This window comes from Amborella trichopoda, chromosome 12, assembly GCF_054954075.1.
Source record: "Amborella trichopoda isolate Santa Cruz 75 chromosome 12, AtrichopodaSantaCruz75HAP2 v2.0, whole genome shotgun sequence".
Taxonomy (NCBI): domain Eukaryota; kingdom Viridiplantae; phylum Streptophyta; class Magnoliopsida; order Amborellales; family Amborellaceae; genus Amborella; species Amborella trichopoda.
The window spans coordinates 49607258-49679346 of NC_142347.1; the positions used below are offsets into that span (position 1 = coordinate 49607258).

The 72089-nt window shown below is 36.4% G+C and overlaps 4 protein-coding genes across 35 annotated transcripts; 2 read left to right on the plus strand and 2 right to left on the minus strand.

Moving 5' to 3' along the window:
- The first annotated feature begins 4731 nt into the window (after positions 1 to 4731).
- On the plus strand, positions 4732 to 7301 carry AHP1 (histidine-containing phosphotransmitter 1). 2 transcript variants are annotated; one of them, XM_006830217.4, is made up of 6 exons: positions 4732 to 5018; positions 5108 to 5238; positions 5476 to 5544; positions 5983 to 6054; positions 6174 to 6246; positions 6330 to 7301. In XM_006830217.4, the coding sequence occupies exons 1-6, from the start codon at positions 4959 to 4961 to the stop codon at positions 6378 to 6380; spliced, it is 456 nt and encodes a 151-aa protein (XP_006830280.2). In that variant the 5' UTR covers positions 4732 to 4958; the 3' UTR covers positions 6381 to 7301. The 2 variants fall into 2 exon arrangements, with proteins under 2 accessions (XP_006830280.2, XP_088709320.1); XM_088853194.1 differs by lacking the exons at positions 6174 to 6246; positions 6330 to 7301 and having other exon boundaries at positions 5983 to 6058.
- Positions 7302 to 9446: 2145 nt separating this feature from the next.
- On the minus strand, positions 9447 to 40164 carry LOC18427682 (protection of telomeres protein 1a). 29 transcript variants are annotated; one of them, XM_088853201.1, is made up of 11 exons: positions 39953 to 40050; positions 39608 to 39738; positions 32453 to 32660; positions 31692 to 32349; positions 25621 to 25697; positions 25447 to 25532; positions 23463 to 23747; positions 23252 to 23328; positions 15938 to 15996; positions 14881 to 15039; positions 9447 to 9909 (listed from the first exon to the last, which is right to left on the minus strand). In XM_088853201.1, the coding sequence occupies exons 4-11, from the start codon at positions 31816 to 31818 to the stop codon at positions 9706 to 9708; spliced, it is 1074 nt and encodes a 357-aa protein (XP_088709327.1). In that variant the 5' UTR covers positions 31819 to 32349; positions 32453 to 32660; positions 39608 to 39738; positions 39953 to 40050; the 3' UTR covers positions 9447 to 9705. The 29 variants fall into 29 exon arrangements, 25 of the variants coding, with proteins under 25 accessions (XP_088709327.1, XP_088709324.1, XP_088709323.1 ...); XM_088853198.1 differs by lacking the exon at positions 31692 to 32349 and having other exon boundaries at positions 25630 to 25697; positions 32453 to 32561; positions 40011 to 40164; XM_088853197.1 differs by lacking the exon at positions 31692 to 32349 and having other exon boundaries at positions 32453 to 32561; positions 40011 to 40164.
- Positions 40165 to 58923: 18759 nt separating this feature from the next.
- Positions 58924 to 61738, plus strand: LOC18446855 (gibberellin receptor GID1C). The gene is made up of 2 exons (XM_011629700.3): positions 58924 to 59179; positions 60116 to 61738. The coding sequence occupies exons 1-2, from the start codon at positions 59141 to 59143 to the stop codon at positions 61121 to 61123; spliced, it is 1047 nt and encodes a 348-aa protein (XP_011628002.1). The 5' UTR covers positions 58924 to 59140; the 3' UTR covers positions 61124 to 61738.
- A 2235-nt stretch (positions 61739 to 63973) lies between these two features.
- On the minus strand, positions 63974 to 71629 carry LOC18446854 (pentatricopeptide repeat-containing protein At2g30780). 3 transcript variants are annotated; one of them, XM_020675159.2, is made up of 4 exons: positions 70121 to 71629; positions 69207 to 69730; positions 67279 to 68809; positions 63974 to 64357 (listed from the first exon to the last, which is right to left on the minus strand). In XM_020675159.2, exons 2-3 carry the CDS (start codon positions 69687 to 69689, stop codon positions 67682 to 67684), a joined length of 1611 nt encoding a protein of 536 aa, XP_020530818.1. In that variant the 5' UTR covers positions 69690 to 69730; positions 70121 to 71629; the 3' UTR covers positions 63974 to 64357; positions 67279 to 67681. The 3 variants fall into 3 exon arrangements, with proteins under 3 accessions (XP_020530818.1, XP_020530817.1, XP_020530819.1); XM_020675158.2 differs by having other exon boundaries at positions 71090 to 71495; XM_020675160.2 differs by having other exon boundaries at positions 70078 to 71004.
- Positions 71630 to 72089: the final 460 nt, after the last annotated feature.

Here is a 72089-nt window from a genome sequence, read left to right on the forward strand (position 1 = left end):
TAATATTTTTCAACAAAAAAATGGCATTGTATAATCACAAAAAAAAATATTCACAAAATCAAGATCATGAAATTTTATAACTTAAAGAGATCAAAGCATAGGATAATTATGCATGCAATTGATATGGCGGCATTTACTCCAATAGAATTGACGTGTGCATAATAATTTTCAATAATAAAAAAAATATGCATTAATTTTCAGCAAAAAAAAAATGGAAGATAGAATATTCAAGCCGACTAATTTTCAGCAGTCCATGGTCAATAAAAAGGATATAACAATAAGGTAATCTGCCATCGAGAATCAAGTTTATAGTCGTTAATCGCAGGGCGCGCAAGAAAAAGAGCGATAATCAAATTTCTGCTAGATGATCAATTAACTTATCGCTACAGTGAGACTTTTGATAATAAGAGGTTATTTACAGGGATAATCAATTAGAAATTTCTGGCAGAAGATATTTACAGTAGGGGGTTATCGCTACAGTGAGACTTACGTGCTTATCAATTAGCTTGAAACAATCAAGTCGAGAAGGGATGAAGTAAAAATTTTCACAATAAAATATTATCTTTGCAGCAGTAGCTCTATGTCTCCCTCAACAATTGTTAACAACTTTTGTTGAGTTCTCTCTCAATTTGTTGCCACTGATTTCTCTCTCTCTAATTGGTTGTGAGTATTTCTCAACAAAAGTTTTTCTGTCTTTTCTTTCTCAATAGCCCTATGTTTCAACAACGAACTTTCTCTCTTAACAATTATTTTTGCTCTATCCCAAAGCTGCACTGTGAACAAAATACTCGCAGCCAATTTATTTTGAGCCGTCAACAACGACTTCTATTGAAAGAGTTCACCTCAAAAAAAAAAACATTGGTTATATAGATATATATATATAAAATATTAAAAAAAAAAAAAAAGGTGAAGAGAGAAAAAAAAAAAGTGATTTAGTTTCTATCTGTCTTTGCGCAATTAGGTTGCAAAGTTAGTTAAAATAAAATATGATAATCGATGAACACGAATTAAACATGAACGTAATATGAAGGGAGCAAGAATCAAATAATAAATAAATAAATAAATAAATAATGGAACATGGGAGCTTTAGGTTATGAGCCCACCACGCTTCCACAACCCGCTCTGATACTAATGTTGGATTATTAGGGATGAGATGGAACCCTGTCCAATGATTACTGGCAGCGTCATGAGACTTGGGATCGCAGAGATCAGGTCCTTTTTCAGAGCAATGAGAACTCAAAATTGATTCAGTGGTCTTCCTCTCCATAGCTATGAAACCCTTCTTAAAGAAGGATGGAAGGAGGCCGTTCTCTAAAGTTTGGTTGAGTTCCTGAAATCTCTGAAAAACGTGCCCTGTAATCTTGGGAAGTGGGTGGTTATTTTCTGCCCGTTAGATAACAATACTTTCTCTCTCTAAAAAGCCTTTCTATTTTAGTTATAAGCATTAATTATAAAAAAGAGAAACATGACACGTTTAAAATCCCCATGGCCATATACACGTACCAACAATAGAATGGCCAAAAATGGATTCTATTTTATCTATCATAGGTGAGATGGTCTAGTCTTGTATACAATTGGCTCAATGGCGTGTTCTAGGTAAAGGCAAAAGGGATTTGTAACATCGTATGTAGGGTTTTGTTGTAGCTGGTTGAGGGTTGAGAACCATTACATCACAAAGGCGAAAGTGTGTTGGTGTTTTACCTTAGCAAGTTTCATTGAGTGATCAAAGTTCGAAATAATTCCAGGTGTTTGGGAAGGGAAAATAGACAAATACATAGCTCATCTCTGGTAAAAAAAAAACGGCATTTCATTTGTCAAATGTGAAATTGAGTACTTTTAATCTTAGGGACTGTATACTATGAGACCAATTGTCTTTGATGCAAAGAGGTCATATATTACTTCTAATCGTTAGATGTCAAATTAGATGGTTTGGAGGTGAGTCATAAAGTTCGAGATTTTTTTTTTAATTTTAAATTTAGTCAATGACACTTTTACAACCATCCGATTTGAAATTTGACAGTCAAGAATGATTATGACCTACTTGTACAAAGAGCAAATAGTCTCTTTATATACTTTTCATTAATCTTAATTGAAGTTTGAAAAAATTCTCTTTGAATTTTGTGCATATGAACGACAAACTTTAATGGCATGATTTTATATTTGATGGCTTGAGCCATTTGTGATACTTGTATATAAAAAGTAACAATCTCATCATATACAATCACTTTCATAAAGAACAACTTTAAATATAATCTAATGTTTCTTGTAGAAATTATGTAGGGAATTGCAACATCACCGTCTAGTGATTTGATGGATGGTGATAGAGAGAGATCAAGAACCCACCCTTGCAAGAACCGACCCCAATAAAAACCCCTTCTTTATATATATATATATATATATGATTTCATGCATTTCAAAATAAGTGGTGAAAAGTCTAAGATTTGTATTAAGTTTTATGAATAGTATGCTATAAGGACCATTTACATTTGGTATAAGAAGTCCCAATCATCTCGATCCATTAGATGTTGAATTAAGTAGCATGGGATGTGTCGTAAAGTTTGAAAATTTTTCTTATGAGCTTTGAGCCGAGTAAATGGCACATCTATAGCTACCTAATTTCACATCTAACTGTCAAGGATGATTGCGACTTGCTTGTATCAAATATTTTCCTAAATATTGATGTATAAATCTCTAAATGTATTAGCACACATACTTTACCCATCATCCTTGAAAAATATCTTGAACAATTAACCAAAAATTTCCTTATTGTTTGGAAAACAAAAGGCTTTTTTTTAGAGAGAGAGAGAGAGAGTGGACACATGACCAGAAATACAATAAGGGGAAAACCAATGCTACTGTTTGGATAACAACAGGCCTCTGTGTGTGAGAGAGAGAGAGCTCTCAACACAAAAAGACACTGACCAATGGTGGCTCCCACTCTCCCTATCACCTTCAACTCTTTTTTGGCTGCTCAAATGATTTATTTGGAGTATTAGCTGCCCTCATTTTTGTTTATGGACCTAAACTTTTGCCATTGACTCAAAATAACCACTTGAAAGATGGGAACTTGTCTTGAGCTACTTATATTATTATCACTAATATAATATTGCATAGGGATTGTGCGGAATGAGACCATTTATCTTTGATACAAGTTAATCACAATTATTTACAATCATCTGATGTGAAATTTGATAGTTTGGATGTGTCACAAAGTTCGAAATTTTTTTTTTTAAGTTTGAGTTCAGTCAATAGGATAAGTACAACCATCTAATTTTACATCTAATGATCTTATACTATTCAATAAGAGCTTGTTTGGACTGATGACTTACTTCTATTAAGTCACGCCTGCTACCAACTAATTTCAAAGCCAAAAGAATCGGTAATATCCCTAACGTGATACTAACAAAGGCCTGTTTGGGCCGACGACTTACTTCAATTAAGTTACGTGTGCTACCAATTAATTCGAAAGGCAAAAGAATCGGTATTATCCCCATCATGATATTAATAAGGGCCTGTTTGGACGGACGGCTTATTCTGTTAAGTTCCGCGTGCTACCAATTAATGTGGAAGTCAAAATAATTGGGAGTTTGGTCTACCTCGCTATTCGAGAGTGTCCCGACCACGCTCACCATAAATTCCTTCTGCCCCTACCGTTCAAGACCGCCTTGATTCAGTTGGCCATAAAATCCCTTGCCACCGATGCTAATTTAAAATATTTTCCTTAATTGAGAATGCTAGTGATAACACAGCACACTCTGTTGAGACATGCGAACAAGTCTTAAATGCATAGTAGCACGGGGAAGCATATAAAAAGACTGTTTGCCTTTGATACAAAGAAAGTCAAAATCGCCCATAGTAATCAAATATGAAATCAAACAGCTGGAGGCTATACCATTTGACCGTGCTCCAAATTTGTGAAATCGTGCGGATCATAAAATCCCCGGCTAATGATGCTAACTTAAATATATTCTTTAATTCAAAATACCAATGATAAAATAGCATACCCCACAGAAGCGTGCAAACGAACCTTAAATGCATTGGCACGCTCGCTGTATCCACGGGAAGCATATAATGAGACCATTTGTCTTTGGTACAAAAGTTAAAATTAGCCCCAACAATCAATATGAAATCAATGGGCTATTAAGCACGCCCCAAATTCAAGAAACTTGTCCTCAGAATTGATGCAAAGAAGGGAAGAACCCAACCGCCCGAGTTTTCATCTGACGGATTGAAATGTGTGACCGTTGCGTATGAAAGACAGGCATATCGTTTATAAATTGTTACCTATTCAAGGAAATCACCATTAGTAGCCTCTAACAGCATGCTGGCATTAACATGAGCTGAGAGAGAGAGTAAAGGGTGGCAATTGGCCGGGCCGGGCCTGGCCTAGCCCTTGTGCCAAAAGGCCGGCCCAAACAGGGAAAAAAAGCAAATGAAGAAGAACACAAAAAAAACAGGTCGGGTAGATTGGGCTGAACTAAACTGGCAGTAGCCTTAGCTCTAGTCCAAGCTTCGGGCCATAATTTGTGACCCAAGGCCTACAGTGTTAGAACGAGCTGCCGGGCTCATTGCAAGCCCTAAAGAGAGAGATTGGATTCTCTCCCTAAAAGGCTTTTGCGGTCAATAGAGAGAGAGAGAGAGAGAGAGAGAGAGAGGGGCACGCCAGGACACACTCTAAGGGGAAAGGTTGGTAAGCCCCTTAAAAAAGGGGCACTCTTCCATCACTTATTCTTATGCCCAAAAAACGCAAGAATAGATTCATACTCTCTCTCTCTCTCTCTCTCTCATATGCCATTAAATTCGAGGCTCGATTCTCTCCTTCTCTCTCTCATTGCATTAAATTTGACGTTGCCCTTCTCTCTCTATAAATCCTTGATGAACACACATGACTTTGGTACCCCACCACTCCCTCTCTCTCTCCAATTAACTCTTCTCTCTTCCTGCTGAGAACACAGAAAATGGAAGTGATTCAGTTACAGCGCCGCCACATCGAACACATTAACTCCCTCTTTCAGGAGGTTAGCACACGTCCTTTCTCTTTCTCTCTCTTGATTTTTTATGGTTTTTTAGAAGAGTGAGAAGTTGGCTTCCGTTATTTTTTGTGCAGGGGTATTTGGATGATCAATTCACCCAGCTCCAGCAGTTGCAGGACGAAGTGAACCCCGATTTCGTGGTCGAAGTTGTCTCTCTCTTCTTTCAGGATTCGGAGAAGCTCCTCACTGATCTGGGCAGGACCTTGTAAGAGATACCGTGCTTCTTTCTCTCACTAACTCTTTCTTTTTTTGCCATATCCTTCCCACTTGACTTTTTTTTTTTTTTTTTGCGTGTTTTCGAGTTAACCATCTGGTTTTTCATGGATGCTAGTGATTTTTATTACTCTTTATTTTTTTTTCATGGACATGGCTCTTATTCTTCATCTTCTTCTTCCTCTCTTTCTCCTTCTGAGTTTGAAACTTTTTGTTTTGGTATTTGAAGGGAGGCACAACCAGTTGATTTCAAGAGGGTGGATGCCTGTGTTCATCAATTGAAGGGAAGCAGCTCTAGGTACAATACTGTTGCAATTTTGCAAAAAAAATGTCTCCTTGAGTAGGGAAAAGGCCTTCCTTTATTTGTCATCATTTCATGGTACCCATAGATCTAGTTTATATCAAACATTTTATTTTCAATCTTTATGGAACTTAATAAAAAAAAAAAATGTTTTTCTTTTTTGTGAGCCATAAGAGATCTAATGCACAAGTGCCATAGAGAGAGCAAGTTTCCCAGAAAAAACGGAATTTCTTTATGTCTGCTTTAGAGGCATTAAACACAATATTTTAGTGGTTTTCCATGAAATTGAGTAAATCATGAACAACCCAATATCGTCTAATAAATTGTGAACTATTCTCTATGAAATTTGGGGACTTGTGAAATGAACATAGTGGTTTTAGTAATTATGAACTCAATGTATGAAATGGAGAAATGATATGAGATGGGTTGTTGCAGCATAGGAGCACAGAGAGTGAAAAATGTGTGCATACCATTTCGTGTCAGCTGTGAAGAGAAAAACAGAGATGGGTAAAATTCAAAATTTAGCTTTGTTTTTTTTGTTCTTCTATTTCACCTGTTTTGTGGGGGGGGGGGGGGAGGGTTTATATTAGAGAGAGAGTTAATGAATTCTTAAATTCTCCGCACAGATGTTTGAGGTGTCTTAGGCAAGTCGAACAGGAGTTTGTATTCATCAAGAACAAGCTGGAGACACTCTTCAGGGTAAGTAACATATCTCGTCTCTCTAAAGCAAGTAGAGTGTGATTGACTCTTTAAGATTGTGACCCCTGCTATGCCAATTGCAGCTGGAGCAGCAGATCTTGGCGGCTGGTGGTTCCATACCAATTATAGGTTGAGAGAGAGAGAGAGAGAGAGAGAGAGAGAGAGAGGAGGGAGTAACAAGAGGTGAGAGAGAGAGAGAGAGAGAGGAGGGAGTAACAAGAGGTGAGAGAGAGAGAGAGAGAGAGAGAGAGTGTGTGTGTGTGGGAGAGGGAGAGGGAGAGAGTGAGTGTGTGTGAGAGAGAGAGAAAGAGTGAGTGTGTGTGTGGGAGAGAGAGAGAGAGTTCGTGTGTGAGAGAGAGAGTGAGTTTGTGTGTGGGAGAGAGAGCGTGGGTGTGAGAGAGAGAGGTGTTGGAGTTGCTCTTGGTTGAGAGAGAGAGAGAGAGAGAGAGAGAGAGAGAGAGAGGTGTTGGAGTTGCTCTTGGTTGAGAGAGAGAGAGAGAGAGAGAGAGAGAGAGAGAGAGAGAGAGAGGTGTTGGAGTTGCTCTTGGTTGAGAGAGAGAGAGAGAGAGAGAGGTGTTGGAGTTGCTCTTGGTTGAGAGAGAGAGAGAGAGAGAGAGAGAGAGAGAGGTGTTGGAGTTGCTCTTGGTTGAGAGAGAGAGAGAGAGAGGTGTTGTGGGATTTGGAGTTGGTGTTGGTTGAGAGTGTGAGAGAGGTTAGTTTACACATCAAGAAAGGGGTGAGGGTGAGGAGAGAGAGTGAGTTATTGTTGTGTAATGAGCATTCCAAATTTTTATAGCACAATATGTAAGCTGCTCTCTCTCAGAAGTATCTAGAAGGCAATCTGAGCAATTTGAGAAGTCCCTATAATTGAGGCTTCGTTATATCTGAAATTTCTTCTTGTCCTTGATAACGTGCTGTACACAAATAGACAGACAGAGAGAGAGAGAGTGGGAAGAAGAAATGGTACTCGATCCTTGTGTTTTTCTTTTATGCGTGATAGAGATGAGAGGAATAAATAAGTGTGAAGACTGAGAAATAAAATTTGTGTTTTGAAATCCATGTGTAAGAAAGATTCTAGTCTCTTTAGTTTTGTTTACTAGTGTAGTGGCATGCCGATGGATGTTTCCTTTTCTTTATTTTTTTCTTTCCTCTCTCCTCTCTCCTCTCTCCTCTCTCCTCTCTATAAAAATGATTCTGGGCTGCTTATATTTGTTTATTGGTGCCTTGCTGATGCTTCATTTTTTTTTGTCCATTCTCTTCCTCTCTCTCTCTAAAGATTTAGAGAGAGAGAGAGAGAGGGGTAGGCAGTCGTGGATATGAGTTGCGTGGGTTGTCCGTCGTTTCCTGATTTCTTATTTCCGGTTCATACTTATCCCGGAATCCATTAGCTGTCTCTCTCTCTCTCTCCATCCATGGATGAGAGAGAAAGTAAAGTTGGAGTGGAGAAAAAATTATAAGAGGCAGGCACTGGCCTTGCCCAAGGCATTCAAAGTGGAGAATAACTTTGGAAAAACCTTTTAGATGGCTTTCAAAAATTAGCATGGAATATGAAAAATGTTCTATGCAGCTTCATTAAAGACTTGTTTGAGACCTTGAATAAAACTTATTTACCATTTGGACTATGTCAGTGTTTAAGTCAAAAAGTTTACCATAAAAAAAGCACAGCCATGTCTCAAATCGATTCCACAGCTCTACAATGGTTTGATATCCGCCACGAATTATGAAATGCAATGTATTTAGAGAACCTGTAGACACTTAGAAAATAGAATGTCCGAATAATGTGATTTAACATATATCAATTTTTAATGTTTAAAATCCATTTTTTTTTCCCAAAACATAATGACCGAGGTTGAGATAGTCTATTCGAGTGCTTCCCATATGCCAAAACTACAGCATCGTGGCCTTGTTGTGCGGTTTCATTTTTATCGTGAAGCATGGGCCCTATGATTTTCATTTTATAACAAAATAAAATAATATTATTTACCGTTACCTTGGTCATAATCAATGTGGACATTAGATGTGAAATCAGACATCTAAGGATGCACGATGATTGCAAAGTCTCGTAATATTCTTTTTATCTCGACTGGAGAGATGGCACAACAATTTAAGTTTATGCGGTTGTGGTGCTTGTGAAATTTATATAAGAATAAATACCTAAAAAGACTTATTTTTTAATTTGAATAACTGACTTTGGTTCATGAAAATGGCCGACCCGATTTTCTTTTTTTTCTTGGTTTTTTATCCCCGTAATGAGATGAACATCAGTGCAAAATTTAAAGCCCCACATACCTCAAAATCTTCTACAACATTCGGAAGGAGTTGCATACTATGAAACATTTATTATTATCATTATGATGAGGATGTCACAATCACTCATAGCCATTAGATATAAAAAAAATTGAGTGATTAACAACACTTATACCTACCCAATTTAAATGAAAGACACCAATGATACCTCCTACTAAAATTAGATTTGTCTCTTTGTTAACATTTCCTTGTGCGTATAGTAATTGGGTTTTTCTTTTTCCGTAAAGATTTCACTTCTTTGCCTCAACTGCCATGGGAATGGGACAAAGAAAGTTGTGTTTGTGTATAAAAAATTGTTTCAGGCGGGGCTAGACCGCATTTCTACAATATGCGATCCAAATGTACAAATCATCCATCTTTACATCCATCTTAAAGATGGATGCAAATAGGTGGTCCACCTAAAAACAAGTGTAACTTACGGTCCAAATATTTCTTAATATAATTATTATTTTAAGTTTTCAATTTAATTTTATTTTTTCATATTCATGATCTCCATGTTAAATATTATATATTATTTAAAAATTAAGATCAAATTATATTTAAAAAATATAAATTTTTGCCAAGCCCTCATTTTTGCAATATGCAAGATTATAGGAAAAAAAACTTATCAATCTATGAGCTGATGAAATAATATAAACCCAATATCCCAGATTGAATGTAGAACAATCTAATGATTAACAATTGATTTTCGTACCTGAATTTTAATATTTTTTTCTACAAATCCAAATCACATAAGATTTGAAATGTCCACTCTTTCTCATTTATCTTTTGCAAATTTTTCTTTTAATATTTTTATTAAATACACTTATTTTTCAAAAGTAAATACTTTAAATTTCAAACGATTTGAATTTGTAAACAAAATTCAAATACGAAATACAATTGCAACTATTGGATTGGCCAAATTCAATTTAGACCATTAGACATTTACTGTAGCCGTTAGCTAGCCAAACAACAAATGCATCTATTAAGCATGTACTGCAGCTGTCAGCTACCCAAACAGCAAATGCATCTATAAGCCCCTTTAGTGAGGCACTCAAACAAAGCCTCATAAAAGTAAAAAGCGATATTTACAAAATATTATATGCAATTCCCGATGGGAGTGGGATTTCTATACAAAATTACATGATTAAACAAATGATAGAAGGCACAAAGTCATTTAAGCCATTCGATCTTGCGGATAATGTATTGCCTAGCTCCATCCTGATAAGCCAGCAAGTCTATCGTGTGTGCCATCCATGGGACACCAGAGTCCCCATCTCCTGAACCGGGACTTCCAATTGTACCAAGCAACATTTTCATAAATCTATCGAGCATAAAAGGTCTCACAGCTTCTGCAAGTTCCTTAAAACTTTTATCCTGGAGAAAAAAGAGAGAACTTTGATAAGCAAAACACATCGAGTTCTGCATTCTCGTTTATATCAAACACATTTTCGAAGCTTTATTGGTCAGTAATCTCCTCTACTTCCAACAAAAAATTGCAATGGTTTGACATAAAAGTACTTCTTTAATAAGGTACTTAAGAGGTGGAAACTAGAACAGAGAAAAAATTATTCCAAAAATCTTTATTTCAATCCTGCTTCTATCATTGTAAATTGAGACGACAGCGACTCCTTTCTAGGTTATTTGAAATTGAAATGAAGGCAAATATCTTAAGAATTAGAAAGTTTTATGAGAGATATATCTAAACAGTTCATTATGTGATGAAGTTGCCAGCACTTTTCAAGCACAATAGTGCCTATGAAAAGATCTCCTGAAGCTACTGAAAGCTACCATATTCTTCGTGAGAAAACTATAGCAGTACTCCAATGGACAATATCTTTCAGCCATGATACATGCATCTTGTAACAATGGACAATATCTTTCAGCCATGATACATGCATCTTGTAACAATCTAATACTCAAATAGATGGATTAAATGGTCATTTACGCTGCAAGAAATTCTAAACAAATTTCACAATACTTAGTTCGAGTATAATCTCGTTTTCTCCAGACAAACTGGCCTGCCATTTGCCAAAATAATCTTAAAATTTCCAGCTTATATGCTTATCCAACATAAACCTAGTATTCTTCCTAATAAAATTGACTACCAATCAACACAAAGTTCTAGTCTTAGACATCATGAAAGGCAATGGTTACATGCAACTATGTTTTCTCTCTCTACCCATGGACATGGATTTTGAAAAACCAATAAATTTTTTTTTTGAAAAGGTTAACATTGTATAAATAATGGGCAGTGATTTCATGCAACAGTTGTATCATAGTATAATGCAACAACACTTCTAGAAAACCATGTTTGTGGTATTTGTATGACCAAAAATTTTGCACACACACTCTCCATCTCAATAATCAATCCCAAAAAAAAAAAAGTTCAATTTGAATCCTAGATATAGTCAAAATGAATACCCTCCAAACACGAATGTAGACCATTCATTTGGTGAATTTCAAGATCTTCACCTTTATAAACTCAAAATCATTTTTTTCTTTTTTAACATTATTCATCTAATGATAATAAAGCCATCCAAAAAAATTGGAAATGAAAAAATCTTTCTAAGGCCTAGATCTAAGCATCTCACCAAACTGAACAGCCTATGTTAATTGGGCTAAAAAAATACTATCTAGGTCCTGTTTTCAAAGTTTTCTTTTTTTGTGATTGTTCATTAGAATGAAAAGAGTGTATATTTCGAAATTTTGATCAAACAAATGGCCATAACATGGTGGTTGAAGGTTGTTGCATCATATTACCATACAACCGTTACATGAAATCATTGCCCATAAATAACAGGGATTGTCTACAAAGAGACCATTTATTTTTATACATGGAGGTCACAATCATTCTTGTATCTTATATTTCAAAATGGGTGGTTGTAAAAGTCTCATTGAATAGACACAAAGTTCCAAAAAAAACAAATCTCGGACTTCGTGACTCACCCCAAGCCATCCAATTTAGAATCTAAGGAAGTAAGAATGATTGTGACCTCCATGTACAAAAGATAAATGGTCTCTTTGTAGACAATCCCTTAATAATAAGGATGTACAACTACAAAAAGTGGCATTCCACCCAGAGGAGCAACATACAAAAACCACCAAGATGGGGGCCTATGTCCAAAGATGCCATACATCCACTGTACGAACCCAAAAAAGAGTAGCGAGGAGCCACGATCTCCAAAAACTGTCAAGAGATTCCCCCTCCGTCGGACTGCATGGCCCCTCCTTAGCGAGGGTGTCAACAATGGAGTTGGACTTGCACCATATATGTGTCCAAGAGGTACATATACGCCTGCAAATGTCAAATTTTTGTAAAAAATGCAAGCTTGTCTCCAAGGGTGAGCAACATATCCTTATGCCCAAGCCATGACACCTGGATCCCCCTCGATGATAAGAAGATTGGTCCAAGCAGGGTTGAAAGTTCTCAAGCCCTCGAGTAGGGTGAGGGATTCTCCGCAGTGATGCTATCAATGTGGCTGATGGATTTGGAGAAGGACATGATGGTGTTGCCAAGGCAGTCCCTGACGATGCCCCGAATGCCAATTGGCCTAGGGTTACCAAGGAAGCATCCATCGAAGTTAAGTTTGACGTGGCCTGGTTCGGGTGGCCTCCATAATGAGGCTCAAGAGACACATGGAGTTCTAAGGCGGCCCAAAGCTTGCCAGTTCTTTAAGTGTTTGTGATTCTTGGCCCAAAAGATCACATAGTTCTTATCCGCTCCTTTTGGACCTCAAAAAGGAGCCTTTTCTCCACAGAAAATTCTACGGTTCTGCTCCTTCCAAGTGACCCACAACATGGCTGACAATGTGGCCATGGCAGATATTGGAGCAGGCTGAAGAGGAGGGGGACCATTTGTGGGCTTACCCAAGACCCCCCGAAGAGTTGTAGGAATTCCCCCCACAATTCCTCGGCCACTATGCAGTGGATGGAGAGGTGGGTGCTGGTCTCCTCTTCACTCAAAACACATCATGCACCAGTTAGATATAGGCAAACCCATCCTTTGGAGTTGGTCCGCAGTCAAAACTCTTTCAAAAATAGCCAAGGAATTGAATATTTGAATTTTTGGGGAATAAATGAGAACCAATGTTGGGTTTTGTGGTCATTTAAAGGACTTATGAGAACATGTACTGAAAAATACATAGTGAAATGCTGGCTCCGGTGGGAGTGAGGCCCATTTTGGATTGTGAGGCATTTCTAATGCCTAGACACGCCCGAGCTTTGATTAGCTATGGCTCAATGTGATATCCAATAACCCATAGTCCTGGGCACGTGTGAACACAACCGATAAGAGTTTTCAAAGTGGGGTTATCCCTTGATGAGGTCAGAGTTGTGCCTAGGACAATTGACCAGGGACATGAACTTGACCCCTGACAAAGGCCTAAATCCTCATCATTACCATCACACAGCATGTACACTAGATAGCCGTCCGTGAAGCGTTCATTTATGGATAAGAATGTGCGACGTGTACATGCACAGAAAAAACGGCTCCTTACAACATTGGACTGTGTTGCAAGAACCCATGAAGCATACTACTGAAATATAACCTGGACTTGTCCTCAGAGAGAGACCTGTAATCCATGGTCTAGAATCGTATCTCCTGCACTTTATTGGCTAACTTTGATAGTCAAATCATGAACCCCTGCGAGAGGTTGTGGGTCGTGGGATCTATTGGGTTAGTTTGAGAAGGTGCAGTAGAGTCCTCAGTATTTTTGTCGTAATCCTAACTCTATAGATAATTAAAATGAAGATTAATTAATTTTCAGATAATTAAAATGAATATTAATTAATTTTCAGATAATTAACATAAATTTTTAGACCTCTCTAGGTATTTTTTATTAAAAAATGATTTAAATAAAGAAAAATCAATTTTCTAAACTTATTTTAATCAGAGAGTAAAATCAATTATTTAAAGACTTTATTTTATTATCTGAAAATATTATTTTAATTATTGGGGGCCTATTGGGGGACCCATTGGGGCTCATTGGGCCCACCAATATTTAGTGCATGGGGCCCACATGGCCCACCCATGGGAGGTGCACCCCACCTCCTCCAAACATTCCTATTTTGTATTATGGCAATTAAGCCATGGGTAGTTTTGAGTTTTTAGGAAAGTATTTTGTGTAGAGATTTTGATTGCTTTCAAAAGGGAAAATGAAAGGAAATAAATAGAATTCATTTATTACTTTCCATTGAATCTTTCATTTTCAGATCTGTATTTTTGTTTTATGGCAAGCAAGTGAGAGTTCTTGACAATCTTATTTGATTTATATTGTATTTGGACACTTTGTAAGTGACTCAGGTGGCAATACAATAAAAAAAAGATAGAAAAGATAGTCACTTGCCCAGTCACATAGTCCACCTTTCAACCAGGCTCTAACAAGTTGGGGAGAGGGTTGGGTGGTTAGGTAGTGAGAGAAGTGAAAGGTAGAAACACGAGATGGAAAACTTACCCGAGGCACTATTTGCACACCCATGCTTCACATAGCATAGAACAAGAATCTAAATGTTGTCGGACTATGATGATAATATAAAAAGAAGATTAAGTTTATCGCAAAGCCCAAAAAGAGAGAGAATCCACTAGGTACTCAGCCGAGTCACGAGTCAGGTCGACGCGCTTAGTCCCAAAGCCACTTGCCAAGACTTAAAAAACCTGGATGTCCTTAGGAATACCCTGTTTTTCATAGGACTCAGCATACTAGACTCATCGAGACTTGGTTAAGTCCTATATAAGACTCAGTGAGTCTTCAAAAGATTTGCCCCAGCCTTTTAAGAATTGATTTTCCCAAAGGAAAAACTTTGGGACCTGCTTCAACCAGGTGGACTTGGGGGAGTCACGAGTGTAATGGGGAGTTTTTAAACAATGTACATTTCAATCGTTTATGAGTAAAAAAGATATCAAGACACCCATGAGGGCCTTGTTTAAATAACAGTCAAAAAGAGGAGCACGAACACTAAACCTTCTTCCCCCAACATCATATCTATCAGTTATAAAAAAATAGAGATATTATCAATTAGCATAGAAAAACAGAGTGATAATCAATTAGCATAGAAAAACAGATTACTTTATTTTAACCTGGAGGAGAATATAACATGTGACAAAAGGCAAGTATGCCACATATCAATCATACAATGAGAAATCATGGTGCACAGAGGCCTCACCATATAATGAATGATGGCAGCGAGGATGGGTGAGTGCATTGGACCAATCTGTGAGGTCCAATCCAATACCATCAAATCATCTCAATGGACAGTGACGAACTAATGAACTATGCTTCATAGTAAACTGGATTGCAGTATCTTTTATAGGTAAGAAAAGAGTAAATATAAAATAAGAACTCCCACCTTCTCTGCATCAAAGTATGCATCAATTCGTGCAGTTGGGTCCTCCAGAGTCATCTTCCAAGCATATTTGGAAAATCCAGGTAACAGAGCGTGGATGTCTTTAGCATGAAGTGGGTGTCTGCCTACTACTCGAACAATACATGTAAATGTGTCAGGGTCCTGCAGAGAACAAGATGAACTCTACTTCAGAAAATGGCTCACACCACAGTACATCATCAATACAAGCAACTAACAGTTCTTCAAATAAGTATTCAACTTCCTATTTTTCTTCTTGGGTTTTTCAATTGGGTTTGTATGATTTGCAAAAGTGAACATACAAAAAAAAGCACAAAATTTTGGCCTTTTCTTAGCCTGGAATTGTACTAATTCACACTGTTTATGATAATAAAAGTCCAATTCCATTCTCAAAAAAATATTGGCCCATCTATAATTCATATATTAATAAATGCTTCACTAGCTCATATTTAACGATATTCCAAAGTTTCTTCTCTTTTTATTGATAATGATACTGTATCATATCCAAACAAGAGGTTCTTTAAAGTTATAGATCAAGCATTAAGACTATGAATGTGTCCTTTTCTAAATTTATGTCCTAGGCTCAAAATACATTTAAATATAGTTCTAGTTGTTGGAAAATTCTCTAAGGTCTATCCTTGAAATTCATATCATGTAAAAGCATGAAGAAACCCAAGTAAAGAAAATCATTATCAATATTTTATCAAATGGAAATATATACAATGAGACCATTTATTTTTTATATAGGAAGTTCACATTCATTAATGACTGTTGGATGCGAAATCAGGTGGTTGAGGATGTATTACTGATTGAGCACAAGTCCAAAATAAAATTTCTTGAATGTTGTGACACTCCAATCTATCGGATTTCACATCCAATGGCTAAACATGATTGTGACCTACTTGTACCAATAATAAGTGGTCTTATAGCATACAATCCCTTATCAAATTCAATATATATATGTGCATGCACATGCACAGAAACAAACAGATACACGTGTGTGTGTAGACACAAATATAGGGGGCAAGAGGAAGAGAGAAACCTCTAGATGCGTAAGGATTTCCCTAAGTGTTGGGAGCTGCTTACGTTCTCCATCTATCCCTGGAATGAACGAGGAGAAGTTTAAGTACTCTAAAGATAATTTGGCCAACCTGAAAACGAGACAGCCACACACACACACACGCACGCATACGCACACGCACACGCACACGCACACGCACACGCACACGCACACACACACACACACACACACAAGGGAAATCTTTCAAAATACACCCAAGAGATTAACTATTTACCATTTCACCCACAAGTTTTGAATTAATTTCAAAGTACCCATCAAAATACACATAATTTTGCCTCACTGAGGGTATTGCCTGTGATACAGCAGAATGTTGGACCAAGAGTCCTGTAGCCGACCCCAACTAGTTGGGAAAAGGCTATGATGATGATAGTAGTAAAAGGGTAAAATATTAAAGGGTTTTGTTAGGCTACACCACTTGGTGGTCTATACCCTGAAAGTCCTCAACATTTTTTGACACTTAAATACCCTTGAATTGTAATACAAATTTTTCAAGTAGGGGCATTTTTGGTCATTTAGAAGGGTTGAATAGATATTTCTATAAAAAAATAGTATCATTCTATTGGTAGTTAAAAAAAAAATTAATGCATCTTGTGGTTGATGTCACACACATGTCGGTAATGTCATTGTCCACTATTGTTAATAAATGATTTTATTTCTATTAGGAATTTCTACTCTACCTTTGACTAATTACTTGTAAAACCCCTAGAAAAAAGTTACTAAACTATAAGATAAGGATATCTAAGTGTCCAAAAATGTTGAGGACTTTAAGGGTATACACCACCAAGTGGCATAGCCTAACAAAACCCAATATTAAATAGTGAAACGTTAGGTGTATTTTGATAAATTTCCATATACATAAAGTATAAATGGTACTTGTCAGTGGAATCCAAAGAAAAACGATACCCCAAGAATGGGCTGCAATACCAAAGTGAACACATACCCCCTAACTTCAAGACCAAAGAACCAAATGGTATTGTGCCCCCTAATTTCAACTATTTCTGCCACGGTAGTCTTCAGTTTTAGTGCCAAAGCAAATAAGTTACTATGCAAGCACTATGGGGAAGTTCCCCATCCAAAGATCAAGCCAAAAACTTCTATCCCCCACCCTAATATTCCATTCAAAACATGCAGGGCCATTCATTAGTTTTGAGAATCTACCCTTGCAATCATACAATGTCAACAACCATCCTGTTTTAGCTATCCCATTTTTGTTTGCAACAACCTTCCTCCAAATGTGTCATGTCGGTGTCCCAAATCTCTGCCACCACTTAGCAAGAAGGTCTTGTTCACTTCTTTCATCTTCCTAAAACTCAAGCCCCTTTTACTCATTGGACCACTCTCTATACTACCCAACCAAGTGAATCCATGCTTCTCAACCAATTCTTGCCAAATGAAGTTTCTCATCAATCATTTTTTTTTTCGAGCAAATGATGCAGGTTGATAATAGACACATCATAGATGGGTAAGATTGAAACGGTGGATCTAATGAGGGTACTTATCAAATTCTCTTCAGAGGCATCTTCATTTGGCCCAAAAAGGTAACTGTTTGGCACTTCGATGAATTTGGGGGAAGCTTTAGTGTATATTTAGAATAAAAATATAATATAGGACAATACCAGAAATTATAGAACTTAAAGCAATTTCTATGAATTTGATTGAAAAAATTCACACACTTTTTAGCTGTCTAAAAATGTGGATCCATTATTATCCATTTATCCTTCTATTCATTTAGAGAGAAATAGATAGCTTTTCTCGTGTGGCTATGTTCTCTCACTAAAATAATATTCTCCTCTGTGAAAGGAGGTATAATCTGAAGGTACTCTTGAATAATTATAGCATGTGATGCAATTAGTACAAGCTACAATTTAAAGAACATTTTTAAGAAAACATATACCGCACAAGCTATGCCTTAAAAAAGTTGTAGCTTTAAAAAAGCCAACTAACATGGCAAGTCAAAATAAATAAAAACCATGTTTTGAAGTGCATTTTGAAAAAAATATACAAACTTTAGAACAAGCTATCTTTTAATAAAGAACTTAACTGAAACATAAAATTTCAAATTTTCAATTGTTCTTTAGCTTCACTTTGGTTGAGTCCCTCAACTTGAAGACTTCAAGAGGTTTGCCCAAAGCAAAGCAAATTTAATAGCCTCCCCCGGATCAGTCCCACATACAGCACATTCAGCCAGTACATCTAGTTAATCAAATGGAACAGAGACCCCCAATAAAATGGTTTTCCCCATATTAACTATAATACCTGAGGCCACTTCAAAACGCCTTAAGAATAGGCATAGGCTATTCCTATGTGCACTAGCTGCTCGTCATTATTGTTATCTACCATAGTTGGGTGACTTAGGATTGGTAACATATATCAATGTCTCATATGTCGATCGTCCTCTCTATCAGTGTTTCAAAAAGCGTTAGGCGGCACCTAGGCAGTCGGGGGGGTCCAAGCCACCCAGCGCCCAGGCGAGTGCCTAGAACCTAGGAGGCCTAGTATCATTTATTTATTTTTTAAAATTTTCTCTCTCTAATATAGCCTCTAATGGGTTTTAGGTTTCAAATGAACCTAAAACCCACAATATTGCCCCTTTAATACTAAAAAAATAACCCAAAAATAGCCTCAAGGAGCCGCATTTCTACCCCTGGGAGCGGCGTAGGCCCTGGGCGGCCGCCAAAGCGGGTTCAGGCGGGCGCCCAGAGATATCAGCCTAGTTTGGCTGCTTAGGCCTGAGCAATGCACCCAAGCCTTCTGGACCACCTAGGCACTGGGCGGTCCGCTTTTTAAAACTATGCTCTCTATACAAAAGAGGATGAATTTTAACAATTACAACTATCACGGATTCAATATCCAACATCTGTAGCACCTGGGAGTTCTTCATTCATAAAGTACAATCATCATTTGTACAAAGTAAACAAATCCTCCATAAGTTCACTTGCATGCTTCTGCATGTATGGTGCCTCTCTTTGTTAAGATTTACATTATGTGAGAGCTGGAAGGTTCCGTCTCACGTAAAAATGCCTAATAATTCACCAGATCTTGATAAAACATAGTCAGATATTCATCTTTGACAATTCATAAGCACGGTTTTATTTACGAGAGATGGTGTGAGGTTTTGTTTATTGTATACTACATGCCTTACTATTCATCACCAAGTGTCTGGCCCTTGATGGAGCAGAATGGCGGACCAAGATTTGTGTAGCCGACCCTAAATAGTTGGGAAAAGGTTCTGATGATGATGACATGCCTTACTATTCATCACATATTGACCAAACAGAATCACAAATCCATCTTTGCCAGTTCATAAGCTTGGTTTTATCAGTTGTGCTAGGGATGGCATGAGAATTTGTTTATCGTGTTGCACATCATAGAAATAACAATTTGTCAGAACTTAGGACATCAAAAATAAAAAATACACCATCTATTCGCTTGTTAACAAATTAACGATATGTATTCATTTAGGATTGGTACACAATGAATGCCTAGTTGTTACGATCCATACCCACAACATCAATGGCTATTACACTAGTAACAGCAGTTTCATACCTACCTATTGAATGGTTACCTGTACGTGCCCGACATATCAGTGTCAGTGGTAGTACACAGTACAGTTGGGCCCCGAGGAGACAAAGTTCAGCTATATCCTGCTTGTTAATATAAAGTACATCAAGATTTTGAGCCCCTATTTTACATAGTTATGTATAATAATAAGGATTGTGTGTGATATTATAACACTCATTAAGGATGAGTAGTGCCTAATTTTTAAGCTTCCGGTTTGTTAGTTAGCTTACATTATTAGGTAGAATTATTCCCACATGATATATGTTACACTTTGTAACCGCAATTTCATACTTACCTATTGTACGGTTACATGTATGTGCCCGACACATCAGTGTCAATACTATTACACAATACAGTAGGGATCCAAGGAGACACAGTTCAGCTATATCCTGCTTGTTACTATAAAGTACGTCAAGATTTTAAGTCCCCATTTTCCATAGTTATGTATAAAAATGAGGATTATGTGCAATATTATAATACTTATTAAGGATGATATGTCCCTACACATCAGATATGTAACAACTAGATCTCCAGACCTGAAAGTGTCGGTGGCTAATTCCACCTGCAATATCTTTGTATCTGTTCTTGAAGAAGCAAAATTTGAGGAGCATTGTAGAAAGATGTAAAATCTATTCCTATCCTGTTAACATGTCAAAAGAAAACCAACGGTTGTAACATAGTATAATGCAATGGCACTTCTAGAAAATCATGTTTGTAGTATTTGTATGACCCCAAATTTTGTACACACACTCTCTTCATCTCAATAATCAATCCCCAAAAAAAAAAAAGTTCAAATTGGACCGTATATATGGTCAAAATGAGTCCCCTCCAAAAACGAATCTAGACCACTCATTTTGTGAATTTCAAGATCTTATACTTTATAAACTCAAAATCATTTTTTCTTAATTAACATTGTTCATCTAATGATAATAAAGCCATCCAAAAAAATTGGAAATGAAAAAATCCTTCTAAGGCCTAGATCTAAGCATCTCACCAAAATGAACGGCCTATGTTAATTGGGCTAAAAAAATACTTTCTAGGTTGTGTTTTCAATTTTTTCTTTGGGGAATGATTTCATGCAACCGTTGTATAGTAATATAATGCAACCATCTTCAAAAACCACATTAGAGACATTTGTTTGACACAAATTTTTAAATTTACACTCTTTTCATTCTGAAGAACAATCACAAAAAAGAAAATTTTGAAAAAATTCTATAAAACGTTTTCATTCTAGCCCAATTAGTATAAGCCGTTCATTTTATTGAGATGGTTAGATAAGGGCTTTAGAAGAATTTCATTTATTCCCAAAAATTTTATATAGTGTTAGCATCATTAGATTAATAATGTTAAAAAAGAAAAAAGTGATTTTGAATTTTTTAAGGCCTAGATCTTGAAATTCACCAAATGGATGGTCGAGATTCATTTTTTGATGGGTACTAATTTTGACCATATTTAGGGTGCAATTGAATTTATTTATTTTCATAAGATTGATTATGAGGATGAAAAGAATGTGTGTGCAAAATTTGGAGTCATACAAATGCCAAGAATATGGTTTTCTAGAGGTGTGGTTGCATTATACTACTTTACAACCGTTGCATTAGGTCATTACCCTTTACTTTTGTTGTGATTGTTCATTAGAATGAAAAGAGTGTATATTTCAAATTTTGGATCAAATAAATGTCTATAAGATGGTTTTTTAAGGTTGTTGCATCATATTAATATACAACGGTTGCATGAAATCATTGCCCTATATATATATATATATATGGAAGATACTACAAAACACCTATAGGTGAAAATGAACAGTGATTTCGCCTACTCTCAACACCGTCCAAAGTTCATCGCAAGGTCATGATGGATCGGTAGAGTTTTCTTTTTTTTTTTTACAAAATCAAAATGATTTGAAATTTGAGCATGTGTTCATCAAAAATAGGCAAATCTACGAAAAATATCAAAAACATATTTTACATGAAATAAATTGACCAAAATACCCCCAAAAAGTTTCAAGGGTATTTTGGTCAAATGTTTTTTCATTTATTATTTTTTTAAAATTTTTATTGGGTTCGTCTCACTAAGATGTACACACGCTCCAAATTTTAGACAATCGTGACCGTGTAATGAACTTTGGACGGTGATGAGGGTAAACAAAATCACTATTCATTTTCACCAATAGCCGTTGGAAAGACTTTTCCTATATATATATATATATATATATATATATATATGGGAGAATTTGAGGTTAGCCCACCAGCTGATACCTACAGTGTATCAATCTGGGTCAATCTGACGGTCACGACAACATTTGGTAATATAATTTTAATATTATTCTACAATCCAAATCACATGAAATTTGAGACGTCCATTCTTCTCATCAAGGCCCACCTAATAAAAATATTTAAAAAATAATTCACAAATACTAAATTGATCGAAATACCCCTGCAAAATTGAGGGGTATTTTGGTCAATTTATTTTTTATGAATCATTTTTTTGATATTTTTATTAGATACTCCTATTTTTAAAGAACAAATGCTCAAATTTTCATATGATTTGGATCTATAGAAAAAATTAAAATTCAAATATGAAATGTAATTATGACCATTGAATCAGCCTAGATTCGATGGTCAATTTATTTTTTGTGAATCATTTTTTTGATATTTTTATTAGATACTCCTATTTTTAAAGAACAAATGCTCAAATTTTCAAATGATTTAGATCTGTAGAAAAAATTAAAATTCAAATATGAGATGCAATTATGACCATTGGATCAACATAAATTCAATCTGAACCATTGGGCTAACACTGTAGTTGTTAACTAGTGGCCTGACAGGATCTTTTCCCTATATATATATACTCTCCACATGTTTGTACCTCACCTTTTTCTATTCTTGACCAAATCCAACAACCAAAATTCACATTAAGCTCCATCCCAGTCTTTCTTTTTGAAAGCAAGCAAGCCTAATAATCCTTAATAGAATAAGACATGATTTAATTACCTTGACAATAAGAATAAATATTTGGTTTCAAATGATAATGCACTGTCAAACCAAGGTCCAGCGGAGCACTATAAAACAAACATGATTATTAAACTCTAAATTGTACCATAAGTAACAGACATTGATGGGAATTATAGCTAAGATAATGATAGTATGGTCTCTCGTGATATTGTCTCAACATGTAACTAGCCCTTCTACTAGACTTATCTCTACAATGCCTTTCTCCACATTAAATTATGAGAAGAATTCTCATAATATTCCTCTTATGCTTTAGTGGCTTTAAAGTCCAAAAGACGAGTGCTTGCTACACATGATCTTTTGAGTCTCAAACAAGCTCCACATGATAGGTTTGATGGATTTCAATAGAGCATAAGTAAAGATAAAATTCTTCAAAGGGAATAGCCCTTTATTGCCAGATCTGCTCTTGAGGTTGCTTTTTGAGGGCTGGGGAAGAGAACCACTTACAGTGTTTCAGATGTTTGCACAAAAGACTTTGGGTATTTTAAAATCTTGAAAAATAAACAAAATAGAGATTTGGCAAGAGAAGCCCGAAGAGTGCTCAAGTACGCCCCTCTTTTGTCTCCATTTGAAGGCCAAATCTGAAAACTTCAGCTTCTTGGACATAGAACCACAAATATCATGACATGGTTTTTACTGAAGAAAGTCAAATTGCAAGTTCACAAAGACAAAAATACCAGAATTTCGTATGTGAAAAACTTACTTGCAACATAAGATTGTCGAGCGAAACAAAAAGATGGCATCCGCCCGAAAGTTGAGGAAGTCCGTTGTTCATAAGAACTGATACATTCAAAATACACAACTCTTATACAAACAACTCTTATACTAGCTTTTCAAAAGCATTTTACATTAGAAGAATACATCAAACACCAAATAGGAGCCAAAAAATTGCTGATCGGAAAATAGAGAATTACATTTGACAAAAAACCACACGATAATCATCCACTGATAAAGGACAGATTTTACTCTTATCCACCACAAAACCTTCCCAGAATCCCGATCTTGGATAGAGTTTAACACCACGGAACTTAAACCATGGACCCCAATTCCATCGCTGTAATCGTGATTCAAACTCCGCAAACCACTTGCCAATATTTAATTTGATTACCGACCCTATAGAAGGAAACTCTCGTATTACATCCCTTGGCAAGAAAGGCCAGCGTTCCAAACAGGTTTCCTGAAGTGCTTCACCATCTTGACTGATGATGAGATAGTATTAGGATCCATGGATTGATAAAGACAAATACTAATAGAAACAGCTTTAGATTTGGAACCGGAAACATTACCAGGCCAAATATATATGAGTCTACTAATACACAAGTGTGAAAGTAAGTAGTGCTTTGAACAAAAACTGAATCAATCATGTAAAAGACAGAACCACAGATTTATGAATTGAGTCGAATGAAAATCATTCACAGGCTCACATCAGAAAACACAATTTACAACAGATAAGCATCATTTGGATGATAGCAAATATTCTGCAGAACAATATTTAGGGGATTTCTGTAACATTTTTTAAGCTCAAGGCTCAGATACAAAATACCCATCAGACTTACATGGGACATTTTCTACTTCATGAGTGCTTACTTTAAAAGGTTGAGTTCATTACCTAAACTCTATGAATATGAAATTATCTAGGGACAAGTAGTACTGGTAACATGAAACAGGCATCCTTGACAATTTGAGGATAGAAAACAAATATTGTTATAAAGCCATCCCATGAGCAATAACATGAGCCTCTTAGGCACATTGTGTTAGCTCCAACACTGTATCAAACATCTCCCTTCTCCAAAAATGTCTGGATGGATGGAGATCTATGGAGGAAGCATATATCTTTTTGAGAAATGTTGACTATGGGAAGCATATATCTTTCCAATAGATTACAGAAACTATTGTCCATTGCATCAACACCATAAGGTCAAACGACAGAAAGTGATGGAGAGAGAGTTGGCCCTGCCATTAGGGGCATGTCTTGTTCTGGTGGTGTCCATTTCATAAGAGCGATTGCTCCATGGAAAGTGCACAGAAGGTTAAATACTTACGCAACTATCAATGCTGACATAATGTCCAACAAAGCCTCACTTTGTAAACATTTTCCATGCATACAAACTAAATTCAATGAGCACCCAGTCTGTGGGCAGCCATAACACCTAGTCTATAATGAAAAATAACACCTCACTTCATGTGAGCACCCTTTGTAACTATCTTAGTAAGTAATATATTGTCACCCTTTCTTTTCTTTTTTTGAGAATGAATATATTGTCACCCTTTCAAACAACAATATTGCTATAAAAAGGGATACAGGACAAAGTTGAGAAAAATGTGCAATGTTAGGTATAAGGCCTTCATTGTTGTCATGAATTTGCTTTTATAAAAAAATATGAACTTCCAATAAATATAGGAAAATAACATGAATAGGAAAAACAAATATTGTTATTAAGACATCCCATGAACAATAACATGAGCCACTTAAACAAATTGTGTTAGCTCTACAACGGTATCAAATATCTCTCTTCTCCAAAAACGCCTGAATTGATTAAGATCTACGAAGAAAGAATATAACTTTCCGATAGATCACAGAAACCATAGTCCATTGGGTCAAGCCCATAAGGTCGAATGATGGACAATGATGAAGAGAGAGTTGGCCCAACCATTAGGGGCATGTCCTGTTCCGGTGGTCCCACTGTCTCTACATCACTGTCCATTTCATAAGAGCGATTTGCTCGACGGAGAGTATATAGAAGGTTGAATAGTTTCACAATTCTCAATGCCGACATAACATCCAACAAAGCAGAGTCACTGTGTAAACATTTTCCATGCAAACCAACTAAATTAAAAAATCAAGTATGTTGTTGTATTACACACTGGCGCAACTTAAAATATAAGTAGAATGCTTACATTAACTCCGAAATTGGGGGAGCATCAGTTCCATCCCACACAAAAACATCGGTACTTTCTTCAGAGACTCGATGTGAATGAAGAATCTTTTCCAGGGAAAGAAAGCATATAAAATCAACTTAGCAGGGATTGTGATTTACAGGAGCAAATGAAAGTAGTGTATGCAAAAGTTACCTTGCATACCAAATCGACATCCTCATTCTTTTTCACATCCCCAATCTTTTTTAAAGGAAGCACATATTTATCATTACCTAAACAATAAGAGTCATAATTTTTTGGATCATAATCAAAACCAGATTTTATTTGAACAATAAACACTGCAGATTTCCATGCAAATGTACACTAAACTACTAAATGCGAGGAACAGCATCAAGTTATTTCTGTCACCAGGCTATTCTATAATGCATTAAGATTTAGGAACAAATTGCATGGTGATCTATATTTAAGGAATACTTTAGAGGGCTACTAAACATGATTAAAAGTATTATTTTAATATACTAGTACGAAACACTTTAACAGAGCAGAATGGTGAACCAGGATTCGTGTAGCCGACCCCAATTAATTGGTAAAAGGCTATGATGATGATGATGATGATGATGATACTAGTATGAAACACTTTCGCAACACATTTGTGTGAGACCGTTTTCTAACCAAGTTTATTTGGAAAAGGCTGCATAAGTCAACAAAATGTGACTAAGGTAAAAACAAAAACATGTTTGCCTTGGTTCATCATTACTTGGTCTATCCAAACTCGCCCACAAATAACTGCCTAGGAACCCAAAAACAGTTTTGAAATGGATGGAAATGGTCTAAGTGATCCAATGTTGACATATTATCCTTATTACATGATCTTCCGAATTGACACTGTTTCCACAGGTCGGGAACCTCAAAAGAGGCAGAGGAAACACACAGTGGTAAGGTCACGGCGGAAATTAAAATAGCACCTTAGCTGAGGATTAACCATGATAGAAGATATGGATACTCCAAATAAAAATAAATCAAAACTGTGTGCAATGGGCAATTTGAAATAAAAGGTCATTCCCAGTCTTTTCAATTTCTCTTACCTGTTTCAGCATGGTCTCCAACTTTTACAAATTAGGAAGATGACCCTAATAAAGTTTTTCTTCATAAGACCTTAAAATAATTTCCGTTGTTTCATTGGAGAATCTAAAATTTGGAGAGCTTAAAAGGAGGAAAATTGGAAAAGATCTAGGAATTTTCTAGATCAACAGATAGATAGATAGATAGAGAGAGAGATGCAGGCAGATAGTCACTACCATTTTGATAAGTTTGGGCTTTAAAATTACCAAAACATAGAAGAACACAGAAGAAAGTTGCATGGAGGAAATCTTGCTTATGGGTTCTAATGGGTTAGAGTTTTAATTACAGACTACAGACTTTTTGAAAAGTCATACTTCTCACTTGAGTTTTTATTTTTTTTTAAAATGGTAACTTTTATAATGTGTAGGTACTTTCAAAATTCTGACGAGCAGTGAGAAGGCAACCCACAGGCCGGGTGCTCCAACTACAAAAGGAATGATATTAAAACAAAACCAAACAATTAAGACAAAGAAGAATATTAACAAGGACCCTAAAAAGAATGGAGACAGGGGGAAAGAGAAGAAAAAAAGGTGGGAAAGGGGGAGAGAGAGATGGAGGGCTACCGGGTGCTCAAAGAGGAAGAGGGGGGAGAGAAGCAATACAAGTAAGGTGATCAGAAAATATACTCGACCAAAATGTGACAGTCCACAGTTCAGATGTTCAAAGAAGAAGACAGAGGAGACAGGCAACCCACATGATGGGTGCTAAGAGAGATAGAAGGGGGCAAGGAACCACCCCCAAGACGAGTGCTCCAAAAAACAGCCAGCAATCAGAGAGGGAGAATGCTAGAGCAGAGCCTAGAGATTAGTATAACAAATGATTCTTCAGTCTAACGTATGAATTTGACTCCCAAAAGCACCCCATGAAGCACCAAAATGGCTTCATGAAGTCAAATTAGCCTTACATATGCCTGACCTGAGGTCCGCTCAGAAAATGAACCTATCAACCTTCGAGTGAAATAACTTGGAGGAATGATCAAGGGAGGACAATAAGCCTATGTTCCAAATTTCATATTATTTTAATCTTTGGCACCCTTTCAAAAGTTCGCCAGGACAATTATCTGGCTGGCCACCTAACCACAGTTGAAGAATCGAAACTGCCATTTTCTATTTGTTTCAACTGAAATTTTGTGAGCAGCTTGAGAGTAACTCAGAAACTCACAGTCCAAATTTCATGTCATTTGAACACCATTAAGGATATCTACCAAAGTTATTGACGGTAAATATTTTGGTTGAGAAGCTTGACTCCGGCAAAGAAAGACAATAAGGAGGCCAAAATGACATCCATTCCAAGTGAAATTTGGTGGGCAAGTGGAGGAATGTCTCTGGAAGCTGTTGTCCAAATTTCATCTGATTTGAACACTGATTGAGGATTTTATGAAATACGAAATGGTTGGCTGTTTGAGTAAGCCAATTGAACACAGCAAGGTTTGAATGAATGATCAGCCTAATGATCTCATATTAAGCTAAAATTTCGTAGGTTGGGATAAAAAGGTCTTAAAAATCTTCAGTTAAATTTTTATTCAATTTCGATATTGATAAGGGTTCAATTGAATCAAACTTATACTTCTACCAGTTTCATGAGCCCAGCTGACATCTAAGTGCAACCATTACCACTAAAACCCACCTTAATCACGTCATTTAAAGCTCAAATTCTGTGAGTTTACATAAAAACGTCTTGGAAATGTGGTTTAAACTTCACTAAATTTGGTGGCTGATAAGGGGGTCAAGTTAATTCAGCACAAAGTGATGCCAATCTGCAAAAGCCTGCATCTGGCTCTTCAACAGGCTAACTGCAGCAAACTCCAATGGAGACTCAATTGATCTTAGTTTGATCTCAAACTCTTACGGTTAGTGGAGCAATGTTTCCAAAACCTACGGTTAAATTTCATAGAATATGGTGCAATTAAGTAGGTCAAGTAAATCAACCTCAAACCTCAACCACAATTCATGCATCAAACGACACTTTGCCGAATGATTGACCACAACGAACACAAAACACCAATCCAATGGTCTTGAATCAAGCTAAAATTTTGTGAGTAATAAGAAATATGTCTCAAGAACCTGCAGTTAAAATTTCATGTAATTTGGACACCGACTAGGGGTCCAACTAAACCAACTAGGGGTCCAACTAAATTAAGTCCAATCCATTGGAAGTTCTACCAAACAAACCATGGTCTGGGAAATCTTTTTTCTTTCTTTTTTTTTACAAACGTGACAATATATTACTAGAAATATTAGGTATAAAAAATGCACTCAAAAAGTGAGATGGCAGCCCACAACCGGGTGCTCAGTTACAAATGAAACAAAAAAGACAAGAAAATAAACCAAAGAAAAGAGAGAGAAATAGAAGGAGTCAGAGATAGATAGACAGGAGAAGAGGAGGATAAAGAAAATCATAGAGAGGAAAGAGTAAGAGTGGCTAGAGGAAAGAAGAGGGGAGAGAGTATACTCCCTTATAAGGGCAGAACACCGAAACAGGTGCATTGTAAAAAAAATGTATGATGGCAACACAAGAGAAAGAAAGAATGGGGCGGGAAGGAAACACTAAAGAGGGTGCGACTGTACCAAAAAATTACAGAGGGTGGAGGAGGGGCGCCCCCAAAACCAGGTGGTTGGCAGTAACAATAATTGAGATAGAATAGAGAGGCAACCCACAGAACAGACCAGGTGCTTAGATGTGGAGTAGTCCAAGTCTACCAGGTGCTCAGAAGTGGAGTAGTTCATATGTACCTACAGTTAAAATGTCTCAAGAACCAACAATTAAAATTTCATGTAATTTGGATACCGACTAGGGGTCCAACTAAATTAAGTCCAATCCATTGGAAGTTCCACCAAACAAACCATGGTCTGGGAAATCTTTTTTCTTTTTCTTATTTTTTTACAAATGTGACAATATATTACTAAAAATATTAGGTATAAAAAATGCACTCAAAAAGTGAGATGGCAGCCCACAACAGGGTGCTCAGTTGCAAATGAAACAAAAAAGACAAGAAAATAAACCAAAGAAAAGAGAGAGAAATAGAAGAAGGGGAAAGAGATAGATAGATGGGAGAAGAGGAGAATAAAGAAAAGCAGAGAGAGGAAAGAGTAAGAGTAGCTAGAGGAAAGAAGAGGGGAGAGAGTATACTCCCTTATAAGGGCAGAACACCAAAACATGTGCATTGTAAAAAAAATGTACGATGGCAACATAAGAGAAAGAAAGAATGGGGCGGGGAGGAACCAGTGAATAGGGTGCGACTGCACCAAAAAATGACAGAGGGGGGAGGAGGGGCGCCTCCAAAACCACGTGCTTGGCAGTAACAATAAGTGAGATAGAATAGAGAGGCAACCCACAGAACAGACCAGGTGCTTAGAAGTGGAGTAGTCCAAGTCTATCAATTGCTCAGAAGTGGAGTAGTTCATGTGTACCTACAAAAAGATAACAGCAGAAAGAAAGACAGCTGAGAAAAGGAGAAAAAGAGGAAGGAAAAGAAAAAGGACAGCAAAGAGACAGTCCACATCAATCCAAAAGGGCCTTAGAAAACTCAAGATAAAGTTGGGGACCCTAAAGAGAAGGCACCCTACTTAGCTAAAGAGTCCACCTCGGAATTACCCTCCTGCCAAATATGATGGAAGCCAACTTAAACTGGCCCAAACAAATGAAAAGCATGATAAAAAATGGCAGCTAGGCGTGGAGGATATTGGGTTCTCTTGATGGCCCTAAGAATAATATTGGCATTGTCCCCTTTCACAATGAGCTCATTCCCGCAGGTGGAGTCGAATCTGAAGACACCTTCAAGAAGGGCACTGGCCTCAACCCGAGTCACCTATGCCAAGGTAGTTGTAGAAGGAAGAAACGGTATTGCCCACACAATCACAGAAGATGCCATTGAAGCCACAAAGTGCGGGTTTTCCCAAAGAGTACCTATCAAAGTTAAGTTTGATGACCTCCTGGTCAGGACGACGCAAACCAAGGAGCGGAAGGGCAGAATGAAATCCGACTTGTGGAAAGATTTAAGCGGTTTGTAGTTAGAAGGCCAAATATTGCTAAATCATGAGAGGTATACACAATGCTAAGAGTGGCATTACAAATTTGATGCTCCTTGGGGAACTCAAGCCCATGCAGAGTGGGGGGAATTTTCAGATATTCAAATTTGAATGGCAACATCTTAAGCAATCGCTTTACTCAAAGCTCTCAAGAGATTTTTTCTAAGTTGGGGGAATCATTTGCTCGTAAAGACAGACCCCAAAATGTTATATCATGGGCAACGGACATATCACAGCCTCCTTGGGGACTAACCCATATTTTCGAACATATTGCTCATTTATGCAGGCCACTTCGAGTCAACTTCTATCATACCTTGTGGAAGAGAAACTCAACAGTTGATTCCTTAGCAAAACAGGGGGTCTTTATACCATCCACATCTATCCATGTGTAATTTTGGGCTGTGTAATTTCTTTTTGGTTTTATTTTTTTTTGGCGGTAGAGCACTGGCATGTGGGATGCCTACCGAACTCTCCTCTTTCTCCCCTCACCATCTCTAAACTCTCTTTCTCTCCCTCCACTCTACCCATTTCTACATCTCGTTATCTTTCTTTACTTATATTTTTTTATGCTTTTAGGATAGCTCATCGAGAAGTGGTCAATGGTATTCTCACTTCTCTATCTACACTCTCTTTGCACACACTTTTCTCCTTTTCTCACCCCTTACTGTTTGATTTCTCTCGCTGTCTACTTTCTCTTTACTATCTCTCTCCCCTTACTATCTATCTTCCCTCCCAGCTCTTACTTCTCTCTTCTCTACCTTCTCATCTCTCTTTTCTCACTCATCTATCCCCTCATCCTTTCTCTTATCCATTTCTCTCTCTTTCTTACTGCTTACAATTCATCTTGTAAACAAGGGATTTTGTTCCTATTGTACGCTTAGTACCTCCCCAACATGTGGGATGCTGTCACCCACACCTCATCAGTTTTTGCAACAGACCATTTACTATCGTCACTCCTTGGACAAAAAGACCAAGATAACGACCAAACTGATGATTCTTTTAATTTATAGTCATCTAGTAATGCAACTTGTTTTTAATATAGTAGCATTACAAGCTAGATATAAAAGAAAGAGATTTATACTTTAAAGAGTACATATAGTCTCAAATTATATATACCTTTAAAGGTTACGAACAAGAATCGCAAAAGGTTGCGATATAGTCCCAAGAGGTTGCGATCAAGATACCACAATGTTGGGATTAAGATCCCAAACAAGTGCATTGTACCGACGGCGCTCCCTACCATAGGGATCTTCTAGTCTTTAACAATGCCCTGCTCTTGATACACAAATTGCCCCCAACTGCGGTCCCTGTCCCGAGAACTATGCAGCAAACAACCCATGTTGATAGGATCATAAATCCTGAGAAATGACTAATTAAAAAAAACAAAGAAAAAAAAATTCAGGAATGTCCACGTACTCAAAAATAAATGGGAGACATTACACATAGATAAAGTGTCAAAGGACTGTTGGAAAGTGTTGACATGAGTTGACATGTAATGAATATTAAGGCAAATTGGGGGTGACATAATAGCACTACTTGTGATTCTACCTAATCTTTTTCCATTGCTAGGTATAAAAAGTGCCTATGATGTAAAATCCTTAATTTCATGAAAAATGATACCATCATGGCTGCGAAACTGACATGTACCCATGCAAACAGTCAATAATTCCAAGTACAACAAGCTAATTAGATATTCACTTACATCGATAACATAAAAGCCGAATGATTCAAAAAGCCATCACTCAAGTCAAAACCTTCTTCATGGGGTATTTATCTATATACACTCAAAAGAGAAGTATTTCATCAAACCAATAAAAATTCACAGTTTGAAATATTTACCAACTACAGCATTAATATAATTTACAGGAAAGAAATACCTATCTCAAACTCAAAATCACCAAACCAATTTCTCAGATTGGTTATCAAATCCTCCTCTTTATTTGTAAGTTCTATCTCACTAACAGCAGCATCAGATCCTGAATATGACTGATATGGGGTAAAATTATGAGACCTCCCTTCAAATAAAGAAAAAGAAGAAAACTTTTTCCTGAAACAAGCATATACAGCACCGTTGCGGAATTCAATCTGCATGAGCAATGTATTAGTTATCAAAAGTTGCTGGTAAAGGTAAAAGGTTATTCAAAAAAAATTCATCACTCATACAATCATTCATCAAAAAAAATACTTTGTAGTCAGGATAATTGTTCCAGCACGGGCAGTACTATACAATCATTCATCAAAGAGAATAAACTCTTTGGAGCCCTTCCACTATTTTTATCATAGCTAGGTTCAAGTATCTTCCGCTCTATTAATGATTGGGTCCAGAATCCACGAATGTATCTTATAAGACCAAATGAAATATCAACACTTTCAATAATAAAATATTAGAAAATGAAAATGATTTCTCAAGAGATAAAGATGTCAACAGGAGACAATGACCCAACCTTTGCCAACAATGAGAAATCAACTCCCAGCAATCAACAAGTCGAATTGTTACCAAATTTAACTAAATGGTCTAATGTCAGTCAAGTTACACACTCAAACCCTGAAACATGCTTCGTCATTGTCCATAAGAATCATTTCTTCAATATCTTGCCATTTACATTTGTACATCCATAAAAATAAAAAACACGTCTGCTACTTCCCCCCCCATATACCCTTCCCCAAGAAATAAAGTATGTCACTTTTGTAAAGTGGATGAGAGATATAATACACGATCCTCACCATGTAACGCCTGCAAAAGGGAAGATCCAGAGCATGTTGCTCAAAGTTACAGATGACATGTTACCAGCATTGCATCAGATTAAATCACAAAGCAACCGACCAGTTATTAATTTTGATTCATAATTCTTTCTTGAAAATGTTATCTCAAGTGCAAAACTGAAGGGTACTACTAGAAGCGGTCTCGCCTTAGTTGTAGGAACCTTGTTCTGCAACTGTTCATGCTCCAAAAGTAATGATCCCTTGGTTATTCAAGCAATTCCTAACCTTATACTGAAAGTTGGACAAGGTGATCTAGCACGGTGTATATAGTTTTTATTTTTTTTCTTTTTCTCACCTTCTAGAACACTTACAAAGGTCCATGTACAATAAACCTCACTCGAAATAAACAAATAAATAACCAAAAGTGGTTCTCACTTTCTGCCATTAATTACAACTTTTATTCAATGAATAATACCAACACAATGCTTTTGGAAATAAGAAAGCATAAGAAATAAAAAACTGCAGACTACGAAACAAGATGCCGAAAGATTACCTCAACCAAAGTTTAGAACACCCCACACCAGGTCTCCTCCTCCAATGGTGCACGGGATCAATGATCTATCTCAGATCTACAAAGTATGGAAAAGCTAAAGCTTCAACCCTTCACAATATAACAGCAAGGAACAACTATGGAGTAAGGCCCGGACCTCAATGTATAGTGCATGAGGAGCGCCCCCCTTCTATTGACCTGAGGGGGCATCCCCCCCCCTCTTTTTTTACCTAGGTGGGGCGTGCCCTGTTCTCTTTCTAAATTAAGAGAGATGAGAGAGAAGATTTTAGATGAGAGAGATAAGAGGTGTAGATATTTATGGGGGGGAGGGCCCTTATTTATAGAGTTTCTAGGGATTATGGTTTCCTTAGGGTTAGCCATCTTTAGTGAAAATAAATCCGGACCATTGATCATAAGAGACCTGTGGGGTGAGAGATTTGAATCATCTAATCCTTAAATCAGCCATCATGATACAAAGGAATGTGCTAGAATCTTATCCTTCAGCTTCCTAAATCTAATCCCATCAAATAATAAAATATGAAAAATATTATCAATCACACCATAATTTTCCATAATCTTCTTACACATAATATATTGGCTTCATTAAATATTTATTAAGTGTGGTTCAATTTGGGTGGGGTGTGCCACCCTAAGTGGCCTCATGTGGGCCGCACACAATTTCCCTATGTGATATATTTTATGGTGAGCCTATAGCTCATGGTGGGGCCCCATATAATTAGTGAATAATTAAAATTGATTAAATGATTTTTGGAATATAGAAAATAAACTTTATTTGTCTTAGAATATTAAAATACTGAAAAATGAATATCCCTTACTTTTAAAATCCATTTTGCTAAGATAAAATATACAGAGACTCATAAAAATTCAAATAATTAATTTTAAAATCATTTAACATCAAAATAATTAATTCCGAATAATTTTGATGGGAATCAAATCCAACTAGCTCTAGGAATTATAATATCGTTGAAGCATTCCATCTTCTACTGTGGACAATAATCCGCACTTACTTTCTTAAACTGACCCAACAAATCCCACGACCCACAAACCACTGCAGGGGTTCATGATTGGTCTACCAAAATCAGTCAATAGGCAAGGAGACACAATAGTCTATGGATTACAGGTTCTCCCTTAGAGACGAGTCTAAATTCACACAGACCTGGTGCAACCACAGCTCTATGGTGCATAGAGGTAATCTCTCACACATGCACATGCTTCACCCTTAATAGTGACTCGTTTTCTCGATACGACTATCATATTTACATTTCACGTGATGATTCAGTGATGAAGCTTTGGCCCTCGTCTCTAGAGGCCTATCATCACACACAAGGGTCACTCAGTCTCTTGGCTCACACTCTTGGCCAACTCCGCCTCATCAAGAGATGAACCTACAAACCCTCATCGGTTTTATTCCATGCCCAGGTAATTAGGGTTTTCCAACTCGACTAGCCTAGCATGTCAAGCCAAGTGTGAGTATTGACAAATAGCATTTTCCTATCTTGGTCCACAAGGGACCATACTCCCACTGAGTTTATGTTCCACTATATCAAATATTGGACTACAAGCTCTCATAAGGCCTTTAATGGCCACAGTAACCCAACATCTCCCACTTGGGCTTTGAAGGTCTTACAGTCTCTCATCCTCATATTCTCATCCCCAATTACAATCTCTCTCAAATATTTCTTACTTATTCTCTCTCATTACATTAACCTTGGCGAACTCTTTCGCTATCAATATTTTCACAAAGGATTTATGGATGCAGCTTATGTGGAGTCATGAAGCCTATTTCTCTTTGCTATTTGGATCGCATCCCGAACATGGTCGTAGTCCATCTTTCATGTAGCATCGTGACTCATGGACTCGTTGTCGCTGAAAATCATCACGTACCATCATTGCATGGGATTGTATCTTAGCAACTCAGAGGAATTCTTTAATCATGCTTCTCCCTTTTGCACCCATACAACTAGTGCCACATATCTAGGTTCCCTAGTGGACAACATTATATTATGTTGTTCCAGCTGCACCACCAAACAAAAGCAAGTACTCCCACTAGAATGTTAAGTTATATGGATCTTTCATAATAGAATACATGTATATCTGAATATCCAAGCAGCTAAAACAAAGGTGGGACCCGGTCATTGAAAAGTTTCAAAAGGGATTAGCCTTTTGGAAAGCCAGATTCCTCTCCCTCGGTGGTCACATCACCCTCATCAAGGCCACCTAATCCAACATCCTAGTTTATTTGTTGCCACTTTACCTTGTGCATGCAGCTATTATCCAGATTTTAGAACGTCTTATGAAATACTTTGGTCTAGTGACTCATTCAAGAGAAATTTCTGGTTGTGGCTTGGGACTTGGGATAAGGTATGCCAACCAAACACCTTGGAGGACTGGGAATACACAATCTCAAACATATGAACCTTAACCTTTTGGTAAATGGTGGTGGCATTATAGCCTCCCAATAAAATCTCCTTTAGCATGACGTTATTCTCCATAAATATGGAACAGTTACTTTGCATTGGCTCCCTTGGAGAACACCAAATGCCAACTCCTCTAGTTTCTACGAAGGCCTTTCAGCCTCCCACTCGGCATTTATGTCCTGCATAAGATTCAAAGTCAGCCGAGGGGATCAAGTCTTATTTGGTTCTCACACCTGAATTGGTCACCAACTACTCAAAGACACTTAACCAAACCTTTTGCCATTGTTGCCCTACCATATGCAATGGTGGCACAGTGCCTTGAATACTCACAGAATAACACTATTTGGACTCTCATTTCCAAAAGAACATCGCTGGAATTTGAAACTGAAGATTTCTTAGGCTTGCTTTGCCTCATATCACATATCCTTGTAACCAAATAGACAATGACAAATTTCATTCTTAACAAATCCCAAACTGGAACCTTTAGTGTCTCCTCTTTCCACCAAGTCCTTGGCCTTCCCCCTAGTTCAAACTTGGCTTTCGCCAAAGAATAGCTAACTCCCATTCCACCCAAAGTTCAAGCCTTCGATAGGCTAGCAATATCCAATTGTAATTTAACTATTGATCACCTACAAAGAAGAGGATTCTCTCTTGCGAACAAATGTCGTATGTGCCTCAAAGAAAAAGAAACTAATAGTGGAAAGCTCAAAAAGGACAAGAAGAAAGCCCAAAAGGACATGGATAGCAATAATGAGAAAAGATATGATGACTTATGGTCTAATTGAGGGTATGCCCCTTGATGGAACAGAATGGCGTAAAAGGATTCATGTAGCCAACCCCAAATAGTTGAGATAAGGCTTGAATGATGATGATGATTGCAGTCACCACTCACCTACTCATTGTAGACTTGCTTCTGCACTTTAGACTCAAACTGAAAGATTTCAATTGCCAATGGGTCACCCAATATCTTTTGGACAACTCTTCTTTCTCTTTTCTCCCCTCCCTATCCCAAGGCATGTCTCTTCCAATGGAGAGCTTATATCCTAGCTATTTTGTGGGCCATTTAAGGAAAGTGAAACTTCAGAATTCTCAAAGTAAAGAAAAGGACAACATTGGCCTTGGCAGAGTATGCCAAATACCTCACCATCTCTTGGTCAACCGCCTTCAAATCTCAAACCTTTTTCCAAGTTCAACTTTATTTTTAATTGGTTTGATGTCAACAAATACAACCCCCCCCCAAAGATACCGAGGTCCACCTTGTGGATCCCTCCAAGTCAGGGAGTCATCAAGCTCAACTTGGATGGCTGTTCTTCAGAGAACCTAGAACCCTGTGGCTTCAAGGCCCATTCCAAGATGCTTAAGGAAATACCATCTCTTCCATCCACGACTTCCTTGGTATAGGTGACCCAACATGGGCAGAATGTGTTAATTGCCTGAAGGTGTTAAGAGATGCAACTAGAATTAGGGGTAAAAGTTCACCATTGAGGGAGACTCCAAGAACAATATTCTATGGGACACCCAAAGGGGCCAACACTCTAGGAGATTATCCCACTTTTTTTATTATGGAGTTTTGACTCATTTTCCATCATACTTGGCAGGAGGCCACTGCGACGGCAAAAGTTCTAGCTAAAGAAGGAACCGGCAATAAATATGCTACTCAAGATAGCCTATGATTATGTTGCTCTTCTTCTTTCTATATTTCTTCTCATCTGGCACTACCTATTATCTCTTTTCTTTGCTATTTTTTGCTCCATATTCGAGATTCCCTCCCCTGCTATCTTGGGAAACTTCACATTATGCCTCTCTTGTACTTCATTGGATAGTTGAAGAGCACCTGACATGTGGGATGCCTATACTCTACTGATTGACTTGTGAGAGCAACCGAAATGTGGGATGCGTACAACCTTTCTCATTTCTTTAGACTTCCTTTTCCCTTATTTTATACTATTTCTTGTACTTACTGAATGTAGAGCACCCAATGTGTGGGATGCCTGGAACCATTCTCTACCTTTTGGACTTTGTTATGCTATCACTTATATTTTTCCATTATTTTACAATTGTTGGGCACGCGACCTGTGGGCTGCCTTTTTCCCCACTCCTCATGAGATTTATTCTAAATAGTATATAAAGCAATATTATATTATGACCTTCTTCAAAAATTAACATACCCTCACACTCTTGTCATGCATATGGTATATGTTCTTGTGTGGTTTGATAAGTTTCCAAGGTCAAAAATAAAATTCTGGAATTAACTTTGGAGACTAACATATCAAGCTTCTAATTTTGCTGTGCCTATTTTCATTCAAATTTTTCAAGTTCATACTTATAATTGAAGATGAAATGCACCAACCATAAGAATTATAGACCTAACAATTTCCATATGAGATCGATAGTTAGGGGAGGGGAGCAGACCTCAGCATAACGTCCTACCCTCAATTCCCTTCGTGAATATATAAAAAACAATTGTATCGTCATCGCCAAAGCCTTTTTCCCAACTAATTGGGGTCGGCTACATGAATCCTAGTCCATCATTCTACTCTATTAAGGGTCATTCCCTCAGTGAGGTCATAAGTCCTCATATCTTTCTCACTACTTCCAACTATGTCCTTTTGGGCCTAACCCTAGCCTTTTTTAGCCTTCTACTTTAACTGACTTGCACCTCTTAACAAGTATTGTACTGGGTCTGCACCACACATGGCCAACCCACCTAAGTTTACTCTCTCTCATCTTATCGCCTATTGGTGCCACACCTAAATTTTTTCGAATGTAATCGTTTCGAATTCTATCCCTTCTTATCTTGTACTCATCCATCTCAACATCCTCATCTCCGCTACACTCATTCTATAAGTATATTATTTTTTAACTCCCCAACATTTCACCCCATAGAGCAAAGCCGGTCTAACAGCTACCTTGTAGAAATTGCCTTTCAGCTTCATTGGTATGCGGCAATAAAAAATAACCATCATCATCATTGTCAAAGTTTTTTCCCAACTAACTGGCGTCCTATTAAAAACAACTATATGACATTAAAAATTTCTATGTACAAATGCTAGCAAAATAAAGATAAAAGAAAATTACAATTAAATATAAGCAGCATGAATTAAATTACAAATCACAAATTCACAATTAAAAAGATCTTGTGAAACCCAACATTACAAATGCAGCATTGATTTTAAACATTGTATATTTCTTCTTCAATAAATTAAACAAGCATTGTGTTAGTACTTTTTTCTCAAGCATTGTATCCACAACTACCAAAGAGAATACAAGTTCAGAGAGAGAGGATCAAAGAAAAATTCAATCAAGAAACAAAGCTGAGCATAAAATGTAAGAGTAGCAACCGGAACATCGCGTAGATGAATTATATCTCCATTGGACTTTACGTGCGGCAAGCAATCCCTGACTGGGTTGAAAACATTTGCAGATAGCTCTTTATTCGACATATCCATGATCTTCAGTACACACACGAAATCTGTGAGATAAACATAATCTATCAATCAAGACCAATAAAACGACGGAATTCCAATAAAAACATATACACAAGCATGTGCGCACGCAGCCAATCATATTCGTACTGGTCTATATAGATATGAAGAAGAGGGAGCAATTTTGCCTTCAAATCTATCTAGACAACTAGTTGTTTTGTTTTAATGGAAGCCAAGAACTAACTGGTTGGATTAGCATACCAGTTCCTTGACTCATTTTGGGAATCTCAAACTCCATCACCAAGGCCCAAATGTTTACCAGGCGACCAATATGTCCATGTGCCATGCTCAGTGGCATGTGATCTGCCCATGCCCTTCTGGCCATGCTTTCTCTATCTTGCACCCCCTCCTATTGCTATAATGCCCAAAATTATGTTCCCTCTCTCTCTCAAATTGGATTTGACATTCCAGTCAATGAAACATCCGTGCCCGTCTCCCTCTCGAATGAATTTTGGTTTGGTGAAAACCGGAAACAGACAAATGGCGCGCGTTTGGGGCATTACGTTGTCGAAAACCGCACCCTGTAAAAGGTCCATATTCTGATGAGCACCGCTCAAAGTGTTAAAAGTTCCATGTAAACTCTGGTCATCACCGTCCGATAAAATTTCATGAATGGACTACTATTTTAAAGCATAGCTTCATTCAGGTACTAATCCGTCTTGCGCCACATTGCGGCCGCGCTGCCTTACTCACCTCGAATATGCCCATTCCTATTGCACTATGATACCCATCCTTAAATAAACAGCAGGCATTTGTGATGGTAGAGAACCTACCATTTTTTAAAGGAAAAAATTTATATAAAGTTGAGATCCTAAACAATAAATTAAGGTGCACATCAAATTTTCACTATAAAAAGTTGTTTTGATTCCATAAAACCCTTAAATCTAATCATTTCGACCTTGAGATATATGAAACTTAAAAAAATAAATTTCAAGTTTTGAAAACAATGTATCGTATAACGCATTATCAACCTTATACAAACCGTACCTTGTATTTAATGATAAGGTGTTGTTTGCTCCGTGTGGAGTATGGTTCTACGGGATTAGTTTATTCATCTTGGGGTGCTCGAGCCGAGCATGCGATGGTGCAAGGGAAGAAGATACTGATGAGAGGACTTTGGCAACATGGTGGTAGACGTTTGTTTCGGGGAAAATTCGAGTGGGATATGATTTGCTTCTTTTGTTTGTTGGGCTTTCATTCTATTAACCTATCGCATGATGAAAATATAAAATGTATATAATAAAAACTGTTTATTTTTTAGCTAATGATGTCACAATTATTATTGGCAGTTATGTGTAGAATTAGACAGTTGGAGATATAACATTGTCTGGGCACAAAGTCTAAAATAAAGTTTTTTGGGTATTGTGATACATTTCAGATTTTACATCTAATGACTAAATGTAATTGTAACCTATTTATACCAAAAATGAAAAATTATAGTAGACAATCCCTTGGGAATAAAAAGAAAACACAGATGAATAAATGTCAAATGAGAGGGAATTCAACTTACGTGCATCCAACTTTTGTGTTCATTGTATCATTTATGGACACAATGGTCTCTTTTAAATCTTGATATTTGGGGAATCATATACAATTAAGTTTTTATTGGCATTTGTAATAGTTATCTTTAGAGCTTATAACAACCTTCTTTGCTTGCAGTCTCCACTATTCATTTTAAGCCGATCATGGAGCCATACTTGTTTTGCTTGTCGTGCACCTTTATTTGAAAAGAATACGAGTGTGATGGGCTCTAAATACACATAGCCCTCATCTATGAACTTCAAATATTAAAAAAAAAATTGACTCATATAATAATATGAAATCAAACGAGTCTATTATCATCAGTCTATGGAGAAAGACGGATGTCATAATACCATAACAATTTGCTTCTCAATTAATGTAACAATGTCACACTAGCTCAAGACTCACAATAAAAAAGATAGAAGAAAAACAATCAATATAAGGTGGAAGAAAAACTTTAATTCAAAGATGAAAAATAGAGTACACAAAAGCATTACAACATTGACACCCAAGATTAACCTTAGCACATGTGGCTCCATTTTCTCACCACACACATCTCTTTAAATAGATGTTTTTACAACCATATTTACTATAATAGCTACCCACTTGCAACCATAACTACTGACCACCTAGTAGTTCTATAATTTCTTATTGTACAAAGTTATAATATATGGGAAAGCTTTTTATGTTCCCCTACAACATAGAAGTTATATCCTCCCCCTGTTAACCAGCCGTCCATTTTTTATCAATAGAGCTACTCATTGTTTGATCTTAGATCCGATGCTTCAAAGTATTTTATTTTTAGTTTTTTTTAATACAAAATGTTTGAACATGAAATTTGGTACGTGTCATATTTTCATTGGGGTGCACCTATAAAAAATAGTAACAATAAATTATCGATAAAAATAACAACCAAAATACCCCTTGAAACTTTCAGGGGTATTTTGGTTATTTTATGTTATTGAAAATATTTTTTTTATAGTTTTCGTTAGTGCGAGTTTAATAGACGAATGGCCGTCCAAAATTTGGTGTCAAAATAGTTTATAAAAATAAAACAGTGTAGAGACGTGACATTGTGATTGGGGCAATCTTAGCCCTCCATTAAAAAATGGACGGTTGGATAAGGGGAGGATAGAACTTCTATGTTATTGGGATAACATAAAAAGCTTTTTTTACAAATATAATGTCACTACAACACTCAAAATAAAACAATAAAACTAATATGATTTTTTAAAAATACACTTTTACAATTTTAACACACCGCTCTTTTTTTTTTAATATAAGCCTTTTGGCCGGCAATTATTCTATAGGAATATGCACGACATATGATAGATGTACTTCATCATGAGAGGAGTTTTTTCAAGAAAAAATACATCTGGAATCTCTAAAATTAGAATCACTACCTTAAACTTTAACAACTCATTGTTGCCCTCAACGAAATCCTAATTCTATGCTACCGTTCAAGACAAGCCACCGCCATGGTAGCTTACCCTCTTTCTCTTATGAGCTCCCACCAACTGAGAGAGAGAAGAGAAGGGTGATGACTCCAGGTAACAGTTTTATACTAATACAATCAAACAATCTTCAAAAAAATATGGTACTCATTTGTTTGACCCTATTTTTTAAAGATGTACTATTTTCATTTTGATGAACGGCCATAAGTAACAAAATAAAACTTAAAAATGTTTTAACTCTTTTAACTCATGTAGGCTAAGTGAGATGTTTAGATCTAGGAATTTTGTTTATTTCCCAGATTATTTTAGATGACTTTGTTATCATTAGACAAACAATTTAGAATATAAACAAATTTGATTTTAAGTCTAACACAATTCAGTGTAGGTTAAAAAATTTATTTTAGTGAATTGATCGTATGCTAAAAAATTAGTGTCAAATAAGTACTTCTAAAACAAAATTTGAAAGTGTGTTTCACTATATATTATAGCCACATGAAATCAATCTCTCTCTCTTACACACACACATATATATATATATATATATATAAGATGATACGGTACGTCGATGGGTGTACCTGTAAGAATATGCCCAACAACCTAGATTGAATTTGAGCAAATTTAACGGTCACAACCTCATTTCGTGTTTTAATTTTATTTTTATTTTTACAAATCTAAATCACTTGAAATTTAGGCGTATGTTATTCTCATCAAGGCGCACGTAATAAAAATATCACAAAAATAATTCGTAAAAAAAAATTTGGCCAAAATACCCCCAAAAAGTTATTTCATGTAAAATAGTTTTTTGATATTTTTATTAGATTCGCCTATTTTTTTAATAACACACGTCTAAAATTTCAAGTGGTTCGAACTTGTACAAAAAAAATTAAAATTTAAACACAAAATGAGGTCGTGACTGTCAGATCTGGGTCATTGGGTGTTTATTGTGGCAGTACACACATGGGTGTACAGGATATATATATATATATATATATTGTTTTAGTATTTTTCCAATTAATTGGGGTCTGCTACATGAATACTGGTTCTCCATTTTGTTTTATTAAAAGGCTACGTCCTCAGTGAGACTATAAATCCTCATATCTCCCTATATATATATGGACCTATAATGAATAATAGCTTCGGTCCTACTCTCAACTATCAAATCTTGATCGGATGGTTCAAAACACGTATAACTATTTAAATTTTAATATTTTTTCTGCAAAATGGATCAGATGGAATTTTGGACATGTGTACTAAAACTTAGGGCGTATAAGAGAAAAAATATAAAAAAAACATTTTATATAATTTAAAATGACCAAAATACCACTAAAAATGTTGATGAGATAATTTGATAATTTAAAAACTTTAAAATATTATTTTATATAATTTTTATATAGTGAGATATGGTGTCAAGTATATACCCCTAAATTTTTAGTTATATATTTTCAACCATCCAATTAAGATGTGACATCTGGGAGGAAGACCTAAGTTGCTAATCATTTTACGTCCATACCTATCCACATACACGCACACACACACACACACACACACACACACACACACACACACACACACACACACACACACACACACACACATATATATATATATATATATATATATATATACCCCTAAATTTTTAGTTTTATATTTTCAACCATCCAATTAAGATGTGACATTTGGGTGGAAGACCTAAGTTGCTAATCATTTTATGTCCATACCTATCCACACACACACACACACACACACACACACACACACACACACACATATATATATATATATATATATAGAAAAAGCTGGGATTAGCCCACTAGCTCATATGAACATATGAGCCCAACGGCTCAGATTGAATCTGGACTGATCTGATGATCACCGATGTCTGGTAGTGTTTGAATTTTATTTTTTTATACAAATCTAAATCACTTGAAGTTTTAGGCATGTGTTTATCAAAAATAGGCGAATATTTGAAAAATATCAAAAAAATATTTTCCATGAAATAAATTGACCAAACTACCCCAAAAGGGTATTTTGGTCATCATATTTTGTACGAAATTTTTTTTTTATATTTTTATTAGGTGCGCCTTGATGAGAAAAACACACACCTAAAATTTAAAGTAATTTGGATTTGTAGAAAAAAAATAAAATTCAAGCACTACTGGACATCCGTGATTGTCAGATCGTTCTAGATTCAATCTGGGCCGTTGGGCTCATATGTTCATATGAGTTAGTGGGCTAATCCCAACTTATATGTATATATATATACACTATGAGATCATCTATTTTTCTTACAAAGAGGTCACAAATTGCTACTGGACACTAGCTATCACTTTGTGGTATATATATATACGCACTATGAGATCATCTATTTTTCTTACAAATACGTCACAAATTGCTACTGGACACTAGCTATCACTTTGTGGTCTAAAAAGGGTGAAAACCTTCAATTTTCCCGTATCTTGGCCCAAGCCTACATAAATGAGTTGGGTTGTGTTATGTAGGTAAAACTTTTCCAAAACTTTTTATGAATGCTTAATCCATGTTATCAGCTTATGCTAAAGCGATCCCCATAAATATATAGAACTTATGATTTCACTGAGGGTATGACCCTTGATAAAGCAGAATAGCGGACCAATATTCATATAGCTGACCTAAAATAGTTGGAAAAAGATTCTAATGATGATGATAGTGGCTTTAAATTCCTAAACGTCTAGATTTTAATATTGAAACGAGCGGTCAAGATTTATTGTTGGAGGGAGGGCTTATTTTCACTATTCCTAAGGTGCAAATTAAATTTTATTTTATTTTATTTTTTTGGAATTGATTGTTGGGTTGAAGATAGTGATTATGCGAATATTAAGATCATACAAATACTACAATATAATTTTTTAGAAATGCAGTTTGATTGTATTACAATGACACGGTGTTATGAGATCGCTACCAATTATCTAGGTTAAACCCAATTTATTATACATTATTGTAGAAGAAAAGTGTACATTGCTCCTCTGAGCAGAACCCATGTTTTTTTGGTCCTCATTTTATATGTGTGAACTAATCATCAATAAATACGCCCTCCATAAGCGCTTGAAAATATCACACACCATGATTTGATCGAAGGCATGGCTTGTATGACTCCATGTGAAAATGAGTCGACGCTTAAAAATTTATTTTTGAGATGGATTTTCGAATCCAAGTTCTAAGGACGTATAATTTCTTACATGGAGATTATGAATATAAATACATAAATAAAATTAAAAAAATAAAAATAATGATTTTATGAAGAAAACATTTGGACCGTTAGTTTCAATTGTTTTTAGATGGACTGCCTATTTGCATTCATCTTTAAAATGGATGCTTTATACCTTGGGACCGTATATTGTAGAAATGTAGTCCAACCCGCATAAAACAATTTTTCTTAATAAAAACCATCAAATCCAAGTGTTTAGTAATTCAATTTTGGCTCTAAAATAAATTTCCAATACCGACAATTAAATTTTAAACTCAATAAATAGTACAGATCTTGCGGCTATGTGAATACTATTTTTAAAGCACAATAGATGGTCTAGACAATTGTTTATAAAATACACTATGTTTAGAGCTTAAAATCTTTTTCTTTTATTTTGTCACTAGGTGGTAGGGCGTGTCCCAAGCCAAACCACACTAGCCAATATAATTAATTAATTACAATTGATGCCCCCAAATAAAAAAATACCCATTCCATTTCATTGATTGCTCCTTTTGATGCATTATTCTATAGTGGCATATGCCTAATCTCATCGATGACCATAATGATACAAAACAAAACAAGAGACAAATGTTTGAGATACAGATTGTATCCTGGATAAAAAGTCAGCCAGGGTTGGTATCTGCCCCCTTAAAGATAATAATAGACCAAGCCATTGGGAGTCTTAAAGATAAAGATAAGAAAAAACCAAATCAAATTGCTTGGTCATCAAATTTGTTATTGGTGATAAAGTCTCTTACGATTTACTTTTATCTCAAAGATTCTTTGTGATTGTTCTCTATATATAGAGACACATATTTGTGTATACTTTATCCAAATAGCAAATATGTAGCTATTGGGTTTGGATCCATGAATGCGATCCGTGGAGGCTTCGGCTTGAAAAAAAAAACATCAGTATTAGAGGAAAAAAAACATCTGGCCCCAAGTGTCGTGTACCGCATACCAAACCTCGGGCTCCAAGTGTTGTACCGCATAGTGTTGTGTTGTACCGCATAGTATTGTACCGCATAAAAGACAACCTTTGGCCCCAAGTGCCAACAACAATTGCCCCGGTACTCCAAACCTCGGGCTCCAAGTGTTGTACCGCATAAAAGAAAACCTTTGGCCCCAAGTGCCAACAACAATTGCCCCAAGTGTTGTACCGCATAAAAGAAAACCTTCGGCCCCAAACAAAAGAAAAACTTCGCCCCAAGTGATGTGCCGCGCAAAAGAAAACCTTCGCGCAAAAGAAAACCTTCGCGCAAAAGAAAACCTCCGCGCAAAAGAAAACCTTCGCCCCAAGTGTTGTGCCGTGCAAAAGAAAACCTCCGAAGTGTTGTGACGCGTAAAAGAAAACCTTTGAAGTGTCGTGAGGGGCAAAAGAAAACCTTCACCCCAAGTGCTGTGATGTGCAAAAAAAAACCTCTGAAGTGTCGTGACGCGTAAACCGAAGTATCGTGATGCGCAAAAGAAAACCTTCGAAGTGTCGTGACGCGCAAAAGAAAACATTCGAAGTATCGTGACGCGCAAAAGAAAGCCTACAAAGTGTCGTGCCGCGCACAAGAAAACCTCCTGCCCCAAGTATCGTGCTGCACAAAAGAAAACCTCCGACCCAGTGCCATGTAAAAGAAAACCTCTACGCAAGAAAACCTCTAGCTTCTAGCCCTAGTGCGACGCAAAAGAAAACATCCGCTAGAAAGAATGGAGCAAAAAAACCTTCCAGTTCCAATTTTAGTTTGGAACTCTCGAAAGAGTGGTGCAAGTTCCAATTTCAGTTCGCTTGGGAAGTCTTAAAGATAAGAATAGACCAAGCAATTGGGAGTCTTAAAGATAAGAAGAGACCAAGTCAAATTGCTTGATCATCAAGTTCGTTATTGGTGATAAAGTATTTTACGATTTACTTTTATCTCCAATATTCATCGTGATATATAGAGAGGCACTCGAAACACATACCAAATCACTCTACAATCTCCTTCTTTACATTTATAAATCTAGAGCTCCAAAAAATAGTGCAAAGATTTGTTAGGATTTAAGAACCCTCTTAGAAGCGGACTTATCAAGCTAAAAACAAAAATAGGAGAGAGCACGAGCCATAATACAAAAAATAAAATATACACCATAAGAACACAAATATTTATGTGGCTCACGAGGGCTACATTCATAGGCACGACAAGCTGAAATCCATTACAGATTTTGAGATAAGAGTTACCTCTCTAGCCCTCGACAAAACCTAGTCGAACAGGCGCGCTCTACCGGTCGAGAACATCGCCGATCTCTCATCTCTATTCAACAACTAAACCACTCTCTAGGAAGAGACCATATCCATTTCACAACTAAACCATTGTTCAGGAGGAGAATCTTAAGAGCAACTGAAATTTCTCTCTAAATGATTTCATCTCTATTCCACAATTAAAGTGACCATCTCCATTCCACAGCTAAACCACTGTCCAGAAGGATAATCTTAAAAGCAACTGAGACTTTCTCTCACTAAAAGGGGAAAGTTCCCAATTTTTTCATAAGAACCAAGGGGCAACCACCAAAAATCTCTATGGGAATTTCTTTTCTACAAAAAAACCAGCCTCTCAATTTATAGGGGCACATCTATGATGTTTCTCTCCATAAAAAACTCCATTATCTCTAAGGGGAGGCCAAAACACTACTATAGAGGAAGCTTGTTTTTCTCTTTAAAGGAAACTACCTTTCTCATATGGTGACCCAACTAGGGCACATAAATTCTTTGCATTTTAATCCCATGTATATAATGTTAGAAATCCACACCAAATAGAAACTTCTTATTATATATCTCTAAATCAAGAAATGTACCCAAGAGTCTTAATCTTTTTGTATTTCTATTTCCTTTCAAACTTATCAATATCAATCACAATCCAACATAATGTGGGATTTCTTTATGTGGGTGATTTTGGATAATCACTATATCTAACAAGATTATGATATTTAGAAATTTAGATTCATGGTTAGGGTGGCCTAAATGGTAGACCCAATGTTATCAAATTCGCTTCGCTTCAGCCGAATGGGCCGAAGCTTTAAGGTTAAGCATAAAATGAAGAGAAGAGAAGCACGGTGGCGTCGCTTTGGTCATATTCGGGCCGTTCGGGTTGCTTCGGCCAGATTCGGGGTCTTTTCGGGTCAGCTTTGGCCGAAGGTTCGGGCTGCTTTAGTCAGAAAAGAAATATCTATATAAAAGTATTTTTTAAACTGTTTTTTAATTTTTTAATTTTTTTTTAATCTTTAATTTTTCTATTGTTTTATATATAAATATTTAATTTGTTTATATTAAAATTTAAAAGAAAGTTTAAAGTCTTCCCCTAATCGGCCGAAACAAGCTTCATTTAGACTCCAAAAACGAATTTGACAACATTGGGTAGACCTGCACTCTGGAAAAAGTACAACCCTAGGTGCACCTAAACCCTACCACATGTGAACCCATGAACGTTTCGGGAATCTTTTTTGACAAGGAAGGACATCTTGGGAATCTTAGGCCACAAGTTTCTTCAGCATTATTTAGAGCCTTCGATAGGGGATGATGGATGGAGGAGATTGTCACATGCGCAAGCCGCCTCTAACACGATATATATACTATCTGAAACTCCAAGCTATTGGTAAGCTATAGACTAACAAGCTCTAAGCTCTAAGATATCTAGACTATTTAGAGCTCTAAACTATTAGTAGAACTTTAAATTATTAAAGCTATAAGCTATTTATATTTAGGATTGTTTATAAAGAGACCATTTACTTTTTGTACAAATAAGTTATTTATTATTTACTTTTTGTACATCGATGTCACAATTATTTACGCTCATTAATTTATATAAATAATGCCTTTTCCCAGCGATGGTTAAAAGGGTTAGGCTTAGATGTCTCTTAAGACTCTACCCATCCTGATTTCATTTTTAAGATGGATTTTGAATTCGAAGTTTTGAGGGTCTATCATTTAAACCACCACGTTCATGTTCTGAATGAACGATGAGAATTGAAGCTTAAAAAATGACTATTTTGTATTATTATTTGGATCATTTATTTCAATTATTCCATTATCATCGGAGCTACACTAGTTTTTTGAGCTTTAAAATACACAGGTCCAAGCAAGAATGGATTGCAATGCCTTAAAGCAATGGTTTTTAGGTCTTAAATCCTTCAAGAACTAAGGTAGACAACAGTGCCAAACGACTCAGCAAATACTTCTCCTTAGTGGAATAAATAAAAGGAATGATAAAATGCCAAACCCCAGTGCAACTTGTATAGTTCTCCTTTGATGTTGCTAGTGTAAAGGTTGGATAAGAATTGTTCATTTAACATATTCTTCTTGCCTTTTTTAATAAAACAGGTAGGGATCCAATATCCCCATTGATTCGTCAAATAGAAAACAAAAAGATTACGACTAGACCTTGAAGTTCGTAAGCGAGAAATTGATATGTAGTTATATGAAATATGAAGGGGAAAGGAACTGCATTGAAATAGAAGATGAAGGGGGAAGGATATGCATTGGACTGGTAGAATAGTGTGTGTATACAAGTCGATCACATGTGGACATGGCCGGCCACATATATCTGTTTCTCCCAAAGCAATCTCTTCTGCTGATTATGGAAGCCATAATTTCTATGAGGTAAATATCGAATCCGCAGCTTTTTCAAATCAGTATAATTTAACAATATTTTAGAAGTCATTGGAAGCAGAAGCAGCATAATTTGCGTGACAAAACACAGAGAGTGTTCCACTTGTAGATTTTGCAGCTTCCACCAAAGAAATACGTTCTTAAATGAATTAAAAACCTTTGTCATAGGAGTGGGAAACGACATTATTTATCATTTTCATAGGCACATGATGTAAATCTTTAATATCTACATGGAAAGTGAATTCAAACATGGAAGCACACGAAACCTTGTTTTGATTTTGTTGGACACTTAGCTGAATGTGCTTCCTTTTTCGATGCCTAACATGAATGAGTCATATCCATAATTGGGAAAGCTTTCCAGCAAAGAAAACCCAATTTGTTCTTCAAAGTTATCAGGCTTGTAAAAATATCAGCATGCAAATATAGAAGGGTACGGTGTTCGCAATGTCATAGTTTACGATATTTGATAATGCCACACCTCAAAACCCTAGCTAAAAAGAACATCTGGTGTCGAAAACATCTGGTGCCGAAAATATATGGTTTGATGAAAGTCTATCAGACGATGGCACAAGATCCAGCAATATATGAAGCTTGAAATGGACCAGGCAGAAATCATGTTACGAGTTTTACTGTATAAGGCTGAGGCCCGATACGATCAAAGTAAGGCGAACCTTCTAATAGTATCAAAAGATGTCGTTTTGGTAACAAAAATCTTTATGATGGCCTGAAAATTCATTCTCATATCTATTATAAAATTTAAAACTTCAAAAATAGTGTAGATCTAGCATATTTATGAACACTTGAAAATCTTAAAAATTGATGATCTCAATAATACATCATAAGATGCACTATTTCCAAGTCTTGAATTCCAGTTTATTTTTATGTCCATGTATATCAAGGTCGAGATGATTAGATTTAAGGGTTTTTTGGCATCGAAACTACTTCTTCTAACAAATTAAAGTACTCCTTCTAACAAATTATTTTAAGTGTGACTTAGCTCGATTGTTTATGGCCTTAACCTTATATACTCTTTTTCCTTATATATATGGCTAGGAATCTATTCCTTCAAATCTATTTTGGTCAAAGAGGATATGAAAATTTTGTAGCTTGTTTGGTGCACAATTACAATTTATTTTTATTTATTTATTTATGAGATTTGAGGTATGGCTTTATGAAACAACGACACTACAAAATATTTTCTTAAGATGGGAAGGAAATAGCACAAACAAGTATTGTATGGCAAATAAAATAAAACTTAACAATGTCTGGGTCATAGTTTTAAATCCGACTTGGTGCAATCCCAAACCTATTGGTTCAACTCAATAATTCTCAAGTTACATCGTTGCAGGATACAATAAAAGATAAAAATAAAAATAAACTCAAAAGCCAATCGAATAAGGCAATCCCATCCTCAACCGAAAATTATACACCTGCCTATTTTAAATAAATAATTCTGGCGATAGTTAGTCAGGTCGGCAATTTTTAAACATTGACCTAGGTACCCCACTAGGCAATAGCATACCAATAATGTATGATGTATCATTTACATGCATTTTTTTTTGGGTGTGCTTTGTATAAGGTTGAAGCCTTAAACAATCAAAGTAAGGCATACCTTCAAATAATGTTGAAATATATTTTTTTAAAATCATAAATCTTTATGATGACCTGAAATTTTATTTTCATCTCTTAATTATAAAATTTAAATACTGAAGATAGTGTAGATTGAGTAGATCTATGAACACCTTAAAAACTTGAAAATTGACGGTCTAAATAATATATTACAAGTTGCACTATTTCTAAAAGTTGAAATCCATTTTTTCTAATGTCCATAAGTCTTGAAGTTGAGATGATCGAATTTAAGGTTTTTCAATATCGAAACAAGCTCTTTTTGTGAATTTTTAAGGTGTGCCCTAATTTGATTGTTTAGGGCGTCACCCTCATATAAACTTTTTCCATTTTTTTTCTCCCTGAATGTTAAATGGGGTGCTGTCCACTTACCTTAAATTGTAGGTTTAGCAATGACGATCTCATAGATTATTAATGCTCTTTTAATAAAAGAATGAAATAAAGGACTGCAAACCACGTGCTGCCTACCATTCTCTCGTGTTACACGTGCCACGAAGTCCAGAAAAAGGGCAAGGAAGAAGTTTTGAATAATGGTGTTTTGCATTTGGGGGGTTTTATGCAAGGGTGTGGATTGTATAGGGCCGAGACCCCAAACAATCAAAGTAAAGCGCATCTTTAAATAGTATCATAACATGTTCTTCTGTATTGAAAATATCTGTATTGGCTTAAAACTTTTTTTTTTATATTTAATTATGAAGTTTGAAACTTCAAAAATAGTGTACATCGAGCACATCTATGAACATTTAAAAAATATTTAAAACTGACGGTCCAAAAATACATTACAATATGGACTATTTCTTTGGAATTCATTTTTCTCATGCCCATACATCTTGAGGTCGAGATGATCGATTTGAAGATTTTGGGCCATCAAAAAAACATTTTCTATTGAATATTTGAGGTGTTTCTTAATTTAATTTTTTGGGGCCTCGCCTGTGTATAAATTTTCTCCTTTATGTAAATACCAAGTGATAAGGATTCCTTTTATTCCATTTATGATTTTGGTGGAGTTTTGTTTGTACAAGCAAGAACACTTGGAACAAGACAAATGCATCAAGGACCACCAAGTGGTCTATTGCTATCGAAAGAGAAGTCTAGATGATTGGCCTTCCTTATGTTCTCTTTCTTATCTTATCATTAATAATTTGTAGTTTTCTCATAGAAAAAAATAAAAACCTTATGTTGTCTTCCTTATCTTATCATTCATAATTTGTAGTTTTCTCATAGAAAAAAATAAAAACCTTATGTTCTCTTCCTTATCTTATCATTAATAATTTGTAGTTTTCTCGTAGAAAAAAATAAAAATATATACATGTATGCCAAAAGCCAAAATACTACATTTATGCTCGCATGGATCATATTTTCTGTTCATCCCTCTTGGCAAAGCTTTCTAGAGAAGTATTTTAGGATCTTAGACTTTGAACAAAAATTTATATAACGCACCAACCTTATACTATAACAGTAGGGCATGCCAAAAAATCTACTTTAAAATGTTATTCTAGTATTGAAAATCCTTAAGTGATTATTTCAACATCTTAGATATATATGGATGCTGCAATTTCAAAAAAATTTAGTATTTATGGAACTTCTCGATTTTTTACCATTTATAACAATATATTTTTAGGCCATCTTGTAGGTTTTTTACACCAAAACTACATATTTTGAAAAGATCTCAAAACACGTCATAGTTTGATATTTAACCTTTTAGATCACAAAATTTAAAGATGTAACCTCCTCAACCAACTTAAAAAAAAAAAGGAAAAAAAAAACGGAAAATCATTCTATAAAAGAAAATAATGTGACCGAACATATATAATGCTTGAATGATGGTATCTAAGAGTATAAGAAATCAAAATCCAGTATTTTTTTAAAGGTGTGGTTTGTATAGAGCTGAGACGCTAAACAATTCTTACTTTCAAATAGTGTCGAGAAATGTGGTTTTAATACTGGAAATCTTTGAGTAGCTGTAAAATATATTTTCATCTTTAATTATAAAATTTAAAGCTTCAAAAATAGTGTAGAACAAGCATATCTATGAAAACTTGAATAATTTAAAATTTTACGGTAAAAAAATGGGTTATAAGATGTACCATTTCCAAAACTTGAAATCCATTTTTTTCTAAGATCCATGCATCTTGATATCGAGATGATCAATTTGAAGATATTTACGCATCAAAACAACCTCTTCTAGTGAATTGTTTGAGGTATGATGTAATTTGATTGTTTAGAGCCTAGGCTCTATATAAACTTTTCCTTTTTTGAAAGCAGTCACCTTGTATTATAAAGTGGAGTTTATAAAGGAAAAAGTTTATTTAAGAGCAAAGTTCTAAACAATCAAATTAGGGCGTACCTAAAAAATTTCACTAGAAGAGGTTGTTTTGATGATCAAATATCCTCAAATTGATCATCTCGACCTCTAGACGCATGGGTATAAGAAAAAAAACAGACTTCAAGTTTTGAAAACAAAGGTATCTTATAATGCATTTTTTGACTGTTAATTTTCAAGATTTTCAAGTATTCATAGATCCGCTCGATCTACATTATTTTTTAAGCTTTAAATTTTAGAATTAGTGACGAAAATATATTTTAAGGCTATCACAGAGATTTCCAATAGTGAAACCACATTTCTCGATATTATATGAAGGCACATTTTACTTTGATTGTTTAGGCTTTAGAGCCTCGGCTTTCATAAATACTTCTTAATATATATTTCCTTGAGAGAACAAATGCATATTTTGGTCCTGCGGGAGTACGTTGTGCATGCTTTTCTTCTGCCTTTTTCCTTAAGTTTTGACTTGAGGACTTTGGGGTTCCACAAGAGTCCAAAAACATTCCTACTTATTGACCTCTATTAGGGTACCGTCCAAAAGAGAGTGGGCCACCCCCCCCCAACCCACTACAAAGAAGAAAGAAAAAGACTTTATAGATAGGACAAACAACAGGAGTTATAAAATTTTAAAGAAAGTCCCTCCTTTCTAGAGAGAGAGAGAGAGAGGGTGGAGAGGGATGTTTTCTTGAGAGAGAATCTGAAAAAACGAAATATCAAGGAAAGGAAAAAAAATATAGCATTATGAATTTGCAAGGGTGGTGGAGGACAAGGGAGAATGACAAAAATGGTGGGGAAGGAGAGAAAGAGATCTTACAGCTACCCGGTTTGGGCCGGGCTAGAAAGAGAACTTGCCAGGCCGAGCTGGGTAAAGAATTAAGTGAAAAGGTAGTCTTTGTCTTAAATAGATAAATACATAAGTCAAAAATAAAAATAAATTACAAACAATATAAAATATAAGTTATTATACCTACCATTTTCATATAGTTCGATTATAATATACACCTTCTCAAATATACAGATAGTATATACACTTTTTATATTAACCTGATAGGCTATATATACTTTTCTTTCACGCTCTCCCTCAAACTACTCAAGATGCTATGAGACAGAGCAGCTGGATTTTAAACACTAGCTACAGAAACGAGCAAGACCTTCAAGTGCATAGGATGACTAGTAGAAACAGTAGACAATGCTTTAGGAACGAGAAATAGACACTACGAATATAAACCTTACTATGATACCATGTGAAGAGTCATGTTTATCTAAAGAGACTCGATGTCCATTAAAGATTATAAATATACAAACTTGTCTTAAATAGACAAATATATATGACAAAAATATAAATCAATCACAAACACCTATACTCTATCCAGACTTACTATAAAATACAAGATATCGTACTTACCTTTCTCATATAGATGGATTACAATATACACATTCCCAAATATACATATTACCATATACGCCTTATATATTAACCCGATACTCTATATTAACCTGATAGGCAATATATACTTTCCTTTCATAGTCTTATTTAAAACCCCAATTATAACATCTCTTCTCTCCCACTTCAACTCCATAACTTACTCTTACTGTTGCTATAAGGAGATATGAGTTGCCATATCTTCTTAACCCAAAATGATTGAAGAGATGAAATATTCCTTTTTTGTTTATTTAGTTATAATTAGTAGTATCAAAATCATATACTTGTTAATGCTAGGGGTCTAATTTAGTTAAAAGTAGTTTGATCATTTCAAATTAATTAACTATTTTTTAGAAATAAAAATATTAATTTAAAAATATAAAATAAATAAATACATATATTAAATTATTTTTAATTGATCTCAAAATCAATTAATTTTAGAAATAAAAATTTTAAATACTAATTTTGACCAGTTTTCTACTAAACTCAATTTTTTATTATAAACTAACTAAAACTTCCATCAAAATTTTAAGTAATTGGTCCAATAAATAGATTCCAATTTACTAGACTACCAAGACATACAAACTTACATTGGCAAAACCGTGAAACAGTAACTAATAGGCCAGACCCGGATTAGCGAAGCCACTAGGCCAATTGCCAGCCATAATATAGAGAGATCATGGAGTGGTGTACATCGAATGGGATTTTATTGTTGTTTGGTGAGAAATAAGAAAAGGGTTTGGCATACGATAGCTGCAGAGGTAAGGTGCACCTTCAAATTTTATCATGGTATATAATTTTGATGTAAAATGTCATTAAGATTATCTCAAAATTTATTTTTATATCTAATTATCAATTTTTAAATTTAAAAATAGTTAAAATCAAGTAGATCTATAAACATATCAAAATCTTGAAAATGGATGGTGTAGATAATATGTGATAAAATGCACTATTTTTTAGATTTACTTTTTAATTTTTATGGTCATATATCTCGATATCGAGTTGATCAATCAAAAGATTAAAAAGTTTTTCAATATTGAAACTATATTTTTCGATGGATTTTTGAGGTGCATCCGTGGCGGTAGAAGTATCGATTGCAACCTTATACAAACTTTTTCCATAAAAAAAATATGAAAGAAAGGGGAAAGGGTGGAGGAAGGCGTTGGGTTTGTTTCCATTCGTTGGCGTCGGCCGCACGCAGGAAAAGTGTGTGTTGCGTCGTACACTGTGGCATTAAGATAGAGAGAGAGAGTGAAGATGAACATGTACTTGCCTATATACATGGCTTTACAAATAAATGAAGAAATTTTGGAATTAAAAAAAAGAAGAAAAGCCTTGTTCAATATCTATAAGAAAAAAATAAATAGTATTTTCGTCTATAAGCTCACCCCGGTCTGATTTTTTTAGATAGTAGGGAAAAATCAACTGTCACAGACATGTTATATCCGTTCTGCAACAGGCTTATTATGTTCGTTGCAATCGAATATTCACCCTAAATTGCAATGGACCTATTATGTCCGGGGCAAAAATATCTTTTACTTTGCCGTATTGGAAAGTGTTTTTTTAAAAAAAAATAAAAAAATTAACAAGGTTTATATTATTTAAATAAAATGCACCTCAAAATTATGTCAAAAGATGCAATTTAAATGCTAGTTTATGGGCAGTCTTCAGGTGACATGAAAATCTATTATCATATCTTATTATGGAATTTGAAGCTCAAAAAATGAGAAAGATCAAATACATCTATAAATAATTAAAATTTTTGAAAATATATGATCATTATAAGATGCATTATTTTTACAATTTAAAAATAATTTTTTTAATAAGCATATATCTCGATGTTGAGATAATTAATTTGAAGATTTTTTAGTACTTGAATATTTCAATATGCTCCTTATTCCAACATTATAAAGTTAAACGTGGCATATGAACTCCTTACTTAATATTAGGGAAAAATAGGGTTGGGTCCTAAACAATTAAATTAAGGCGTACTTCAAAAATTATTTACAAGAGGTTGTTTTGATACAGAAAAACCTTCAATTCGATCATCTCGACTTCAAGATGTATGGACATGAGAAAAATATATTTCAAGTATTGAAAATAATATATTTTTTAATATATTATCAATATTTAAGATTTTCAAATGTTCATAGATCTGCTTAATCTAGGTTGTTTTTGAATTCTCGATGTTTACGAAAACAAATTTTTAGTCCATTGTATAAAAGATGAGAAATGATCCTATAGGTCCATCTCCCATCCATGTGTGTAGGATCATAAAGGATCAACATTAAATTTGACACGGATTCATAGAAAAGTCAAATCTTAGACTGTGATAACTACTTTTACAGAGATCCATGTCAATTTTAATGATGATCTTTTGTGGTCTTTGCATACATGAGTAAGAGAGAGTCATGTAAGATAATTGCTCATAAAATATTTATGATACTGATAGAATATATTCCGATACCATTTAGAGCTTGGTCTTACCTTGAGTGTGTAGGGCCTCGGCCCTACACAAACTACATCATCATCTACGTACAAAAGATTGTATAAAAACAAGGAAAAATAATTATAGTGAGCGGCGTGGGGCCACGCCCACAGTTTATTTCGGCCGCCCCGCCTTTGTCTTCTCCCCCGTCCCCTTCCCTTCCCTTCCCATTATCTCCTCACTTTCTCTCTCTAAAAAACACCCAAATACCAAACCCATGAGCTGAATCGGACCCTTCTTCTGGGTTAACCTTGGGTTGGGTTGGGTTGGGTTTGGTTGGGTTTGGTTCTTTTTGTATTGTAACCTTTGACTCTATTCTCTCTCTCTCTTTGCCATTGTGTTGGCCGGCGTCGCTATCTCTTATCGTCCACCTCCTCCCCCCCTCTTCACGCCATTCTTATCGCCTTTCCACGCTTCCAAAAATAATCCACGAATTCTCTTTGTTTTTAGCTTCTTCCTCTTTTCTCTCTCTCTCTAAAAAGTGGGGGATTACTGTGATGGCTCCATATCCTTCTTTGAGTTGAAGGAAAGGGAGTGGGGTTTTTTTTTTTTTAATTTCCTCAAGAGAGAGACGACCTTGATTTGGCTCCTTATTCTCGTTCTGGTTCTTGTGATCTCTTCTGGCACCAGCATGAGAAGGAAGAGGGTTTTTTGAGGAGCAGGTTCTTGGGTTTGTTCTCTCACACTGCCCCATCGCCATGGCAGGGGGCAACGAAGTCACCCTCAACGATTCCAGGGTCAGTTCTTGTTTATTGCTTCTCTACTTTGTTACCTCTCTCTTCCTCTTTATTCACTTTTACATTTACGCCTTGTTCAGATCGATTGATCGTTCATGAACGATTTATTTCTCCTTTGGCATGCTCTCTTTCTTCTTCTTTTTAGATTTTTTAGGTTTGGATAGATTGGTTTTATTGGGGGCATTAAAACTTGGATTCACTTTTGAATTTTGTGTTTGATTATCTGATTTTCCAATCAATTCTCTCAGTTGTCTTCCATCAGAGGGATTTATGGGGTTCCAAACTTGGCATTTGGGGTTTCGTTTGAATGAAATGTCTTAAATTTGTTTGTTAGTTTTACTATGATTTTTCTTATTCTGCGACTAGCAATCTCTCTGGTTTAGGTCAGAAGATTGAAAATTTAACCCAATTCTTAACCATCTAAAGGAAAAGAAAGAAAGAAAAAATTCAACCAATTCATACATAATTAGGTTCAATATGTTCTTATTTAGTCTCACTGGTTCAGCTTTACCTGTGAGACCCAAGTCATATATTTTATCCTTTGCCCTCTTTACTTTCCATTTTGTGTTGATAACTACTGATCAGAGGTCCCTGTGTCAATCCTTCTATCCACACGCTAGACCCACTTTCCCCTGTTTCTTTGCTTCAAACCAAATTAAAATGTGTTTATCAGTCTGTGTACTTACCAAAAATCTAATTCGATGCAGCTTCCCAGAAACTATAGCAGTTGATTCCTCTAAAGTTGCCATATTTTTTACGGTTTCACTGATCTTTTATGGCCTAGTGCTTTATCTTCCTATATATATATATTGAAATTTAACTCTCTAGTGCTCCTATTTCTACCTTTCGACATTTTGATAAAAGAAAGATGAGAGTTAACCTTTCTATATGTATATTGAAATTTGACATGCTCATCCCATGTAATTTACTGGACAGATGGTGGTTCCATTAAACACATGGGTGCTCATCTCTAACTTCAAGCTGGCCTATAATCTCCTACGACGCCCGGACGGGACGTTCAATCGCCACTTGGCTGAATTCCTTGATCGCAAGGTCTCTCCCAACGCAACACCTGTCGATGGGGTCTACTCCTTTGATGTTATTGTGGACCGCACCTCTAGCCTCTTGAGCCGCATATACAGGCCTGAACCTGAAACCGAGCCAGGCAACAACCTGTTGGGCTCCTCAGTGTCCATCGAGCCTGCCCCTTCCACCTCCACGCTACCCATCATCATTTTCTTCCATGGCGGCAGCTTTGCCCACTCATCATCCAATAGCGCCATCTATGACACCCTTTGTCGCCGCCTTGTTGGCCTGTGCAATGCAGTCGTGATCTCCGTGAATTATCGCCGATCCCCCGAGAACCGATACCCATGTGCTTATGATGATGGGTGGGCGGCCCTCAAGTGGGTGAGCTCGAGGCCATGGCTCAAGTGTGAAGCCGAATCGAAGCTCCGCATTTTCTTGATGGGCGATAGCTCGGGGGGTAATATCGCCCACCACGTGACCCAAATGGCTGTGGAATCGGGAATGGAGATTGCCGGGAACATCTTGTTGACGCCCATGTTCGGGGGACAGAAGAGGACGGAGTCGGAAAGGAGATTGGATGGGAAATACTTTGTGACAATTCAAGATAGGGATTGGTATTGGAAGGCCTTTCTACCTGAAGGCGTGGATAGGGATCACCCAGCTTGTAATCCATTCGGTCCCAAGGGAATGGATTTGGAAGGACTTTCATTTCCTAAGAGCCTCATTGTGGTTGCGGGGCTTGATCTTATGCAAGACTGGCAATTGGGTTATGCTGAAGGGTTGAAGAAGGTGGGGAAAGAGGTGAAGCTAATATATTTGGAGCAGGCGACGATCGGGTTTTATTTGCTGCCTAATACGGAGCATTACTATAGTGTGATGGAGGAAATCAGGAACTTTGTGTGTACTGACTGTTAATATACTGACCTCCGGCGCACGTCAACACATTACCATGATCAATCGATTCTTTTCTCCTTTTTCTTTGTTTTGCTGTTGGGGTTTTGTTTTTTTCCCTAATTGTCTTGTGCAGTGTCAAATTTACTTACCATTGCATATACCCAGAGGGGTAGCACGGCACTGAAGATGGAGCTCCAAGACTCATTTAGGCCCATCCCCTTCTTCAAATGAAGGACTTCTGGTGTGGATGATGGACGCGTATGGGAAATGTCCATCAAAATGGTGGGTTTTGAGGATCCACTGATTATGTATGTTAATACTCTTTTTTCTCTCTCCGTGTTGGACGCAGGCGAGGGATACGGCGATGGCCCCTATTTGGTGGCACCCAGCTGATTTAGGTGCTAATTCCAGCAGAAATGGAGGATTAACTCAACGCCCATGCTGCTGTATTATACTTTAATTTGTGTGTCCTTAGAACTGTAATTTCTATATCTGTGGATTGTTAAAGTGTTGGTGATGAAATATGAAGAATAGTGTTTTTGAGATTTCTCTATGGAACTTTTCTGTCTTGTGACCTGCTCACTGTGTAGGAAAATATGTAATATTCGTAATGGAATTTGATCTTAGTTGTTGAAATAAGGCAGGACAAGATGACCTACACTATATACGGGACGTGTGACTTTTGAGAGGACAGACACGGTGTAAGCTCACATTATTTCAATGTAAACTTTTGACAGGACAGACGGTGTAAGCTCACATTATTTCAATGTACTTTGGAGAGAAAGAGAGAGAGAGAAAGAGACACCGGCGAAAGAGTGTCAAGGCATTCTTGTCCAATTATTGGAAACCCAAGTCTTGTCCGAGCTCCCAACCAGTTCTCTATGAACCCTAATAGAAAAAATGGGAAATTACAAAAAAAAACATCTTAAAATGAACTATTTATGCAACTTATCCCACCTAAACTTCTCTTATACTTTTTTCCTCCAAACTATTTTTTTTTTCGTAAAATCCCCTCAACCCAAAAGTAATATGAAATAAGATTAAAGTACTTTCATTTCTTTTCACACGGCCTTCTCTTTCCTGTTTTCCACTGTAAAGATGTGCTCTAGCAGTCTCAATGTGTGTTTCGGCAGTATTTTGTTTGACCCACAGTGCTCTGGCATTCTGATAACTCGCTCTGGCAATGTAATCGCATGCTCCAGCAGTCCACTCCGGCACTGAAGCCTCTAGAGCCACAACGCTCCGGCAATAGAGGACTACTTTCCGACAGTCCGAATGTGCATTCTGGCAGTCACAATGTGCGCTCCAGTAGTGTTTTGTCTGACCTACAACGCTCCGACATACTAAGAACTGCGCTCTGGTAGTCCCAATGTGCACTCCAGTAGTCATTTGTCTAACCCACAGTGCTCTGGCATTCTGAGAACGCACTCCGACAATGAAAATATGTGCTTCGGGAGTTTGCTCCGACAATGAAGTCTTTGGAGCCACAGCGCTTCGGCAATGTAGCATCGCGCTCCGACAATGCTTCTTGACATTCTACTCTGGCAGTGGTACACTGCACTCCAGCACTACTCTACTTGGGAGCCTCAAATTGATTTGGTTTGTACGAAAAGGGCATTTCTGATCAAAAAATAAGAATTTTTTACCTCGGGGGGTTTTTGTGAAGAAAGGTTGTTTGGAGGAAAAAAGTGTGAGGAAAGATTGAGGTGGGGATAAATTGCATACATAGTTCATTTTAAGGTGTTTTTTTGTAATTTTCCCTAAAAAATTGAATTCATGTTTTTAACATGGGAGCATGCTTGAAGTAGTATAATAACACTATGCTACATGCAACCACGGCCATCGGCAGTACACTCAATGAATGCTTAAGATGAACCATTTCTAGCTAAAGAATCATTTATTTCAGCAGTAAAGCTAGCTTGCATTATACAATAACTTCATCACGATTGTTGTTGAAACTGAATTTTCTGCTGAATTTCGAGTATTCATCGTCATTCTCTTCGACTATACCACAATGTTGCTGGCTTCAGGACATTAATTTGAATTAAGATTATCATTGTTCAACGTTATAAGGCCAGCCACAACAAGGAGCCACGTACTAGCTTTTGATGTATCCAACTGCATCAAGTTACAAATGCTAATGTGACAAACTTCTAAAACAAACATGGGATCCATCTTGCAATGATAAAGTTTTAAAGCTAAGCGAGCCTTCCCCCCCTCCCCCTCCTATTTTTTAAGGAACTTTTTTACCATGAAAGAGGGCATGTTTGGCTTGCGAGAAATTTGTTTTCTTACGAGAGATTTATTTCTCTCAGGTTTGGTTTTACCTGGTGATGCCTGATGTCTCTGCGAATACAGTTTCTTCATTCTGTGTCGAGCCCGTTTGAGAAACCATCCTTCGGGAATCTAGAATCTAATATGTTTAGTACCATTCCTCTCTCTCTCTCTCTCCTGTGAGTATGTGTGCCTTCTGTGTGTGTGTGTTGATCATCATTGTAGATAAAGCTATGTAGCTAAGCTGGTGAATGATGTTTAGTTGTTCATGTTGTAAGATTGGATCCCACATAAAAATGTAACTTATTTTCAGGTTATTTGCCTCTCTCTCTCTCTCTCTCAAAAGATCATCATTGGCAAGGGCCATGTAGCAGCTCAGTGCTGCTCGAAAACGAGATCTCAAATGAAAATGTAACCTTGTTTCAGGCTGTTTGCAGTTTTCCAGTTTGAAATACTGTATCTTGTAACAGTCAAGGCAAACAATTGAAAGCAACAATACACAATAAATTCCTACTGAAAAGAAAAGCTCACATCAGAATTGCCAAAAAAACCCATGACATACGAACCCACAATAAAGAAAATTAATAGAGAGAGAGATACCAAAAGAAGGCTTTGAAAAGCCACAAAAACTAGCTTTGTTGAGCACATACATGCAACTTCAGCAACCTAAATATACTGACCAAATACTGCGAGTTCTCATCCACCATAACAAAATAAAATTTTGCTTCATCTAACAAATTGATAAAAAAAAAAAGCCCTGAAGGCTGATAACAATAAAAAAACCAGTTGACACAAGTTACAAAGGGAGAGGGAGAGAGAGAGAGAGAGAGAGAGAGGGGGGGTGGGGGGGGGCGGGCGGGGAAGAATTCAATAATCTACACCTTACAATTGGAGAGAAGTATATTCAAATGGTCGAAAAAAATCTGAGCAGTCCTGCGTATTCAGTTAGCAGTCCAAATCTCGAATCCAGACATAGCCAATCTGCAAAACAGCAATAAGGAAATAAAAATCAGTGACCTCTCCTTCCTCAAATCTTACAAAATAATAGATTATATCGCTTTTGTTTCTTCTATGATCAAGTATAACCACCCCGACTAAAATGCTTAATAGCTAGATTTCTTTGTTTTGACACAGGAATACTGGTTTGCTAATGCTATCTCCTCTAATTCCAAAACACAACTTACAGATCACCCCAAAAGTTACAATTTACCTAACATGTAAGTTGGTCCAATTTGGTAAAAAGAATCTCTCTCAGTTTTGACACAGGCAAACTAGTTTTTCCTTGCCTTAAAAGCCCATCTCACAATTTATCAAAAAAAGCACAAATTCACCCAATCACGAGGGTTACAAATGATGCATCATGATCAAAAGCTCCAATCTTGATACCAAGAAAAAAAAAAAAGCAAAAAAGAAGAAAGAAAGAAGAAACACGTCTTTCAAAAATAAAACATCTTATTCCAATTGTAAATTTCTAGACAGAAAAGAATAGTCCTAACAAAAGGGTGCTGTTTGTATAGAGCCGAGGCTCTAAACAATCAAATTAGAGCTCATCTTCAAATAGTGTCGAGAAATGTGGTTTCAATATTGGGAATCTTTGACTAGCCTTAAAATATATTTTTCATCTTTAGTTATCAAATTTTCAGCTTAAAAAATAGTGTAGATCGAGCAGATGTATAAAAACTTGAATAACTTAAAAATCATGGTACAAAAATACGTTACAAGATGCAGTATTTCCAAAATATGAAAATCACTTTTTTCACAAGTCCATGCATCTTGATGTCGAGATAATCAATTTAAGGATATTTGGGCATCAAAACAACCTCTTCTAATGATAGGTAGGCTCTAATTTGATTGTTTAGAGCCTAGGCTCTATATAAACTTTTCCCATTAAAAAAATTGACTGGTTTCTAAAACCAGTAAAAATGCATCTCAAACCCCACTTCAATATGTAATCAGTGAAAAAAAAAAAAACTTAGAAAACTGAAAATAAGAATTTTAAAAAGATGATCATATATTAGACCAAAAGAAAGAGAAAAGTGAAAACATAAATTACTGGCAACTCAATTCTGTGCATAAATATTTGTGTCAAGGAACTTCTAGGAGAGGTAAATTATGAATAATTCTATAAATTTGTGAATAGATATGCACTCGTCTTTGGAATTTTGGGATAGATGAGATTTTGTTGGTCCTTTTTAAGCCATCTATTGATGAAGTGAAATTTAAAGGCAGTATGAGGAGGTCTCATGAACAATTATGGTTAATATGGTCAATCTTAATGCAAGACGTCATATAGAATTGAGTCCCCTGGTTACGGTGTATTCCAAAACAAACACAGGTCCAGTGAGTTCAGGAGTATCCTTCACTGTGCATGTGAGAAATATTATCACTTATCAGTGATGTGTCGTGACTACTTATGATTTAAGTACCAGTTATGGCAAGAAAGACTGGTCTATTTTAAGGAAGTTTTACCTATATAGTGGAAGTATAGCACAATGTGGTCACTGAGGTTGACTCCTAAATGTTACTTGATAGATTAACAAGGGGTCCCTAAGGTGAGCATCCAGAGACAGTTTTTCTAAACTTTCTGACTTAACTACAACTATAGAGATTTTTCTTATTTTGATAGCTAGCTCCATTAACTATAATCAAACATACAATGAAATAAACTCACAAGCATTAATTTAAAGACATGGAGATGTTATGTCTCAGTTGACAACAATACTGATTATTGACATATTTTGTCCGTATGTGCGTGTGAGTGTGCGTGTGCATGCGTGTGTGTTGAGAGGGTGGGTGGTAGGTATGCTGCAAATACATAACTGGTGCATCTAGGGTGATACTAAGGGACCCAGTCATCCATTAAAACAAGTGGCTGATACTAAACAATTGTGAGGTTTTACAACAAAGCAGTTTCTTCCTTCGTCTTTGTAACTTATTGTACACTTGGTTCTTCTTCATGGGCAAGAGAGGAGTGAAAGAGATGCATCTCAATTATAGAACTATGACTAGTGCATGGATTCCATGACTCCCAAGCACTCAAACAGCTTATTGCCCTAGTAGTTTGCTCTATTCTTCCTGTGACATGATTTCCTTTAAATGAAGTTGCTACTCACCAAGTAACGTAGAAAACCTTCTTCACCCTATTGATTTTTTTTAAGTGGCCCTTCTTGGTGGGTGAGAATTGAGTGAAGAGATGCATCTCAACTATAGAGCTATGACTAGTACATTAATTCCATGACTCCCCAGTATTCAAACCACACGTTGCTCAAGTAGTTAGCCACTACCATTTCTGTGCCGTTAATTCCTTCTAAGTGAAGTTGCTACTCACTAAGAAATGTAAAAATTTAACGAAATGACATAAACAGCGACTGTACTAAGCCCTTGAGATGAACAAATTATTAGCCACATATACCAGGTATCTAAGTGGAATTTATTTCAACACAATTCTGCATGATGTGTTAGAGAGCTACTAGTAACAAAGATATCAAAGTGCAGTATACAAGTGTTTTAATAGTTTCCATTAGATAAGAATTAAAAGTTGATCATCTTAATCGACAAATAGATATGTTTGGGAAGACTCAGATTTGATGCACATGATGGGTCATAGGGTGTTGCAACCATAAGAACTAGTGCTTGACCAAAGTTCAAACTCCATGTAACTGATAGTAAATCAACGTAGTACTTCATGTATGGTCCAAAATTACTAACTTGATCCACCCCTTCAACAGGCTATTTTAAGGTTGTTTACTTCCTCATACATATGACCGAGAAAAAACCCAACTTTAACTATAAGAATGAAACGAAAAATTATGACTGCCACAAATTCTTGAAAACCCTTCAATAGCGCAGATATTAAAATTGCTAACATAGTAATCTACATAAAGGAATCCACTGATCCTAACCTGCTTGAGCTGGTGAATTGCATGGTTTGATAAAGTGCTGATTAAGCCACCTCTCGGTCCTATTTCAACCAGTGCCCTGCCTTCCCATACTAACAATGAAAAACCAGATGCTCACTTTTCCTAGAGCAATGCCTGAGAAATGCCAAGCAATGCCTGAGAATTAATGCCGAATAGCTTTGCATAATACCAGTAATTCATTTTATGTAAGTAGCCTTCACTCTTCTGATGCCATTAATGAAGAGGAATGTCCTCAAAGGGCATTGACAATAATTTCGATGCCCTTCAAGCATTGAACAAGAGACATTCACGAGCTAGAACCATCCATCACTCAGCATTGAAAAATATAAATAACATGTAACAGCGCATTAATGTGTTTCCATGTTAGTAAACATTTGAAGAGACTCTATAAGGATAGAGCATCTAGAGGAAGACTGAATCCTGCCTTGCACATTGCTCCTAGTATACGAAGCACATCATTTCTCTGACCAGATTTTACGTAAGACTTGTATAGTATCAGGAATGTTTTCTTGGTGGGATGGAAGTTGAAGGCCTCCATTTCACCAATAACACTTTCCATTTCTGGAAAACGATTCAGTGATCCATACATCACCATTTTAGAATGATACAGTGATCGGCATAGCCTCCATCCCGCAAACTCAGCTTGTTTTATGAAAACTTCAAGCTTGTCTACAGCATTGCAACGGAAGTAACTAGATATGATCGAGCGCATCACACTAACGGTTGCAACTATAGTGTTTCGCTCAAAGGCCCGATATATAGAATCCTCCATCCCTTCAACCATGTCTTCTTGGGCATAAACTCTGATAAGCAATACATCTATCCAAGGCCTATACTCCTCTTCAGGCAAAAGCTGGATCAATCTCTCAATTTTTTTCACCCTATCTGCATCTGAACTTTTGCAATATGCACAGATCATAGCCCTAATCAAAGCAACCTCTTTCTTGTCAACTAGATCCCTCACCAACTCATAGGTTTTCTCCATCTTCTCTACCATTCTTGCATGGGCATAACCTCTAAGCATCAATAAGTGGGTACAATAATCGGGTCTTACAGGACCTTCCTCCATATTCTTGAAGGTTCTCTCCATATCATCCCACATCCAAGCAGTTACATAACCAGCGATAAGTGTATTGTAAGAATTAATATTTGGAGAGAGATTGGAATCGAAAATTGCTTTATACACCATCTCCATGTGGTCAATGAGCATAGAGCGCCCAAATATTGATAAGAGGATGTTATAGGTCACAAGGGTGGGTCTGCAATGTGCCTCCCTCTTCAAGTCTTCAAATACGGCCAATGATTTCTTTATAAGCCCATTGTACATGTATGCAGTCATCAACGCATTATAGAGAGATGTTGATCTCTTGATTCCTCTTGTGTTGGCTTCAGAGAAGAGCTCAACAGCGAGATCAATATTTTTAACTCTTCCTGCATACATGATGCCCTTTGAGTACTCTTCATAAAGCATTTGAACTCCAGAGTTTGCCTGCTTCCTTTTCCAATTAAAAACCTGAGAAATGAAAACAATTTGGAGAGAAATTTGTTCAGGCTGGTCAATCAACCTAGAAAAGTAGTAATTAGTAAGTGCATAAGGATAACAACATGGAGAGCTTTTGAAAAATAGAATACCACCACGCATTGCTCACAATAGCAAAAGGGTAACTCGATTAACCAGCTGCTTACACAGTTGATAATGACCAAGTTGGTATGAAACACATTGTCCACAAATAATATTGTAGGGAAAACAAGAAGAAGCGAGCAATTGTTCCATATGGTGCCCCATATGGGGAACGTTAAGGTGCATAACAAATGAAAGACAGTCTCTTTTCATGACTATAATAAGTTAGAATGTACTGACAAAAGAAAAAGCAAAGAAAAGAAAATGTAAAAGGGGACCAGATGAGTACCTCTAAGGCCAAATGAGGCCATGTCTTGAGACGATCTAAGAGCACAATGAATGCAGTTCCATCAGGGCTGTTTAAAATAGCGGATTGACCTTCCAAAATTGCAGATAGTTTCTCTGCATCATTATCAGTGGCACCTCCTCCAACCAACTCATCGACCACTTTTGCAATCTGGTTACTCAACTCTTCCCCAATTCTTTGTTTATCTAGACCAGTGGAACTAATGCCCCCAAAACAATTCGAGGACACGATCTTTGACAATGGTTGTTGTTGTTCTTTCCCCATACAAAAGCATCGCAAATCCCCATTTCCCCCATTACCATAAAAACCAAAGCCAATCTCTCTCCGCAGAAAAAATTCAATGTTGGAAGTGGGGCTTATAAGAGAAATCCCCTTGTCACCCATACAGAGTAATCGGAGGTTGTTGGTGGGGCCTTTGATAAAGATAAGGCTATTTACAAGCTTCCAACATGGTGAAGACCTCATTCCTTTACAAAACCAAACCACCACCAGAAGGAGGAGCCTGCCTATTGGCAATAACAAGTGGGAAAAGGAATTAGTTCATTCACTATTGATGTGAACATATACATATTTTTTATATGAGTTATCCAAAAAAAAAAAAAGTATATCCAGAACCCCTAGCAAGCCAGCCCCAGTAAGAAATGAACATCGTTAAAACGCAAAAGTAAATGGTGCAATGGAAAACTTTGTATTCAACAAACGTGTAGAATTGACATCCCAAGGTCCAAAAGACATCGGAAACCTCCATGACTTCATGGAAAAAAGAAAAAAGGTTCTTTTCTTGGGGGGTTGGGATCCTTTTTTTAAACTATAATTATCAAACGAGAAATACGAGGTGAGAATTTAATGATACCTTATAGATAAGTTAAATTACAGGTGATCTTGTCAGTGCTCACCTCTTGAACAGATGGAACACTCCTTTTTTCCTTGAAGCCCTTGACCAATTCTATATACTCATTTATCTTCACAACAAAAAGACCGAATACATCCAATCCACAACAGCAAGTTTGAAGAACAATGAGCCATTCAACAAAAGAACCGAAAGAAAATGAATCGCATTCCTAATAGATCCTCACACGTTCCTTTTCATTTTCACACCAAAACGGTCGACCCAAATTCTCATTTTTTGGAAAATGCAGCATTAAATTTGCGGCAACTGAAAATGTTCACCAGTTACTAAGAAACAGTCCTCAACTTCAGAATACGCAGCAAATCACACAAAAGCGACCTTAAATAGTTAGGCATTGAGCTGTTGGGCTTTAAGGATTAAAGCTCAAATCAAATTTAGCATGTGGAACAGAAGCTCCATTTCTCTGAAAAAAAGAAACAAACACATCATCTGCGCCTTCTATTTCTCTTCCCCTTGCTTCATGCCTGGAAATTTGATCCTTCCGTGAAGCCTGGGCAGAAGAGCGTGAAAGAAGTCTGCTTTGTGTCCTTCATTTAGAGAGAGAAAATGGTGAAAGAAGGGGTGGGCCATGAATCGGTGATATGAAAAATAGGGTTTAGAGTTTAGAGGGATGTGGCGTCCTCCACCGTGGTGGATACGTCGTCGCTTCGTTCACTCGGGACTCTAAAACGCCCTAGTCGAGACTCTAGAGCAAGCACTGTTTTAAAAATCGAAAATATTCGATTCTTGTTACCGATCCGAATAGGAACTAGCAACCATGTGTTTTAAACCAGATCAGTGGGCCGAATGGTTTATCGAACCACATATTTTTTTCGGATCGTTGCCACGGCAATTCATTGGGTATGAATTGTTAGTGCATATTAAAAAAGTAAATTAGGTTAAATTTAAAATGGCAACTATATAGAGTGGGGATTTAAAAATGAGTAATGATGGTTCAAGTGAGACTCTCCCCTACCCCAACTGCTGTGAGACCCTCTACTTATGGCCATAGGATTCTTGTCCACATCTCGAGGAGAACGGAATGCGAGATCACCCGTAAAAGTCACAAGAGAGCGACCGCTAATCTCGGTTTCTCTGCATTGAGCTCTTCAAGCGAGGTTTTCTTGGTGGATCTATCACGAGAGAGGGAGCTGAAATTCTGATTAGGTTTTTGAGAGAGAGAGTTGAAATTATGAATGGATTTTAGAGAGACAATGTGAGACTAGATGTAAAAAAACATGAGGAGCTCCACAAATGGTAAGCAGATGACGGGAGAGATCCAAATGATGTCAGCTTGTCTAATAATATGAGACCAAATATAAAAATCATAAGAGTTGCACAAATAGTAAGCAGAAGATGATGAAATAGATCCAGATGGTGTTAGTTGTACAACCATTTCGGTATGTTAAAAGTTTGAGAAGAAACTCGAGTTCTCATGGACTCACTCTGAGAGAGAGAATAGGGGACATAGGCTCCCTATATTTGACTAGCAAACTTACGAAAACCAAATACCTACGATGATCATATAGACAATCTTAACCCCTAAGTTACTGATTATCATACAATTTTGTAAATGTATTGACCCAATCTTTTCAAATGATTCCCCATTAATCCAGCACAAGTCTGTAGAAATACTGCACTCATAAATTTTAGCATAAATTGCTTCGAAAAGTTCATCAAAATCACAACGAAAATTGCAGGACTCACACCCTAGACCTTCAAAATTGCAAGAAAGAACACGATTCCAACATTGATTGCAGTTGTTGAGAGATTGAAAATGGAGCGTGAAAATAAAGCTTCATTGAAGTTTTAGAAATTTTTTGTTGATTTTAGAAGGGGTGCCTCATTTTTTTACTCCTTGTCGAGATTTTGGGCCATAGAATACCATCGGTGCTGTCTTTGTCAGAGTTTCTCTCTCTAAAATTGATAGGTTTTTGTTTTGGTGGGTCTTTAACAGAGAGAGCGAGAGATTCGAG

Coding starts and splice junctions, on each gene's coding strand:
- AHP1 (XM_006830217.4), top strand. CDS start 4,959: ATGGAAGTGATTCAGTTACAGCGCCGCCACATCGAACACATTAACTCC. Junction 5,545..5,982: donor TTGAAGGGAAGCAGCTCTAG/GTACAATACTGT, acceptor GGGTTGTTGCAG/CATAGGAGCACAGAGAGTGA. Junction 6,247..6,329: donor AGCTGGAGACACTCTTCAGG/GTAAGTAACATA, acceptor TGCCAATTGCAG/CTGGAGCAGCAGATCTTGGC.
- LOC18427682 (XM_006836570.4), bottom strand. CDS start 40,076: ATGGCCAGAAGGGCATGGGCAGATCACATGCCACTGAGCATGGCACAT. Junction 25,698..32,452: donor TGATTTTGAGTTTGAGATAG/GTATTTCTTTCC, acceptor CTTATTGTTTAG/GTAATGATAAATATGTGCTT. Junction 23,329..23,462: donor CGTGTGGTTTTTTGTCAAAT/GTAATTCTCTAT, acceptor TGAATGTATCAG/TTCTTATGAACAACGGACTT.
- LOC18446855 (XM_011629700.3), top strand. CDS start 59,141: ATGGCAGGGGGCAACGAAGTCACCCTCAACGATTCCAGG. Junction 59,180..60,115: donor TCACCCTCAACGATTCCAGG/GTCAGTTCTTGT, acceptor TTTACTGGACAG/ATGGTGGTTCCATTAAACAC.
- LOC18446854 (XM_020675158.2), bottom strand. CDS start 71,123: ATGGCCATAAGTAGAGGGTCTCACAGCAGTTGGG. Junction 69,731..71,089: donor AGGGTCTCACAGCAGTTGGG/GTAGGGGAGAGT, acceptor TATTGCCAATAG/GCAGGCTCCTCCTTCTGGTG. Junction 68,810..69,206: donor GGCCTCATTTGGCCTTAGAG/GTACTCATCTGG, acceptor TTCATTTCTCAG/GTTTTTAATTGGAAAAGGAA.